Source organism: Mustela lutreola, chromosome 2 (assembly GCF_030435805.1).
Source record: "Mustela lutreola isolate mMusLut2 chromosome 2, mMusLut2.pri, whole genome shotgun sequence".
Classification (NCBI taxonomy): domain Eukaryota; kingdom Metazoa; phylum Chordata; class Mammalia; order Carnivora; family Mustelidae; genus Mustela; species Mustela lutreola.
In genome coordinates this window covers 10,409,814-10,462,650 of record NC_081291.1, presented here as the reverse complement: position 1 = coordinate 10,462,650, position 52,837 = coordinate 10,409,814, and the positions used below count along the sequence as shown (strand labels likewise).

The 52,837-nt window shown below is 39.7% G+C and overlaps 1 protein-coding gene and 1 pseudogene across 1 annotated transcript; both read left to right on the top strand.

Annotated features, from left to right (window-relative positions):
- The first annotated feature begins 21,902 nt into the window (after window positions 1-21,902).
- LOC131823657 (olfactory receptor 7A17-like) lies at window positions 21,903-22,732 on the top strand (annotated as a pseudogene).
- Window positions 22,733-50,614: 27,882 nt separating this feature from the next.
- Window positions 50,615-51,454, top strand: LOC131823102 (olfactory receptor 7C1-like). Its single transcript, XM_059159080.1, has 2 exons — window positions 50,615-50,969; window positions 51,255-51,454. The coding sequence occupies exons 1-2, from the start codon at window positions 50,615-50,617 to the stop codon at window positions 51,452-51,454; spliced, it is 555 nt and encodes a 184-aa protein (XP_059015063.1).
- The last annotated feature ends 1,383 nt before the right edge of the window (window positions 51,455-52,837 follow it).

Here is a 52,837-nt window from a genome sequence, read left to right as displayed (position 1 = left end):
TTTAATTTTTTATTTTTTATAAACATATATTTTTATCCCCAGGGGTACAGGTCTGTGAATCACCAGGTTTACACACTTCACAGCACTCACCAAATCACATACCCTCCCCAATGTCCATAATCCCACCCCCTTCTCCCAAACCCCCTCCCCCCGGCAACCCTCAGTTTGTCCTGCGAGATTAAGAGTCACTTATGGTTTGTCTCCCTCCCAATCCCATCTTGTTTCATTTATTCTTCTTCTACCCACTTAAGCCTCCATGTTGCATCACCACTTCCTCATATCAGGGAGATCATATGATAGTTGTCTTTCTCTGCTTGACTTATTTCGCTAAGCATGATACGCTCTAGTTCCATCCATGTTGTTGCAAATGGCAAGATTTCATTTCTTTTGATGGCTGCATAGTATTCCATTGTGTATATATACCACATCTTCTTGATCCATTCATCTGTTGATGGACATCTAGGTTCTTTCCATAGTTTGGCTATTGTGGACATTGCTGCTATAAACATTCGGGTGCATGTGCCCCTTTGGATCACTACATTTGTATCTTTAGGGTAAATACCCAATAGTGCAATTGCTGGGTCATAGGGCAGTTCTATTTTCAACATTTTGAGGAACCTCCATGCTGTTTTCCAGAGTGGATGCACCAGCTTGCATTCCCACCAACAGTGTAGGAGGGTTCCCCTTTCTCCGCATCCTCGCCAGCATCTGTCATTTCCTGACTTGTTGATTTTAGCCATTCTGACTGGTGTGAGGTGATATCTCATTGTGGTTTTGATTTGTATTTCCCTGATGCCGAGTGATATGGAACACTTTTTCATGTGTCTGTTGGCCATCTGGATGTCTTCTTTGCAGAAATGTCTGTTCATGTCCTCTGCCCATTTCTTGATTGGATTATTTGTTCTTTGGGTGTTGAGTTTGCTAAGTTCTTTATAGATTCTGGACACTAGTCCTTTATCTGATATGTCGTTTGCAAATATCTTCTCCCATTCTGTCAGTTGTCTTTTGATTTTGTTAACTGTTTCCTTTGCTGTGCAAAAGCTTTTGATCTTGATGAAATCCCAGTAGTTCATTTTTTCCCTTGCTTCCCTTGCCTTTTGCGTTGTTCCTAGGAAGATGTTGCTGCGGCAGAGGTCGAAGAGGTTGCTGCCCGTGTTCTCTTCAAGGATTTTGATGGATTCCTTTCGTACATTGAGGTCCTTCATCCATTTTGAGTCTATTTTTGTGTGTGGTGTAAGGAAATGGTCCAATTTCATTTTTCTGCATGTGGCTGTCCAATTTTCCCAGCACCATTTATTGAAGAGGCTGTCTTTTTTCCATTGGACATTCTTTCCTGCTTTGTCGAAGATTAGTTGACCATAGAGTTGAGGGTCTATTTCTGGGCTCTCTATTCTGTTCCTTTGATCTATGTGTCTGTTTTTGTGCCAGTACCATGCTGTCTTGATATAAAATCAATGCACAGAAATCAGTTGCATTTCTCTACACCAACAACAAGACAGAAGAAAGAGATATTAAGGAGTCAATCCCATTTACAATTGCATCCAAAACCATAAGATACCTAGGAATAAACCTAACCAAAGAGACACAGAATCTATACTCAGAAAACTATAAAGTACTCATGAAAGAAATTGAGGAAGACACAAAGAAATGGAAAAATGTTCCATGCTCCTGGATTGGAAGAATAAATATTGTGAAAATGTCTATGCTACCTAAAGCAATCTACACATTTAATGCAATTCCTATCAAAGTACCATCCATCTTTTTCAAAGAAATGGAACAAATAATGCTAAAATTTATATGGAACCAGAAAAGACCTCGAATAGCCAAAGGGATATTGAAAAAGAAAGCCAACGTTGGTGGCATCACAATTCCGGACTTCAAGCTCTATTACTTCTTTTTTCTTATGGTAACCTCATGGTAACCTATTTTCACATGTTCTAAGGATTGGGATATGGACAGTTTGGGAGGGCCATTATTCTCCCTATCATACCATATTTGGAAACAAATACACTATCTGTGTTTGAACACAAATTTTCCCAAATATACATGACTGAAATCTGTTAGTGGAGTTTCTAGGTAAATATGCATTTTCCAAATTGGAAAAAGAAATAGATCCTCAAAATGGTGAATATGTGTTTTCTCACCTTTTTTCTCAAAAAGTACCACTTTTGACCATAACTCATGATTTAGAGTCCTTTATGAAAGTCCGGGGGTTTGACAAAGAAACTCAATCCCAACATGGCACAAAAAATATCCAATATTGAACACGTTGAGGAGACTGAGAGGAACAATTGCACTTTACCCACATACCCTCTAACTCAAGGCAGCACACTCAGTGCCACAGGAGATCTTCTTGGCCAGTGATTTCTCCTATGGATGAATGTGAGTGTGTGAGTGTGTGAGTGAGTTCTTGGCTTTCCCAGCTGTGCAGGATGCTGTCAGTGACACCCACTTCATTCTCAACCCACACAGAAAACTGTCCCAGAGGCAGAGTAATCCTGGATTCACTTCCTGTCCCAAGAGACCTTTTTTGGTGTCATCATGAGCTTAGGAAATGTGGTACTTAGATGGTCATAATAGTCCTCGTGGATAGAGTACCTGCTCTGTTTCACAGAATTTCCTGTGAACTCTAAAATATACTAAGTTCTCAGATGAAATCATTAGATGAAATTTCTCTCTTCTATGGGCAGGAAACAAATACATTACAGGTTCATTTACTGTCATGAGGGAAAAGAGATATCTGTCAACTTTCCTGTCCACCTAAGGTCATACGTGAAGTGGATAGAGGATTCTGGGAGAAGAAGAACACAACTAATTCTGATGCTGGACTGCAGCCTTGAAAACCAAATGTGTCTACACACCAAGATAAGGCACATCAATGATTGGGAGCTAGTTACAAATGCAAACTCTCTGGGCCACCCTAGACATGCCAAATTAGTAGTAGCACTTCCCACACTATGACAATCAAAAATTTCTCCAGACAATTCCAAGTGTCCTCTGGAGGCAAAATCATCCCTGATTGAGAACCCCTGGACTATCTTGTTGCACTCGAATCAAAGTACATTAGTTCATAATTACCCAGTTCATAATTCTGAGTCAGACACTCAACCATTCCAAATCACATTTCTATAGATGTGGAATGAGACTCATCATTTTATGGTCCTCATAGAATGGCTTTTGCACAAAATAAAAGAAATACAATAAGACTCTAAGCTCATCCTTTAGTGCCTTAAGTAGTTTAAGTAGATTTCTTATAATATCAAATATCTTAAAAGTGAAAGACTAAATGCCAACTTTTAACTTGTATTAAACATACAAAGTTCCTAATTGATTTGTAAAAAGAATTATGAATCCAAGGATTTGTTTTACCTGTGGTTTTATAGCAAAGGAACACACTCTTGCTTGTTGAAGAAGGAAGTACAAATTTTTGGAGCTGTAAGGAGTTGTGCTCCCACCACATGTCAATTGTTTGGAGAACCAAAGGATATAGTCAAGGCAGGTTTCTCAGTCCTAGATTTGGGGGGGGGGGGATTTTCACTCAGGTCTGTGGAAAGTTTCAATGTTAGAGTTCTGGAAGCTGGGTAATTTCAGGGAATAGTAATAAACATTGCATGTGCCTGAATGCTACCTGGTCTCTTGGGAACGGAAAATCTACAGGAAAGAATTTCATCTAGGACAGATAAATTGCCATGGGATGATGTACTCAGGGGCTGGAGTAATAATGGGAAATGTGTCTAATGATTAAGGATAGGGGACATTTACAGCAGACATTGGGAACTGTAAATATATCCTCTACTGAAGCCCCTGAGCATGTTAAAACTTGAGCTGGAGGAGACGTAGTTTTTGCTTTTGGACACCTAAGTCTGTCTGTGGGACCCATGCTTTACTACTACCTGCTGTCCTGTCTGGGGACAGAAATTAGGTCTCCACCATGAAACATTAAGGGAGGAGTTTGGACCTCCACATGGAGACTTTCCTCTCAGAGACCCCATCCAGGTAGGTCTCAGAGCTCAGCAGGCATTTCAGGAAAGGTTCAGAGAAAATGGAAGCTGAAAGCTTTTACCAGTGCTTGCCTCAAACCCTATCCAGCCTAGCCCAGATCCAAGAGATCATTGTGTTTGTTGGTGGGTCAACCCATTCACTTATAGTCAAATAATTTAATATGTTAAAGAAATATCTGTTTAATTTAGCACAAAAATGATTTGCTATACACCCTAGATATGGTGCACTCTAATACTTTTTTATCATGCCTATTTATTCTGTTCTATTTTATTCTTACAAACCACAGCCTGGCCCACAAATGGTCCCAAGCTTGGAATATGGAAAATTCCCTTCCAACATCCTCCATTTCTGGACTAATTCCATGCTTCTGTAAACTGGCAACAGAATCTCTCATGGGCACAGATTCTCTCATTCCTTTGCAGAGTATGTATTTATTCTTACTGGTCCTAACCAAATGATGTCTGAGTTATGTATAACATGCACCATGTACTCACATTCTAGCAGGGAAACATACATAGAATTAAATAAAAATTACACACTGATAACTCCTACATCTAACTTATTTTGAAAGAAAGTGTCCTTTTTCTGTGGGAATGTTAAATAAAACAGCAAAACAAAAACAGGTTAATGAGGGAGATGATCCACTGGAGTCTGAAAGAGGCAATGGGATTGTGAAATTAGAAAGGAGGTGAATGATCCCAGATAGATCAGTGGGGGACTCCAAGCAGAGGACTGCAGGTATATTGAGTCTCTAAGCCTGGAGACTGGGGCTTCAGATGAATCTACAACTCATGTTCAATGTTTGTGAAATCGATATGGGTGATACGTAATGAGTGGGAAGATGGTGAGAATTGAAATGCAGCTGATTTCTGTGAATTGATTTTGTATCCTGCCGTGTTGCTGAGTTGCTGTGTGAGTTCTCACAATTTTGGGGTGGAGTCGTTTTGGTTTTCCACATAAAGTATCATGTAATCTTCAAAGAGTGAGAGTTTTAGTTCTTTTTTTAAAATTTTTTATTTATTTTCAGCGTAACAGTATTCATTGTTTTTGCACCACACCCAGTGCTCCATGCAATCCGTGCTCTCTCTATTACCCACCACCTGGTTCCCCCAACCTCCCACCCCCCGCCCCTTCAAAACCCTCAGATTGTTTTTCAGAGTCCATAGTCTCTCATGGTTCACCTTCCTTTCCAATTTACCCCAACTGCCTTCTCCTCTCTAACTCCTCATGTCCTCCATGCTATTTGTTATGCTCCACAAATAAGTGAAACCATATGATAACTGACTCTCTCTGCTTGACTTATTTTACTCAGCATAATCTCTTCCAGTCCCGTCCATGTTGCCACAAAACTTGGCTATTCATCCTTTCTGATGGAGGCATAATACTCCATAGTGTATACAGACCACATCTTCCTTATCCATTCGTCCATTGAAGGGCATCTTGGTTCTTTCCACCGTTTGGCGACCGTGGCCATTGCTGCTATAAACATTGGGGTACAGATGGCCCTTCTTTTCACTACTTCTTTGCCCAATCAGATGCCTTTTATATCTTTGATTGCTGAGGCTCAAACTTCTAGTAATATCTTGAACTTAAGTGTTGAGAATGGGCATCCCTGTCATCTTCCTGACTTTAGGGGAAAACCTCTGTGTTATTGGCCATTGAGAATTATATTCCCTATGAGCTTTTATGATATTGAGGTATGTTACCTCTATCTTAGCTTTGGAGAATTTTAATCAAGAAAGGACGTTCTGTTTTGACAATTTTTTTTTTCTGCATCAGTTGAGGGGATCATATGATTCCTGTCCTTCCTTTACTTTTCTTGCCCTTTCTTTTCTTCTCTTTTCTCTTTTCTCTTTTCTTCTGTTCTGTTCTGTTCTTTATGTAGTATCGCATTAAATAATTTGCAGATGTTGAACCAACCCTTGCAGTCCAGGAATAAATCCCAATTGGTCTTGGTGAATAATCCTTTTAGTGTACTGTTGGACCCTATTGGCTAGAATCTTGGTGAGAGTTTTTGCTTCCATGTTCATCACCATCCCAGCCCACACTCGGGATGGTAGAGGGTCCACATGTTCCAGTCTCCCAGCAGTCTCCCAGTAGTCGCCAGGTCACAGTTTATGACAAACACAGCTGAGAACCCCCTCATGCATTCGCTGACTATAACCAGTTTTCCTGCTCCAATGCTTGGGAAATCTAATGGCTCAGGCACCCCGGCTAATTCCGTGACTCCAGGAATCCTGAGACCATGCTGTCCCACCTAGAATTCTGCCCATTCTACCTGAGCACCTTTCAGACAGGGATGTCTTTCACAGGAGCAGATTTATAAGGATTCTGATCTGGGCCCCTGGGGCTATATCACTTTCTGGAAGCTGGAATAGGAGACCTCTTCCTCCCATCATTTATCTTCTGATATCTCCCCTCAGATTCACTTCTCTGCACCTCCTACCTTTCAAAAAGTGGAGTTCCAGTATTCTTTACTTACATCCCAGGTTGAAGTCATGGATGCTCAGAATGATTTGATAGTCATCTAGGTAAATTCAATGGGCTAGATGAAAAGAGGTCCCCTACTCTTCTGCCATCTTTCCCCCTCATAGCTTGAGCTTTGATTTTCTTTTTTTTTTTTTTAAGATTTTATTTATTTATTTATTTATTTGAGAGGCAGAGATCACAAGTAGACAGAGAGGCAGGCAGAGAGAGAGAAGGTGGAAGCAGGCTCCCTGCCAAGCAGAAAGCCCGATGCAGGGTTTGATCCCAGGACCCTGGGATCATGATCTCAGCCAAAGGCAGAGACTTTAACCCACTGAGCCACTTAGGCACCCCTGATTTTCTTAAAATAATAAATGAATAAATGAAAAGCAGAGTGGTGAAAAGGAGTGGCCTCCAGTTAAAGAGTGAATGAATCACGGGAATAAAAGGCACAGCCTAGGGAATATAGTCAGTGATATCAACATAGTGTTTTGTGGTGACAGATGGAAGCTCCACATGTGGTGAACACAGTGCAATGTTTAAACTTGTTGTAACACTCTGTTGTGCACCCAAAAGTAATATGACATACTGTGTCAACCATACTCAAGTTTTAAAAATTAATTTAAGGAGGAGTCAAGATGGCAGAGAAGTAGCAGGCTGAGACTACTTCAGCTACCAGGAGATCAGCTAGATAGCTTATCTAAAGATTGCAAACACCTGCAAATCCATCGGCAGATCAAAGAGAAGAAGTACAGCAATTCTGGAAACAGAAAAACAACCACTTTCTGAAAGGTAGGACCAGCGGAGAAGTGAATCCAAAGCGACGGGAAGATAGGCCCGGGGGGAGGGGCCGGCTCCCGGCAAGCGGCGGAGCAACGGAGCACAAAATCAGGACTTTTAAAAGTCTGTTCCACTGAGGGACATCGTTCCAGAGGCTAAACTGGGGCGAAGCGTGGCCTCAGGTCCCACAGGGTCACAGAAGAATCGGGGGTGTCTGAGTGTCGCAGAGCTTGCGCATATTGGAACAGGAAAGCCGGCTACAGAGACAGAGCTGACAGTAAGCTCACAGCTCGGTGTTACCTTGAACCGGTTGCAGGCTCGGTGAGCTCGGAGCGCGGCCGGAGGTCAGGCAGACAGGAGTTACTGGGTGCTGTTCTCTGAGGGCGCACTGAGGAGTGGGGCCCTGGGCTCTTGGCTCCTCCGGGCCAGAGACCAGGAGGCCGCCATTTGTATTCCCATCCTCCGGAACTCTATGGAAAGCGCTCAGGGAACAAAAGCTCCTAAAAGCAAACCCCAGTGGATTACTCAGCCCGGCCCCTGGTAAGGGCAGTGCAATTCCGCCTGGGGCAAAGTCACTTGAGAATCACTACACCAGGCCCCTCCCCCAGAGGATCAATAAGAAATCCAGCCGAGACCAAGTTCACCTACCAAGGAGTGTGGTTTCAATACCAAGGAGAGCAGCAGAATTCCAGAGAAGGAGAAAGCAAAGCACAGAACTCATGGCTTTCTCCCTGTGATTTCTTTTTAGTCTTGCAGTTAATTTAATTTTTTTTTCTTTTTCACTTTTTGGTTTTTTTTTTTCTCGCCTTCTGGTAAAAAAAAATTTTTTTTAACTTTTGCCCTTTTTTTTAATGTTTTTTAACTAGTTTATCTAATATATATATATATTTTATTTTTTATATATTTCTTTATTCATTTTCTTTTATTTTAATTCTTTTCTTTTTTTTCTTCTTTTTTTTTTCTTTCTCCCTTTTTGAAGCTCTTTTTATTCCCTTTCTCCCCCCTCACGATTTGGGATCTCTTCTGATTTGGTTAAAGCATATTTTCCTGGAGTTGTTACCACCCTTTTAGTATTTTACTTGCTTCTTCATATACTCTTATCTGGATAAAATGACAAGATGGAAAAATTCACCACAAAAAAAAGAACAAGAAGCAGTACCAAAGGCTAGGGACCTAATCAATACAGACATTGGTAATATGTCAGATCTAGAGTTCAGAATGACAATTCTCAAGGTTCTAGCCAGGCTCGAAAAAGGCATGGAAGATATTAGAGAAACCCTCTCAGGAGATATAAAAGCCCTTTCTGGAGAAATAAAAGAACTAAAATCTAACCAAGTTGAAATAAAAAAAGCTATTAATGAGGTGCAATCAAAAATGGAGGCTCTCACTGCTAGGATAAATGAGGCAGAAGAAAGAATTAGTGATATAGAAGACCAAATGACAGAGAATAAAGAAGCTGAGCAAAATAGGGACAAACAGCTACTGGACCATGAGGGGAGAATTTGAGAGATAAGTGACACCATAAGACGAAACAACATTAGAATAATTGGGATTCCAGAAGAAGAACAAAGAGAGAGGGGAGCAGAGGTATACTGGAGAGAATTATTGGGGAGAATTTCCCCAATATGGCAAAGGGAACGAGCATCAAAATTCAGGAGGTTCAGAGAATGCCCCTCAAAATCAATAAGAATAGGCCCACACTCTGTCACCTAAGAGTAAAATTTACAAGTCTCAGTGACAAAGAGAAAATCCTGAAAGCAGCCAGGGAAAAGAAGTCTGTAACATACAATGGTCAAAATATTAGATTGGCAGCTGACTTATCCACAGAGACCTGGCAGGCCAGAAAGAGCTGGCATGATATTTTCAGAGCACTAAACGAGAAAAACATGCAGCCAAGAATACTATATCCAGCTAGGCTATCATTGAAAATAGAAGGAGAGATTAAAAGCTTCCAGGACAAACAAAAACTGAAAGAATTTGCAAACACCAAACCAGCTCTACAGGAAATATTGAAAGGGGTCCTCTAAGCAAAGAGAGAGCCTACAAGTGGTATATCAGAAAGGAAAGAGACCATATACAGTAACAGTCACCTTACCGGCAATACAATGGCACTAAATTCATATCTCTCAATAGTTACCCTGAATCTTAATGGGCTAAATGCCCCAATCAAAAGACACGGGGTATCAGAATGGATCCCATCAAAAAAAGAGAATTACAGACCAATATCCTTGATGAACACAGATGCGAAAATACTCAACAAAATACTAGCCAATAGGATTCAACAGTACATTAAAAGGATTATTCACCACGACCAAGTGGGATTTATTCCAGGGCTGCAAGGTTGGTTCAACATCCGCAAATCAGTCAATGTGATACAACACATCAATAAAAGAAAGAACAAGAACCATATGATACTCTCAATAGATGCTGAAAAAGCATTTGTCAAAGTACAGCATCCCTTCCTGACCAAAACTCTTCAAAGTGTATGGATAGAGGGCACATACCTCAATATCATCAAAGCCATCTATGAAAAACCCACTGCAAATATCATTCTCAATGGAGAAAAACTGAAAGCTTTTCCACTAAGGTCAGGAACACGGCAGGGATGTCCATTATCACCACTGCTATCAACATAGTAATAGAAGTCCTAGCCTCAGCAATCAGACAACAAAAGGAAATTAAAGGCATCCAAATCGGCAAAGAAGAAGTCAAAGTATCACTCTTCGCAGATGATATGATACTATATGTGGAAAACCCAAAAGACTCCACTCCAAAACTGCTAGAACTTGTACAGGAATTCAGTAAAGTGTCAGGATATAAAATCAATGCACAGAAATCAGTTGCATTTCTCTTCACCAACAACAGGACAGACGGAAGAGAAATTAAGGAGTCAATCCCATTTACAATTGCATCCAAAACCATAAGATACCTAGGAATAAACCTAGCCAAAGAGGCAAAGAATCTATACTCAGAAAACTATAAAGTACTCATGAAAGAAATTGAGGAAGACACAAAGAAATGGAAAAATGTTCCATGCTCCTGGATTGGAAGAATAAATATTGTCAAAATGTCTATGCTACCTAAAGGAATCTACACATTTAATGCAATTCCTATCAAAGTACCATCCATATTTTTCAAAGAAATGGAACAAATAATTCTAAAATTTATATGGAACCATAAAAGACCTCGAATAGCTAAAGGAATATTGAAAAAGAAAGCCAAACTTGGTGGCATCACAGTTCTGGACTTCAAGCTCTATTACAAAGTTTTCATCTTTGAGATGAAGATAATAGAGATAAAGAGAGCATGGTACTGGCACAAAAACAGACACATAGATCAATGGAACAGAATAGAGAGCCCAGAAATAGACCCTCAACTCTATGGTCAACTAATCTTCGACAAAGCAGGAAAGAATGTCCAATGGAAAAAAGACAGCCTCTTCAATAAATGGTGCTGGGAAAATTGGACAGCCACATGCAGAAAAATGAAATTGGACCACTTCCTTACACCACACACAAAAATAGACTCAAAATGGATGAAGGACCTCAATGTGCGAAAGGAATCCATCAAAATCCTTGAGGAGAACACAGGCAGCAACCTCTTCGACCTCTGCCACAGCAACATCTTCCTAAGAACAACGCAAAAGGCAAGGGAAGCAAGGGAAAAAATGAACTACTGGGATTTCATCAAGATCAAAAGCTTTTGCACAGCAAAGGAAACAGTTAACAAAATCAAAAGACAACTGACAGAATGGGAGAAGATATTTGCAAACGACATATCAGATAAAGGACTAGTGTCCAGAATCTATAAAGAACTTAGCAAACTCAACACCCAAAGAACAAATAATCCAATAATCCAATCAAGTAATGGGCAATAGACATGAACAGACACTTCTGCAAAGAAGACATCCAGATGGCCAACAGATACATGAAAAAGTGCTCTATATCGCTCGGCATCAGGGAAATACAAATCAAAACCACAATGAGATATCACCTCACACCAGTCAGAATGGTTAAAATTAACAAGTCAGGAAATGACAGATGCTGGTGAGGATGTGGAGAAAGGGGAACCCTCCTACACTGTTGCTGGGAATGCAAGCTGGTGCAACCTCTCTGGAAAACAACATGGAGAGGTTCCTCAAAATGTTGAAAATAGAACTACCCTATGACCCAGCAATTGCACTACTGGGTATTTACCCTAAAGATACAAACGTAGTGATCTGAAGGGGCACGAGCACCAGAATGTTTATAGCAGCAATGTCTACAATAGCCAAACTATAGAAAGAACCTAGATGTCCATCAACAGATAAAGAAGAGGTGGTATATATACACAATGGACTACTATGCAGCCATCAAAATAAATGAAATCTTGCCATTTGTGATGACGTGGATGGAACTAGAGGGTATCATGCTTAGCAAAATAAGTCAAGCAGAGAAAGACAACTAGCATATGATCTCCCTAATATGAGGAAGTGGAGATGCAACATGGGGGTAACGGGGTAGGAGAAGAAAAAATGAAACAAGATGGGATTGGGAGGGAGACAAATCATAAGTGACTCTCAATCTCACAAAACAAACTGAGTGTTGCTGGGGGAGGGGGTTGGGAGAAGGGGGGGTGGGGTTATGGACATTGGGGAGGGTATGTGCTATGGTGAGTGCTGTGAAGTGTGTAAACCTGGTGATTCACAGACCTGTGCCCCTGGGGAAAAAATATATTATATGTTTATTAAAAATTTAAAAATTTAAAATAAAAAAAAAGATCAAAAGCTTCTGCACATCAAAGGAAACAGTCAACAAAACAAAGAGGCAACCCATGGAATGAGAGAAGATATTCCCAAATGACACTGCAGACAAAGGGTTTATATCCAAGATCTACAAAGAACTCCTCAAACTCAAGACTCAAAAAACAGATAATCACATCAAACAATGGGCCGAACACATGAACAGACACTTCTCTAAAAAAAGTTATTTTAAACCAATTAAAATTAAAATACCTAAGATGAGGAATGATCTAAGGATGCAAACCAAAACTATAGGAAGAATACATGGGAATAAATATTTAAACATGAAAATGTGCTAATCTTTTTAAGGATTAAATGAAGTGAAATTATAATATTAAGGAAACCTTAATAAATCTCATTGTGGGGGGTGGGAGGTTGGGGTACCATGTGGTGGATATTATAGAGGGCACAGATTTCATGGAGCACTGGGTATTTAAAAAAAATCTCATTGTGAGGTTGGATTTACTTCTAAGGCTGCAGCCCCAAGAGAGAGAACATTTCTCTACATATAATTTGGCTGGAGGCAACATAAGGTGATCCCTAGGAGACCATCTGAATCAGGCAGCCCTCCACAGACCATAGAAGGGGTCAGAATTTTCAGCACACCTGTGACCTTGAGTGAGTCAGCCAGATACCATAAACTTTGTCTCCTCTTCTGTAATAAAATGGGAATGACTACTTCAAAAACTAATGATCTGCTATATGTTGGCTACTTGAACATATTAAAAAAAGGAAAAAACGGGGAATGATACTAATCATGTAAGTGTGATTTGAAAACTTACATGAGATAATAGGTATAAACACTTAAACAGTGCTCTGGAGTGCTATCGTTATTGTTTGTTATTGATATCCATATCAATAACCAAATTTCTTGGGCCCCCTGGGTGGCTCAGTTAGTTAACCTGCTGACACTTGATCTCAACTCAGGTCTTGATCTCAGAGTCCTGAATTCAAATGCTGCCTTCAGTTTCATGCTGTGCATGGAGCTTGCTAAAACAATTATCTCTTATGGTGGGTTTTTTGTCTGGTTTGGGGATCACAGTAATGCTGCCCTCATAGAATGAGTTTGGAAGTTTTCCATCCATTTCTATTTATTGAAACAGCCTCAGAAGAATAGATGCTCTTTAAATGTTTGGTAGAATTCCACCGGAGACCCTTCTGGCCCTAAAATCTTGTTTGTTGAGAGATTTTTTATTACTGCTTCAATTTCTTTCCTGGTCATGGGTCTGTTCAGGTTTTCTATTTCTTCCTGTTTCAGTTTTGGTAGTTACTGTTTCCAGGAATGCATCCAATTTTCCAGATTGCCTAATTTGTTGGCAAATAATTCCTCATAATATTCTCTTATGATTGTTTGTATTTCTTTGATATTGGTTGTGAACTCTCCAATCTCATTCATGATTTTATTTTTTTAATCATTTCGTTTAAATTCAATTAGTTAACATATAGTGTACAATTAGTTTCAGAGGTAGAGGTCAGTGATTCATCTGTTGCATATAAGACCCAGTGCTTATTACATCATGTATCCTCCTTAAAGCCCATCAATTACCCCATTCTCCCACCCATATCCCCCCAGCAACACTTTTTGTTTCCTGTAGGTTAAAGTTTCTTATGGGTTGTCTCCCTCTCTGATTTCTTCTTATTTTATTTTTCCCAACCCGCCCTTATAATTCTCAGTTTTGTTTCTTAAATTCCACATAGGAGTAAAGCCATATGATAATTGTCTTTCTCTGATTGACTTTTTTTTTTAGTGATGGGTATTTTTTTTCTCACCATAGCACATAGCCTCCCAGTGTCCATCACCCAGCCACTCCATCACTCCCACACCTCTCCCCTACAGCAACCCTCAGTTTGTTTCCTGAGATTAAGAGTTTCTTATAGTTTGTCTCCCTCTCTGCTTTCATCTTGTTTCATTTTCCTTCCCTTCCCCTATGATCTTCTGTATTATTTCTCAAATTCCTCATATCACTAAGAGCATAAGATAATTGTCTTTCTCTGATTCATTTATTTTGCTTAGCATAATACCCTCCAGTTCCAACTATCAATGTAAATGGTAAGATGTAATCCCTTTTGATGGCTGTATATATATACAATCTCACATCTTCTTTATCCACTCATCTTTCGATGGACATCTGTGATCTTTCCATAGATTCAGTATTGTGGATAATGTTGCTGCAAACATTGGGGTGCAGGTGTCCTTTCAGATCACACTTATATCATTTGGGTAAATACTTAGTAGTGCAATTGCTGGGTCATAGGGTACCTCTATATTTAACTTCTTGAGAAACCTCCAAACTGTCTCCAGAGTTGCTGTACCAGATTACATTCCTACCAACGGTGTAAGAGGATTCCCCTGTCATCATGCACTAAAATAAAGTTCTCAGACACCAATCTGAGTGGCTGTGCAGGGCTGCCTCTGCAAGGGAGAGCACAAGCAGCTGATTCCTGCACAGAGCTTTTATTTTGTTTTTTATCCAAAAAGCAAGGAGAGATACTTCAAAGCATAGGAAAGAAGTACAAATGGATAGCAAATATCTTGAACCCATAAAGCAGGCCAGGACTCTCTCCAATGTGTAGGCACCCAGGGAGTCAATCATGGGATAAGGGAGGAGCAGGATATTTGGGCTAGCAATTGCCAAATGCAGGAAGGGAGTACTGAGGATTACAATTCTTCATAGCTCTTAATCTATGCCTGGGCTCTGGGATCCTGCTCCTGCCAGGCCATTGCATTCAATAGCCCAAAAATAGGAATACTGCTGACATTTCAGCTGCTTCCACAATCACCCCATAGGGCTTACAATATATTTTCTAAGAATAATTCCACATTCCCCTTTCTCCTCATCCTCACTGACATTTATTGTTTCCTGACCTGTTAATTTTAGCCATTCTGACTGGTGTGAGGTAGTATCTCATTGTGGTTTTGATTTGTATTTCCCCAATGCCAAGTGATGTTGAACACTTTTTTCATGTGTCTGTTGGCCCTTTGTATGCATTCATAATTTACTTGTTTGGGTGCTTTCTTTTTTTCCTTTTGATCAATCTGGCTAGGGTTTTATTGATCTTATTAATTCTTTCAAAGAACCAATTCCTAGTTTCATCAATCTGTTCTAATATTTCTTTGATTTATGTATCACTGATTTCAGCTCTAATCCTTCATATTTTTCTTCTGCTGCTGAATATAGGTTTTATTTGTTGTGTTTTTTCCCACCTCTTTCAGGTGTAATGTTACGTCTTGTATTTCAGACTTTTCTTGTTTCTTTTTTTTTTTTTTTTTTTTTTTTTTTTTTTTTTAAGATTTTATTTTTATTTATTTATTTGTCAGAGAGAGAGTTAGAGCGAGCGCGAGCACAAGCAGACAGAGTGGCAGGCAGAGTCAGAGGGAGAAGCAGGCTCCCTGCAGAGCAAGGAGCCCGATGTGGGACTCGATCCCAGGACGCTGGGATCATGACCTGAGCCGAAGACAGCTGCTTAACCAACTGAGCCACCCAGGCGTCCCAGACTTTTCTTGTTTCTTGAGAAAAGCCTATATTGCAATATATTTCTCTCTTAGGACTGCCTTTGCTGAAATCAAAATATTCAATGTGGAGGCGCATGATGTGTGTGTGTGTGTGTGTGTGTGTGTGTGTGTTTATACATGTTTCTTTCAAATTAACACTGGCACTCATATACACACACACAGATTCATTATTAGGGTATCTTTCTTTTTTTAATTTATTTTTTATTTATTTTCAGCATAACAGTATTCATTATTTTTGCACCCCACCCAGTGCTCCATGCAATCCGTGCCCTCTATAATACCCACCAGCTGGTACCCCGACCTCCCACCCCCTGCCCCTTCAAAACCCTCCGATTGTATCACAAGCAACCTTGAGAGAAACTAAGATAGGATAAGAATAAAAATAATGAAATTTTGGATTAATGTGAAAGTAAAACTATGTAAAAATTTGGACACAAAGATTTGACATAGAACAAGTGGCCCTAATGATTCAATTTTTCTATCTTAGTTCCTGTAAGGGAGTATGATTCATGGCATGGAAGTTTTTTTTTCTGTACCAGCTATTGGGGTTGAACAGCTCCAAAGTGACTTCAGATTTCTTCTTCTACTTAAACTGGGATCTCAATACCAAATATCCTTATCCAAGATAATACAAATTAATAAAAGCCAAGGCAGAATTCATTACCCTTGAACAAAGTATTATTGGATAAATGTCTGGATTAGATTTTTATTGTGGTTCTAACAAATTACCATGGTGCTGCCTTAAAAAAAAATCAATTTATTTTCTCATAGTTCTGGAAGTCACAAGTCTGAAATGGGTCTCCCTGGGCTAAAATCACTGTCTGCAGAAGAGTGTTCAGTCTGGAGGTCTGGGGGTGAATATGTTTTCTTGCCTATTCCAGCTGTAGAGCCACCTGTACTCCCTGGTTCATGTGTCTTCCCTTTATCTTCAAATCCAGCAACATAGCACCTCAAAATCTTTCTCTAGTCCTAAGGCTTCTGCCTCCCACTTCCACATTTGTATTGCCCTTGTAATCTATTGAGTCCACCTGGGTAATCAGAATAACTTTATCTTAGTGTCAGCTAACTATTAATGTTAATACCATTTGCAACTTTAATTCTCCCTTGCCATGACACAAGACATATCCACAGAATTTGTAGATTAAGATGTGGAAATATTTGGGGGACATTATTCTGCCTACTGAAAGTCTTTTTTAGAGGTATATTTGCTGTCCACTTAGGAATCTTCATTTTGAAGAATCAAACACAGAATTTATTTCAGACTCCAGGGTGAATACTTAGACTTTTCATTCAAAACCACAAATGAAAAGGAACACATGGATTATTTATTAACATCACCCCAAAGCTGTAACTGGTAAAGTAAACCCTCAACTAAAACAATTAAATATCATCTCAAGGTTAAAGGGATGTGCAAGAAGTTTAGATCTCCAGAAGGCAGGCAAGTTTGTGAGAAAGAGGACTACAAAACTGAATTCACCTGACTTCTAATCTGGTCTCCTTGGAACAGAGTCTCAGCAGGGAATGTTTCCTTTCTGTCCACATCAGTGGCCCACTGAGAATGAAGTGTTCTGTGGTGGGAGTAACAATGGAAACAGTGCCTAATGATCAGACACAGGGAGCTGTAAATATCTCCTCTGCTGTAGAACTTAAGCAAGAGAATCCTTGGAGTCACCAGGACATGATTGTTGCTTTTGGGTTCCTAAGTCTGGCTGGGGGACCCATGCTTCACTGCTTCCTGTTATCCCTTCTGGAAAAAGAACTTTGATCTCCATCATCAGCCATCCAGGGATAAGTTGGGGCCTTCACATAGAGACTTTCATCTTATAGACAACATCCAGTTGAGTCTGAGAGCTCAGCAGGTATTTCAGGAAAAGGTTGGAGAGAAAGGAGTCGAATAAGTTTTGCCTGAGGTTACCTAGGACTCATTTATAATTATTTATGTAATGTGTTGAAAAGAGAAGTGTCCATTGGACTCAGCAATACATACATTGTTGACAATATGTGGTTGGAATGGAAGACCAGCTGGATGAGACAGAGAAAGGGAATAGAGGACCTAAAGTTGTTCCAATGAAATTAGAATATATCCAAGGAGTTTGCAGGTAAGGGGAGCAGGAAAACAGAGTATTAGGATTGGAGATGTGAGCTGTGAACTTTTTACCATGTGGTGGTTTTGAGCATGTTCTTTATTTATAGAAATCCCCAGACACATGCAGGCAGCTATTTCCTTGCAACAGCAGTCCTAGATTTACATCCATTTCTCAGCATCTCTCTCAAGGTGAGTATTCACATAAAAATTGTATTTAATAATAATAAATGTATTTAATATACAAAAAGGGGTATGCTAACTTGCTTCACTTTGCAATACTTCATTACCAAGAGTTGTTGAAACTTTGGTGACATTTGTGAGGTGGAAGAAAAAAATTCAGCCAAATCTCTTTACTGGTGTGATAATCACTCATTTATTTTCAGGAAAGAACTATATGGTAATCTCTTTACATATACTGACTAATGATGTCTGTCACCCTAGGAGGATGGATACTGCTATCCCACGTATTTGAGTAAGAACATTCAATATGGAATGTATTGGTTGTCTCTCCCAAGTTCAAAGAGCTTATATGTGGTAGATCTGACATTCAAAACCTGGCTTTCTGGTTCCAAAAGCTTCACATTTAAAAACATTTGAAATAGTCTTTTATTATTTCATCTTTAAAAATCCTCTTTACTGTCCTACATTGTGTATATTCTGTTCTAAATTGCAGGTTTATTCCCTTTGCACATTTTTCTAGAGTAAAATATTTTGACATCATAAAAATACAACTCTTTTCTTGTTTGGATGCATTTTTTTTTCCTCCGTTGTTAATTATTCAGGGCATCAGGGGATGTGACCCAGGGCTGGAATGCTGCCAGAACCAGGGAAGATTTCTGCTCATCCCAGTCTCTCAGGGACTCCCTAAACTTATTAGATTTTTTTCCCCTTTCCTCTCTGTATTTCTGGAATTGCTTTTTTATGTTCTGTAAGTACAGGACACAAGATTATTGTATTATACTGGAGCTCATGTTTCCATGTCCTTGGGAGGCTTATTAACTAGAATTTATGTACTATTTACACATTCTTCAGGGTAACAGTAATCTGATGTTGACAGCTTGCCTGGTACCATTTCTTTCAACATTATTGTGCCCAGGGTGAGAAAAGCATGATAGTAACACAGAGCCAGGAGGTCAGAATACACTTTGTGCATCTATGTGTGAGTCGTGTGTGTGTGTGTGCATGTGTGTGTGTGTGTTGTGGGGCTTAAACAATCATCAGAGAAATGATACTGAGTTTGTATACTGCAGTATGTGACCCTTAAATGCCATAATGTTAACCAACAGATGGAATTAAGGAAGGGATCTATCTCCATTCCCAGAACTCCTTGAAACACAATTAATAAAATGCAAAGAACATCGTGTGTAGGAAGTAGTCCCTCTGTCAGGAAAGCCATCTCCTTCCTCAACATTCTCTGCCACCACCTGTCATCACTCTCCCTCTTGCTCATTCTCTCACACATTGGCTTCATTTTGATATTTGCATATGTGAAGTAAGTGCCTTCAACAGGGTCTTTGCTCTATTTTCTCTGCTGACACACATCTTTCCTAGATATCCTCCTGCCTCATGCTTTGTCTTTCTGGAAACCTCTGTTAAAATGCCACCTTCTTTGTAGATCTTCCTGAACTCCTATTAAAACTTAGCACTCTTCCCATCGACTCCTTTTTATACTGAATATTTTTTCCTTCATAGCACGATCTGTCACCATCTGACATGGTATATGATTTTATTTTTTTTCTCTCTATCTTCTTTCTTCATCATTGGATTCTATAGACATTTCTTTGTTCTCCATGTTTTTATTTATATTCCAGTTAGTAAGTATACAATGCAATATTAGTATCAGATGTAGAACTGTGCTCATAACCACAGGTGGCCTTCATTACCATCAACTATTTCACCCACCCCCAAAACCCACATCTCTCAATAACCCTCAGTTTGTTCTCTATAGTTAAGGGTCTTTTCCTGATTTCCCTCTCTTTTTTCCCCTATGTTCATTTTCTTTGTTTCATGTACTTTGTTTCTTTGTTTCTTAAATTCCACACATAAGTGAAATCATATAGTACTTGTCTTTCTCTGACTGAGTTATTTCACTTACGATAATAGTATATGGACCACATCTTCCTTATCCATTCATCCACTGAAGGGCATCTTGGCTCTTTCCACAGTTTGGCGACCGTGGCCATTGCTGCTATAAACATTGGGGTACAGATGGCCCTTCTTTTCACGACATCTGTATCATTGGGGTAAATACCCAGGAGTGTAATTGCAGGGTCATAGGGAAGTTCTATTTTTAATTTCTTGAGGAATCTCCACACTGTTCTCCAAAGTGGCTGCACCAACTTGCATTCCCACCAACAGTGGAAGAGGGTTCCCCTTTCTCCACATCCTCTCCAACACATGCTGTTTCCTGTTTTGATAATTTTGGCCATTCTAACTGGTGTCAGGTGATATCTCAATGTGGTTTTAATTTGAATCTCCCTGATGGCTAGTGATCATCAGCATTTTTTTATGTGTCCGATAGCCATTTGTATGTCTTCACTGGAGAAGTGTCTGTTCATATCTTCTGCCCATTTTTTGATATGATTGTCTGTTTTGTGTGTGTTGAGTTTCAGGAGTTCATTATAGATCCTGGATATCAATCTTTTGTCTGTACTGTCATTTGCAAATATCTTCTCCCATTCCGTGGGTTGCCTCTTTAGGAAATGTACTCTTAATCAGAGAGACACACACCTTGTTACCAGAGGAAAGATGGTGGAGGATGGAGGAAAATAGGTGATGGGAATTGAGGAGGGCACTTGTACTGAGCACCAGGTGTTATATGGATGTATTGAATCACTTTATGATGAAACTGAACCTAATAATAAATTTTCTATTAACTAACTGGAATTAAATAAAAACCTAAAAATGACAGACACTTCTCCAATGAAGACATACAAATGGCTATCAGACACATGAAAAAATGTTCATCATCACTAGCCCTCAGGGAGATTCAAATTAAAACCACATTGAGATATCACCTTATACCAGTTAGAATGGCCAAAACTAGCAAGACAGGAAACAACATGTGTTGGAGGGGATGTGGAGAATGGGGAACCCTCTTTCACTGTTGGTGGGAATGCAAGTTCTCCAAGTTCCTCTTTGGAGAACAGTGTGGAGATTCCTCAAGAAATTTAAAATAGAAATTCCCTATGACCCTGCCATTGCACTACTCGGTATTTACCCCAAAGATACAGATGTTGTGAAAAGAAGGGCCATCTGTACCCCAATGTTTATAGCAGCAATGGCCACAGTCGCCAAATTGTGGAAAGAACAAGATGCTCTTCAACGGACAAATGAATAAGGAAGATGTGGTCCATATACACTATGGAGTATTATGCCTCCCTCAGAAAGGATGAATACCCAACTTTTGTAGCAACATGGACAGGACTGGAAGAGATTATGGTGAGTGAAATAAGTCAAGCAGAGAGTGTCAATTATCATATAGTTTCACTTATTTGTGGAGCATAACAAATAGCATGGAGGACAAGGGGAGTTAGAGAGGAGAAGGGAGTTGGGGGAAATTGGAAGGGGAGGTGAACCGTGATAGACTATGGACTCTGAAAAACAATCTGAGGAGTTTGAAGGGGCAGGGGATGGGAGGTTGGGGTACCAGGCGGTGGGTATTATAGAGGGCACGGATTGTATGGAACACTGGGTGTGGTGCAAAAATAATGAATACTGTTATGCTGAAAATAAATTAATTAATTAAAAAAAAACTAAAAATGGATAAAGAAGATATGGTCATGTATACAATGGAGTATTATGCCTCCTTCAGAAGATGCATACCCAATTTTTGTATCAACATGGACAGGACTGAAAGAGATTATACTGAGTGAAATAAGCCAAGCAGAGAGAGTCAATTATCATATGGTTTCGCTTACTTGTGGATCATAAAGAATAACATGGAGGGCATTAGGTGAAGGAGAGAGGGAGTTGGGGGAAATTGGAGGAGGAGATGAAGCATGAGAGACTGTGGACTCTGAGAAACAAACTGAGGCTTTTGGGGGGAGGGGGATGGGGTGTTGGGAGATCTTGGTGGTGGTTATTAAGGAAAATGTATTGCATGTAGCTCTAGATATGGTGCATAAGCAATGAATCTTGAAACACTGAAAAAATTAAATAAATTTTTTTAAAAACCTAAAATTGAAAAAAATGCAATAAATAAATAAATGAAGTCCATTTGTTGAAAATTATCATGTTCTTTTTCTTTCTTTCCTGGTAGTCAACTACACCACATGGAATCAGGAAATGATACATGGATTTCAGAATTTATTCTTCTGGGCTTATCAGAGGAACCAGAAGTGCAGCTGCTCATATTTGGGCTTTTCCTCTCCATGTACATGATCACTGTGTTTGGAAACCTGCTCATCATCCTGGTTGTCCATTCTGACTCCCACCTCCACACGCCCATGTACTTCTTCTTGGCCAACCTGTCCTTTGTGGACATCTGTTTCACCTCCACCACCATTCCCAAGATGTTGTGGAACATCCATACTCAGAGCAAACTCATATCCTATGAAGGCTGCTTCAGCCAGATATTTTTTTTTCATTGTGTTTGGATGCCTGGACAATTTACTCCTGATGGTGATGGCCTATGACCGGTTTGTGGCCATCTGTCATGCCCTACACTATACAGTCATCATGAACCCCCAGCTTTGTAGACTGCTGGTTCTGGTGTCCTGGGTCATCAGTGTTCTGAATTCCTCATTACAGAGCTCAATGCTGTTTCAGCTGTCCTTCTGTACAGAGGTGGAAATACCCCACTTTTTCTGTGAACTCAATAAGATGATCCAACTTGCCTGTTCTGACACCTTTCTTAATAACATGGTGATGTATTTTGTAATTGTGCTGCTGGCGGGTGTTCCCCTGACTGGGATCCTTTACTCTTACTCTAAGATTATTTCCTTCATATGTAGAATATCATCAGATCATGGCAAATATAAAGCATTTTCCACCTGTGCATCTCACCTCTCAGTTGTCTCCTTATTTTATTGTACAAGCCTAGGAGTGTATCTTAGCTCTGCTGCTACCCAGAACTCCCATAAAAGTGCGTTGGCTTCAGTGATGTACACAGTGGTCACACCCATGCTGAACCCCTTTATCTACAGTCTGAGGAACAGAGACATAAAGAGGGCTCTAAAAAGAATCACTGGGGTTCCAGTAACATAAGAACCAATGGTCCTATGACTGAAGAAGCACCCACAATTTCAGGGCTGACAGTCTCAGAGCTGGAACTGCTATTCATTGGCCAGCCTGGGGAAATAGAACCTGCTCCTTCTATTTATTTTCTGGAAATTCCATTTGTTTGAATTCAACTTCTCTACACATTTAAGTAACTAACTTTATTAAACTTCTACTCTGTCTTATATACACAATTTCCTCTTTGTCCCTTTTTATATATTCCTAACGCTTTCCCCAATCTTGGAAAACAAATGCCTGGAGATTTCTGTATCTAACATGGGGAAGATTGGATTTCTTAAAAATACTTTCATTCCAAGTGACTTATATCATGACAAATAAATTTTCCCTAGATTTCCCAAAGAACAACCATGAGTTGTATACTTCATATGAAAGAAGCGACATTTGGTCACTAAGCCCTTCACATGACTTTATTGTAGATGAAAATACAAAAGCCGAGGAAGACAAGATGGCGGGAAGTAGGAGGAGGCGCCTTTTCAACCTGTACCCTAAAGTGAGCTGATTACCTACCAAAGAACTCCAATCACCCATGAAATCAGTCTGAGATCAGAATTACACATGTCTGGATCTCTACAGGGGCAGAAGACACCAGTGGGCAGGTAAAGCGGAGTGGGAACAGCAGACTGATATCAGAAGATAAACAAAAGGGGGAGGGAGCCACCAGAGGCAACCAGTTGGAAAGTAATACCCCTAATACGAGCAAGAGTGCCCTGCATCTGGGGACCAGCATTAACTTGGGGACTGGTTGAAAGCACTCAAAAAGAGCAAAGGATCATGGGGGGGTGGGAAATTGTAGGAATCAGGGCGTCTAGAGACAGGGGCTTAAGTCCCCAGTCCCAGGACAGCCTCCCCTGGCGCTGAGCCAGAGAGAGTGCATTGGAGAAACAAGGTCTTGGTCCCTAAGCCGCCAGCGTGCCCGAGAATGCGTGGGTTCTGGCTCCTGTGAGGGGATGGGAGCCACGCCAGACAGCAGAACGCAAAAGCCCTGCTACAAAGCCTGAGATATGCGAGCGCATCCCTCGTACTCCCCTAAGAGAGTTACAAAGGCCCAGCTGGCGCTCTTTGACGCGCACCATTGTTTCAGAGCCTAAGACTTGCACCCCAAACTTTCCCCTGAAAGAGGTGCGCAAAGGCCCAGCCTGGTGCTTTTGGACCTGTGCCCCGTTCTCAAAGTCTGAAATGAGTGCACAACCCACAGCCTCCCCTGAAAGAGGTGTGCATGAGCCTGGCACTTTTAGACCCAGAAAAACCAGGCACTCCCAGCCCCAGCCAGCGGGAAAATCTCAGTGTGCGAGATCGCTGCTTGGAACCTCTTTGGTGGTCTGGAGCTCCCAGACTGCCACCGCTGCTGTGGTTTTGGGTACAAGTAAAAGATCCTGCATCCCCAGGGACCACAACTCTGAACCTGCTCTACCAGCAGCCAAGGGGGAACTCATCTGGGCTCCGCAGCCAGACTGAGGCTTCTCTCTGAGAGGGAGGTCAGGGTACAGTCTGTTTTCCTCTAAAACTACAAAAACCATCAAAAGCGGTCAAGGTGAGAGAAAAACAAGTGAACAAACATAAAAACCTCCAGAGAACAAAAGCCTGAAAAAAAAAATCCAGTTTCCTCAGAGCCCACCTCCTTGAGGAGGGCGGGAGGACTTAACTCAGGGAACATCATTGACTGAAAACCCACGTGGCAGGCCCCTCCCCCAGAAAACAAACCAAGAAAGAAAGGGGAAAAAAAAGACTGCAAGAGAACAACCACCGCTACTTCATAGGGCAACTTTTATTTTCAACTCGTTCCCACTATTCTGGTTCATTTTTTTTAAATATAAATAATTTTTTAACCTATTTACCATCACAATGAGCTGTCCAGTACATCAAATTCCATAATAACCTTCTATGCAGCCATCAAAAGAAATGCAATCTTGCCATTTGCGACAACATGGATGGAACTAGAGCGTATCATGCTTAGCGAAATAAGTCAAGCAGAGAAAGACAACTATCATATGATCTCCCTGATATGAGAAAGTGGTGATGCAACATGGGGGCTTAAGTGGGTAGGAGAAGAATAAATGAAACAAGATGGGATTGGGAGGGAGACAAACCATAAGTGACTCTTAATCTCACAAAACAACTGAGGGTTGCTGGGGGGAGGGGGTTTGGGAGAAGGGGGTGGTATTATGGACATTGGGGAGGGTATGTGCTTTGGTGAGTGCTGTGAAGTGTGTAAACCTGGTGATTCACAGACCTGTACCCCTGAGGATAAAAATATATGTTTATAAAAAATAAAAAATAAAAAAAATAAAATAGAAGCAACCAAAAAAAAAAAAATTCCATAATAAACTTCTAACTGAATTTTGATACATACACCTGTGTTTTTCTTTTACATTTATATTTTTTGAATTTTTTTTAATTTTAGTTTAGTTTAGAAAATACAAAAGCCCAGTTTTCACCTACAGTCTGCGAATCTTTTTACATTTTTACATTAACTTCACTCCTTTTCTTCATTATGTGGACTCTAAACTATTCTGTTTACATCTTGGGCTACTGACAGGGTGTCTCAGGCTAGGAAAACCCTGGTGCTCCGCTGCACCTGCTTGTGGACACTCCCACAGATGCTCCCATGGCCAACCTCTCTGCTGTGGCTGCACTGGTCATGGGTTTTTTGTTTTTTTTTTTTTTTTTTAATTTTTTATTTTTTATAAACATATATTTTTATCCCCAGGGGTACAGGTCTGTCCATCAACACAATGGTCATGGGTTTTTATTGAGATTTTAAGACACACCTCAGCAACACCCATCAGAGAACTCTAATAAAACTGTAAGTAAGGATGAATACCCAACTTTTGTATGAACATGGATGGGACTGAAGGAGATTATGCTGAGTGCAATAAATCAAGCAGAGAAAGTAAACCATAAGAATAACATGGAGGATGTTAGGAGAAGGAAAGGAAAAGTGAATAGGAGTAAATCGGAGGGGGAGATGAAGCATAAGAGACTGTGGAGTCTGAGAAACAAACTAAGGGTTTTGGGAGGAGAGTGGGGGATGGGAGAGTCTGGAGGTGGGTATTAAGGAGGGCACACATTGGGGCGCCTGGGTGGCTCAGTGGGTTAAGCTTCTGCCTTCGGCTCAGGTCATGATCTCGGGGTCCTGGGATCGAGCCCCACATCTGGCTCTCTGCTCAGCAGTGAGCCTGCTTCCCCCTCTCTCTGCCTGCTTCTCTGCGTACTTGTGATATCTCTCTATCTCTCTCTCTCTGTCAAATAAATAAATAAAATCTTAAAAAAAAAAAAAAAAGGAGGGCACACATTGCATGGAGCACTGGGTGTGATGCATAAATGATGAATCTTGGAACACTGGGGGGAAAAAAGAACTAAGGAACCAAAACCAGGTGTATTACTCACAGGTCCTGAAGGGCACAGGGATTGCTCAAAATCCTTTCTGAGAGATTTCAGAGGAGGGGAGATGCATTGAGAGGAATGGAGAAAGTGAGCTCCCCTGAGGATCTGCCTTTATTAGAGTCCATGTTCAGAATGTTTAGGGGATTGTTGAGTTCAGGATTTACCAGAGAACTTAAATGAGTAGAAATTGGGTGCTGAAGAGGATAGCAGGGTCATTCATGTGGCAGTATGGAAGTTACCAGGACTTACTGAAGAGGTATTTCATGGCTGGGGAAGCCTGAGTACTTATCTGGCAATTGTGTCCCACCAAACAATGTATTTATTCACCATGGTTGTCTTTGAAATGGATGCTTCAGAAATCAAAAGCTTAATGTCAGACATTTACTCAATAAACATGATACTGTGTTTCCTGCCTGGTCTCCCGCTTTTGCTCTGTGAGTCAGCTCAAGTCCACAAAGCCTACCATAGCCCCTAGCAAGCACTGATTACCAAACATCTCTCTCCCAGTGGAGTCTACATGGTAGAACAAATTTGAATAAACAGATCAACCTGCTATGTTCTTATGTCAGAATGACCATAAATATGACAAAGCAAAATTTCAAAACACAAAGAAAACAATTTTATTATTGCATAAAATATTTCTTTTACTTTTCCCCTATATTTTTTTTGTCTCTGGACTTCTTTTTTTATATATATATTTTTTAATTTCTTTTCAGTGTAACAGTATTCATTGTTTTTCCACCACACCATGCAATAGTTGCCCTCCTTAGTACCCAACACCTGGCCCCCCCAACCTCCCAACCCCCACCTTTCAAACCCTCAGGTTGTTTTCCAGAGTCCATAGTCTCTCATGGTTCACCTACCCCCTTCTAATTTCCCTCAGCTCCTTCCTCCTCTCCATCTCCCCTTGTCCTCCATGTTATCTCTCATGCTCCACAAGTAAGTGAAACCATATGATAATTAACTCTCTCTGCTTGACTTATTTCACTCAACATAATCTCTTCCAGTCCCGTTCATGTTGCTACAAAAGTTGGGTATTCATACTTTCTTTTTTTTAATTTTTAATTTTTTATATTTTATAAACATATATTTTTATCACCAGGGGTACAGGTCTGTGAATCGCCAGGTTTACACACTTCACAGCACTCACCAAAGCACATACCCTCTCCAATGTCCATAACCCCACCCCCCTTCTTCCAACCCCCCCTTCCCCCAGCAACCCTCAGTTTGTTTTGTGAGATTAAGAGTCACTTATGGTTTGTCTCCCTCCCAATCCCATCTTGTTTCATTGATTATTCTTCTACCCACTTAAGCCCCCATGTTGCATCACCACTTCCTCATATCAGGGAGATCATATGATAGTTGTCTTTCTCTGCTTGACTTATTTCGCTAAGCATGATACGCTCTAGTTCCATCCATGTTGTCGCAAATGGCAAGATTTCATTTCTCTTGATGGCTGCATAGTACTCCATTGTGTGTATATACCAAATCTTCTTGATCCATTCATCTGTTGATGGACATCTAGGTTCTTTCCATAGTTAGGCAATTGTGGACATTGCTGCTATAAACATTCGGATGCATGTGCCCCTTTGGATCACTACGTTAGTATCTCTAGGGTAAATACCCAGTAGGGCAATTGCTGGGTCATAGGGAAGCTCTATTTTCAACATTTTGAGGAACCTCCATGCTGTTTTCCAGAGTAGTTGCACCAGCTTGCATTCCCACCAACAGTGTAAGAGGGTTCCCCTTTCTCCACATCCTCGCCAGCATCTGTCATTTCCTGACTTGTTAATTTTAACCATTCTGACTGGTGTGAGGTGATATTTCATTGTGGTTTTGATTTGTATTTCCCTGATGCCTAGTGATATGGAGCACTTTTTCATGTGTCTGTTGGCCATCTGGATGTCTTCTTTGCAGAAATGTCTGTTCATGTCTTCTGCCCATTTATGATTGGATTATTTGTTCTTTGGGTGTTGAGTTTGATAAGTTCTTTATAGATTTTGGACACTAGTCCTTTATCTGATATGTCGTTTGCAAATATCTTCTCCCATTCTGTCAGTTGTCTTTTGATTTTGTTAACTGTTTCCTTTGCTGTGCAAAAGCTTTTGATCTTGATGAAATCCCAGTAGTTCATTTTTTCCCTTGCTTCCCTTGCCTTTTGCGTTGTTCCTAGGAAGATGTTGCTGCGGCTGAAGTTGAAGAGATGGCTGACAGTATTCTCCTCAAGGATTTTGATGGATTCCTTTCACACATTGAGGTCCTTCATCCATTTTGAGTCTATTTTCGTGTGTGGTGTAAGGAAATGGTCCAATTTCATTTTTCTGCATGTGGCTGTCCAATTTTCTCAACACCATTTATTGAAGAGGCTGTCTTTTTTCCATTGGACATTCTTTCCTGCTATGTCGAAGATTAGTTGACCATAGCGTTGAAAGTCTATTTCTGGGCTCTCTATTCTCTTCCATTAATCTATGTGTCTGTTTTTGTGCCAGTACCATGCTGTCTTGATGATGACAGCTTTGTAATAGAGCTTGAAGTGCGGAATTGTGATGCCACCAACTTCGGCTTTCTTTTTCAATATCCCTTTGGCTATTCGAGGCCTTTTCTGGATCCATATAAATTTTAGAATTATTTGTGCCATTTCTTTGAAAAAGATGGGTGGTACTTTGATAGGAATTGCATTAAATGTGTAGATTGCTTTAGGTAGCATAGACATTTTCACAATATTTATTCTTCCAATCCAGGAGCATGGAACATTTTTCCATTTCTTTGTGTCTTCCTCAATTTCTTTCATGAGTACTTTATAGTTTTCTGAGTATAGATTCTTTGCCTCTTTGGCTAGGTTTATTCCTAGGTATCTTATGGTTTGGGGTGCAATTGTAAATGGGATTGACTCCTTAATTTCTCTTTCTTCTGTCCTGTTGTTGGTGTAGAGAAACGCAACTGATTTCTGTGCATTGATTTTATATCCTGACACTTTACTGAATTCCTGTACAAGTTCTAGCAGTTTTGGAGTGGAGTCTTTTGGGTTTTCCACATATAGTATCATATCATCTGCGAAGAGTGATAATTTGACTTCTTCTTTGCCGATTTGGATGCCTTTAATTTCCTTTTGTTGTCTGATTGCTGAGGCTAGGACTTCTAGTACTATGTTGAGTAGCAGTGGTGATAATGGACATCCCTGACGTGTTCCCGACCTTAGCGGAAAAGCTTTCAGTTTTTTCCATTGAGAATGATATTTGCAGTGGGTTTTTCATAGATGGCTTTGATGATATTGAGGTATGTGCCCTCTATCCATACACTTTGAAGAGTTTTGGTCAGGAAGGGATGCTGTACTTTGTCAAATGCTTTTTCAGTATCTATTGAGAGTATCATATGGTTCTTGTTCTTTCTTTTATAGATGTGTTGTATCACATTGACTGATTTGCGGATGTTGAACCAACCTTGCAGCCCTGGAATACATCCCACCTGGGCGTGGTGAATAATCCTTTTAATGTACTGTTGAAACCTATTGGCTAGTATTTTGGTGAGAATTTTCGCATCTGTGTTCATCAAGGGTATTGGACTATAGCTCTCTTTTTGGATGGGATCCTTGTCTGGTTTGGGGATCAAGGTGATGCTGGCCTCATAAAATGAATTTGGAAGTTTTCCTTCCATTTCTATTTTTTGGAACAGTTTCAGGACAATAGGAATTAGTTCTTCTTTAAATGTTTGGTAGAATTCCCCCGGGAAGCCATCTGGCCCTGGGCTTTTGTTTGTTTGGAGATTTTTAATGACTATTTCAATCTCCTTACTGGTTATGGGTCTGTTCAGGCTTTCTATTTCTCCCTGGTTCAGTTGTGGTAGTTTATATGTTTCTAGGAATGCATCCATTTCTTCCAGATTGTCAAATTTGTTGGTGTAGAGTTGCTCATAGTATGTTCTTATAATAATGTGTATTTCTTTGGTGTTAGTTGTGATCTCTCCTCTTTCATTCATGATTTTATTTATTTGGGTCCTTTCTCTTTTCTTTTTGATAAGTCTGACCAGAGGGTTATCAATTTTATTAATTCTTTCAAAGAACCAGCGCCTAGTTTCGTTGATTTGCTCTATTGTTTTTTTTGGTTTCTATTTCATTGATTTCTGCTTTGATCTTTACGATTTCTCTTCTCCTGCTGGGCTTAGGGTTTCCTTCTTGTTGTTTCTCCAGCTCCTTTAGGTGTAGGGTTAGGTTGTGTAACTGAGACCATTCTGGTTTCTTGAGAAAGGCTTGTACCACTATATATTTTCCTCTCAGGACTGCCTTTGTTGTGTCCCACAGATTTTGAACCGTTGTATTTTCATTATCATTTGTTTCCATGATTTTTTTCAATTCTTCTTTAATTTCCCAGTTGACCCATTCATTCTTTAGAAGGATGCTGTTTAGTCTCCATGTATTTGGGTTCTTTCCAAACTTCCTCTTGTGGTTGAGTTCTAGCTTTAGAGCACTGTGGTCTGAAAATATGCAGGGAATGATCCCAATCTTTTGATACCGGTTGAGTCCTGATTTAGGACCGAGGATGTGATCTATTCTGGAGAATGTTCCATGTGCACTAGAGAAGAATGTGTATTCTGTTGCTATGGGATGAAATATTCTGAATATATCTGTGATGTCCATCTGGTCCAGTGTGTCATTTAAGGCCTTTATTTCCTTGTTGATCTTTTGCTTGGATGATCTGTCCATTTCAGTGAGGGGAGTGTTAAAGTCCCCCACTATTATTGTATTATTGTTGATGTGTTTCTTTGATTTTGTTATTAATTGGTTTATATAGTTGGCTGCTTTCACGTTGCGGGCATAGATATTTAAAATTGTTAGATCTTCTTGTTGGACAGACCCTTTGAGTATGATATAGTGTCCTTCCTCATCTCTTATTATAGTCTTTGGCTTAAAATCTAATTCATCTGATATAAGGATTGCTACTCCTGTTTCTTCTGATGTCCATTATCATGGTAAATTCTTTTCCACCCCCTCACTTTAAATCTGGAGGTGTCTTCGGGCTTAAAATGAGTTTCTTGGAGGCAACATATAGATGGGTTTTGTTTTTTTATCCATTCTGATACCCTGTGTCTTTTGATTGGGGCATTTAGCCCATTAACATTCAGGGTAACTATTGAGAGATATGAATTTAGTGCCATTGTATTGCCGGTAAGGTGACTGTTACTGTATATGGTCTCTGTTCCTTTCTGATCTACCACTTGTAGGCTCTCTCTTTGCTTAGAGGACCCCTTTCAATATTTCCTGTAGATCTAGTTTGGTGTTTGCAAATTCTTTCAGTTTTTGTTTGTCCTGGAAGCTTTTAATCTCTCCTTCTATTTTCAATGATAGCCTAGCTGGATATAGTATTCTTGGCTGCATGTTTTTCTCATTTAGTGCTCTGAAAATATTATGCCAGCTCTTTATGGCCTGCCAGGTCTCTGTGGATAAGTCAGCTGCCAATCTGATATTTTGACCATTGTATGTTACAGACTTCATTTCCCGGGCTGCTTTCAGAATTTTCTCTTTGTCACTAAGACTTGTAAATTTTACTATTAGGTGACAGGGTGTGGGCCTATTCTTATTGATTTTGAGGGGCATTCTCTGAACCTCCTCAATTTTGATGTTCGTTCCCTTTGCCATATTGGGGAAATTATCCCCAATAATTCTCTCCAGTATACCTTCTGCTCCCCTCTCTCTTTCTTCTTCTTCTGGAATCCCAATTATTCTAATGTTGTTCCGTCTTATGGTGTCACTTATCTCTCGAATTCTCCCCTCGTGGTCCAGTAGCTGTTTGTCCCTCTTTTGCTCAGCTTCTTTATTCTCTGTCATTTGGTCTTCTATATCACTAATTCTTTCTTCTGCCTCATTTAACCTAGCAATGAGAGCCTCCATTTTTTATTGCACCTCATTAATAGCTTTTTTTATTTCAACTTGGTTAGATTTTAGTTCTTTTGTTTCTCCAGAAAGGGCTTTTATATCTCCAGAGAGGGTTTCTCTAATATCTTCCATGCCTTTTTCGAGCCTGGCTAGAACCTTGAGAATTGTCATTCTGAACTCTAGATCTGACATATTACCAATGTCTGTATTGATTAGGTCCCTAGCCTTCGGTCTGCCTCTTGTTCTTTTTGTCATTTTGTCCAGATAATAGTATATGAAGGAGCAAGTAAAATACTAAAAGGGTGGCAACAACCCCAGGAAAATATGCTTTAACCAAATCAGAAGAGATCCCAAATCGTGAGGGGGAAAGAGGGGATAAAAAGAGGTTCAACCAAGATGTCCTTCAACGGATGAATGGATAAGGAAGATGTGGTCCATATACATTATGGAGTATTATGCCTCCATCAGAAAAAATGAATACCCAACTTTTGTAGCAACATGGACTGGACTGGAAGAGATTATGTGAGTGAAATAAGTCAAGCAGAGAGTCAATTATCATATGGTTTCACTTATTTGTGGAGCATAACAAATATCATGGAGGACAAGGGGTGTTAGAGAGGAGAAGGGAGTTGGGGTAAATTGGAAGGGGAGGTGAATCATGAGACACTATGTACTCTGAAAAACAATCTGAGGGGTTTGAAGTAGCGGGGGGAGGTGGGAGGTTGGGGTACCAGGTGGTGGGTAGTATAGAAGACACGGATTGCATGGAGCACTGGGTGTGGTGGAAAAATAATGAATACTGTTATGCTGAAAATAAATAAATTAATAAAAAAAAGAAAAAAAAACAGAAGTTAACACACAATAAAAACAATACAATAGAACTCAAAAAAAAAAGAGGTTCAAAAAGAAAGACAGAAAAAAAAAGAAAGGAAAAGAATTTTTTAAAAAAGAAAACTAATAAAGAAAAATATAAAAAAGAAAAAAAATATATATAAGATAAACTAGTTAAAAAACTAATTAAAAAAGCAAACTAAAAAACTAGTTAAAAAAGAAAAGGGTAAACGTTAAAAAAAAATTTAGCAGCAGAAGAGAAAAAAAATGAAAAAGAAAAAAATTAAATTAACTCCAAGACTAAAATAATCACAGAAAGCCATGAGTTCCGATCTTTGCTTTCTCCTCCTATGGAATTCTGCTGCTCTCCTTGGTATTGAAACCGCACTCCTTGGTAGGTGAACTTGGTCTTGGCTGGATTTCTTGTTGATCTTCTGGAGGAGTGGCCTGGTGTAGTGATTATCAAGCTGTCTTTGCCCCAGGCGGAATTGCACTGCCCTTACCAGGGGCCGGGCTAAGTAATCCGCTCAGGTTTGCTTTCAGAAGCTTTTGTTCCCTGAGCTTTTTCCATAGAGTTCCAGAGAACGGGAATACAAATGGCAGCTTCCTGGTCTCCTGCCCGAAGGAGCTGAGAGCCCGGGGTCCCACTCCTCAGTGAGCCCTCAGAGAACAGCGCCCAGTAACTCCCGTCTGCCTGACCTCCAGCCACGCTCCGAGCTCACCGAGCCTGTGGCCGGTTCAGGGTAACCCCGAGCTGTGAGCTTACTGTCAGCTCTGTCTCTGTAGCTGAATTTCCTGATCCAATACCCGCAAGCTCTGAGACACTCAGACACCCCCGATCCTTCTGTGACCCTGCAGGACCTGAGGCCACGCTGACCCCGCATAGGCTTCGCCCTGGTTTAGCCTCTGGAGTGATGTCCCTCAGTGGAACAGACTTTTAAAAGTCCTGATTTTGTGCTCCATTGCTCCGCCGCTTGCCGAGAGCCGGCCCCTCCCCCCAGGGTCTATCTTCCCGTCGCTTTGGATTCACTTCTCCACCAGTCCTACCTTTCAGAAAGTCGTTGTTTTTCTGTTTCCTGAATTGCTGTTCTTCTTCTCTTCGATCTGCCGATGGATTTGCAGGTGTTTGCAATCTTTAGATAAGCTATCTAGCTGATCTCCTGGTAGTTGAAGTAGTCTCAGCCTGCTACTTCTCCGCCATCTTGACTCCTCCTCTGGTATTCATACTTTCTGATGGAGGCATAATACTCCATAGAATTATGGAGATGGACCACATCTTCCTTATCCATTCATCCGTTGAAGGGCATCTTGGTTCTTTGCAGTTTGGCGACCGTGGACATTGTTACTATAAACATTGGGGTACGGATGGCCCTTCTTTTCACTACATCTCTATCGTTAAGGTAATACCCAGTAGTGAAATTGCAGGGTCATAGGAAAGCTCTATTTCTAATTTCTTGATGAATCTCCACACTGTTCTCCAAAGTGGCTGGACCAACTTCCATTCCCATAAGAGAGTTCCCCTTTCTCCACATCCTCTCCAACACACGTTGTTTCCTGTCTTGGTAACTTTGGCCATTCTAACTGGTGTAAAGAGGTATCTCAATGTGGGTTTTTTTTTTTTTTTAATTTTTTATTTTTTATAAACATATATTTTTTATATACATATATTTTTATCCCCAGGTCTGTGAATCACCAGGTTTACACACTTCACAGCAACATGGAGGCTTAAGTGGGTAGAAGAATAAATGAAACAAGATGGGATTGGGAGGGAGACAAACCATAAGTGACTCTTAATCTCTCAATGTGGTTTTGATTTGAATCTCCCTGATGGCTAGTGATGATGAACATTTTTTTCTTTTTTTTTTTTAATTTTCAGCATAACAGTATTCATTATTTTTACTCCACACCCAGTGCTCCATGCAATCTGTGCCCTCTATAATACCCACCACCTGATACCCCGACCTCCCACACCCCACCCCTTCAAAACCCTCAGATTGTTTTTCAGAGTCCATAGTCTCTCACGGTTCACCTCCCCTTCCAATTTCCCCCAATTCACTTCTCCTATCTCCCCATGTTCTCCATGCTATTTGTTATACTTCACAAATAAGTGAAACCATATGATACTTGACTCTCTCTGCTTGACTTATTTCACTCAGCATAATCTCTTCCAGTCCTGTCCATGTTGCTACAAAAGTTGGGTATTCATCCTTTCTGATGGAGGCATAATACTCCACAGTATATATGGACCACATCTTCCTTATCCATTCATCCGTTGAAGGGTATCTTGGTTCTTTTCACAGTTCGGCGACCGTGGCCACTGCTGCTATAAACATTGGGGTACAGATGGCCCTTCTTTTCACTACATCTGTATCTTTGGGGTAAATACCCAGGAGTGCAATTGCAGGGTCATAGGGAAGTTGTATCTTTAATTTCGTGAGGATCTCCACACTGTTTTCCAAAGCGGCTGCACCAACTTGCATTCCCATCAACAGTGAAAGAGGGTTCCCCTTTCTCCACATCTCCTCCAACACATGTTGTTTCCTGTCTTGTTCATTTTGGCCATTCTAACTGGTGTAAAGTGATATTTCAAATGTGGTTTTAATTTGAATCTCCCTGATGGCTAGTGATGATGAACATTTTTTCATGTGTCTGATAGCCATTTGTACATCTTCATTGTAGAAGTGTCTGTTCATATCTTCTGCCCATTTTTTGATATGATTGTCTGTTTGGTGTGTGTTGAGTTTTGGGAGTTCTTTATAGATCCTGCATATCAGCCTTTTGTCTGTACTGTCACTTGCAAATATCTTCTCCCATTGCCTGGGTTGCCTCTTTGTTTTCTTGACTGTTTCCTTTGCTGTGCAGAAGCTTTTGATCTTGATGAAGTCCCAAAAGTTCATTTTCACTTTTGTTTCCTTTGCCTTGGAGACATATCTTGAAAGAAGTTGCTGTGGCTGATAATCGAAGAGGTTACTGCCTATGTTCTCCTCTAGGGTCCTGTCTCACGTTGAGGTATTTTATCCATTTTGAGTTTATCACTGTGTATGGTGTAAGAGAATGGTAGAGTTTCATTCTTCTACATATATCTAGCTGTCCAGTTTTCCCAGCATCATTTATTGAAAAGACTGTCTTTTTTCCCCTGTATTTTTTTCCTAGCAATAGCAATCAGACAACAAAAAGAAATAAAAGGTATCCAAATTGGTAATGAAGAAGTCAAACTCTCTCTCCTTGCAGATGACATGATTCTTTATATGGAAAACCCAAAAGACTCCACCCCCAAACTACTAGAACTCACAACAATTCAGCAACGTGGCAGGATACAAAGTCAATGTATAAAAATCAGTGGCTTTCTTATACATTAATAATGAAAATACAGAAAGGGAAATTAGAGAATCGATTCCATTTACTATAGCACCAAGGACCATAAGATACCTGGGAATAAACCTAACCAAAGAGGTAAAGGATCTGTACTTGTGGAACTACAGAACACTCATGAAAGAAATTGAAGAAGACACAAAAAGATGGAAGACCATTCCATGCTCTTGGATTGGAAGAATAAACTTTGTTAAAATGTCTATACTGCCTAGAGCAATCTATACTTTTAATGCCATTCCAATCAAAATTCCACCAGTGTTTTTCAAAGAGCTGGAGCAGAGTAGAGAGCCTATATATGGACCCTCAACTCTATGGTCAAATAATCTTCAACAAAACGGGAAAAATATACAATGGTTCCATATTTTAGGATTTTTGTTCAAGCATTTTGAAAAATGCCGGTGAAATTTTGATTGGGATAGATCTGAAAATATAGATTGCTTTAGGCAGTGTACACATTTTAACAATGTTTATTCTTCTGATCTGTGAGCATGGAATGGTCTCCCATGTTTTTGTGTCTTCTTCAAGTTCTTTCATTAGTGTTCTGTAGTTCCTCTTGTACAGATCCTTTACTTCTTTGGTTAGGTTTATTCCCAGGTATCTTGTGGTTCTTGGTGCTATAGTAAATGGAATAAATTCTCTAATTTCCCTTTCTGTGTTTTCATTGTTAGTGTGTAAGAAAGCAACTGCTGTCTGTACATTGATTTTGTATCCTGCCACATTACTGAATTTCTGTGTGCTTTAGTAGTTTGGGTGTGGTACCTTTTGGCTTAAACAAAAGTGAAAATGAACTTTTGGGACTTCATCAAGATCAAAAACTTCTGCACAGCAAATAAACAGTCAACAAAACAAAGAGGCCACCCATGGAATGGGAGAAGATATTTGCAAATAACACTACAGACAAAGGGCTGATAACCAATATCTATAAAGAACTCCTCAAACTCAACATCCCCAAAACAGATACTCACATCAAAAAATGGACAGAATACATGAACAGACACTTCTCCAATGAAGAGATACAAATGGTTAACAGATACATGAAAAAATGTTCATCATCAGTAGCCATCAGGGAGATTAAAATAAAAACCACATTAAGATACCACCTTACACCAGTTAGAATGGCCAAAATTAACAAGACACTAAACAGCAAGTGTTGGAGAGGATGTGGGAAAGGAGAACTCTCTTAAACTGTTGGTGGGAATGCAAGTTGGATGGGAGAAGTGAGTTGGGGCAAATTGGAGGGGTAGTAAACCATGAAAGACTGGAATCTGGGAAACAGCCTGAGGGTTTTGCAGGGGAGGGGGATGGGGGTTGGGGAGAATGTGATCGTAGGTATTAAGGAGGGTATTTACTGCATGGAGACCTGGATGTGGTGCATAAATAATGAATCTTGGAACACTGAAAAAATAAATTTAAAAAAATTATGCAAATGTTGAACCACTCTGTTGTACACCTGAAACTTATATTGTCTGTATGTGAACTAACTGGAATGTAAATAAAAGTATTGTGTTTTAAAAATTGAATCTTGGAACAATGAAGAAGTAAAATAAAGTTTAAATTAAAAAGTGGTCATATACTCTTGTAAACTTTGCGGGTCTTGGAATCTCTTTCTCTCTCCATCCATTTTGAATGTCAGTCTAGCTGGATAAAATATTCTTGGCTGCATGTTCTTTTCATTTAGTGCCCTGAATACATCTTTCCAGCACTTTCTGGCTTTCCAGGTTTCTGCAGACAGATCTATGTTATTCTGATGGGACTTCCTCTATAAGTAAGGAATTTATTCCCCCAGCTGCTTTAAGAGCTCCTGTCTAAAATTATGATTTGTCAGTCTCACAATCAGGTGTCTGGAGGTCTTTCTAGATTCCATGACCTTGGTGGGAGACCTTTTTGTCTCTAGGACATTAAAGCTGGTTCCATTCCCCAGACTAGGAAAATTTTCATGGAGTATTTTTTCAACTATATCCTTTAGTCTTTTTCTTTCTCCTCCCCCTCAGGGATTCCAATTATTCTGATGTTTGAATGTTTCACGTTGTCATTTATTTCCCCAATTCTGTTTTCATGGCTTCTGAGCTGTTTGTTCTAGGCCTCCTCCTGATCCTTTTTCTCTATCAGTTTGTCCTCCCGATCACTAATTCTATCTTCTGCCTCAGTTACCTTAGCTGTTAGAGAATTTAGATTAGATTGGAACTAATTGATAGCATTGTTAACATCATCCCTGGTGGCATTGATGTCTGCCTTAATCAATTCCATGTTGTCATTAATAGTTTTCTCCAACCTAGCCATTGTCTAGATAATTGTTAGCCTGAATTCCTCTTCTGACACACTGTTTATGTCCATATCCAGTAGCTCTGGTAGAGAAGGCACAGTCTCTGAATTTTTCTTCTCTTGGACATTCTTCCTCCTAGTCACTTTGGTGAGAGATGGCTGAAGGGATGTGTAGCTGAATGTATCAACCATGATCCAGGCAAGGTGCACCCTGGGACGCCTCTGAGCAATTGGGAGTCTCCACCAAAAAGAAAGTAAAAAGAGAGAGAAAGAGAGAGATAGGGAAAAAAAAGAGAAAACCCTAAAGGTATGATTTATAAAGTATACAAAGAAAAACAGACAAACCAAATGACCGACAAAAGTACAGGACCAAAAAAAAAAAAAAAAAAAAGAACACAGCCAAAATGAACCCCAAGTATAAGATTTATATACTACCAGATTGCAGGGAGCACTGGGTGTGGTGAAAAAATAATGAATACTGTTATGCTGAAAATAAATAAATTAATTTAAAAAAAGATTTATATACTACCAGAACAAAAACAAATACACAGAAATACTGACAGAAGAAAAATATGGGAGGGTGGCTATAAATACTCCGTGTGGGTGAGGAAGTTTGTTTTAATTATTCTGCTGTATCTTGCTATCTTTGTTAAAGGTCTCAAGTTTCCCAAGATAAAGGGGGGATTAAAACTGGTTTATATATAGGGATAGTATTGACTGGGGCAAGGGAATTACCTTGAAGCTTATCTCTATTTGAATATTTAAAAAAATAGAAAAGCAAAAAAGAACCACAGGTATATTTATCAAAGAAGTTCAAGTTAAAAGATTATTATGGAATTTGTTGTACTGACCTATCACTGTGATGATAAATAGGTTAAAAAACTATAAAATATTAAATAGAATGAGAATAGTGGGAACGAATTAAAAATTAAAATTATCTCTATGAAATATACAGGTTTTAGGGCATTATCGAAACCTTAATACCTCCTTTCCCCTGATATTTGGGTTTTCCAAGACAGCATGGTACTGGCACAAAAAAAGACACATAGACCAGAGGAACAGAGTAGAGAGCCCAGTAGAACGCAGTGGACCCTCAACTTTATGGTCAACTGATCTTTGACAAAGCAGGAAAAAGTGGAAAAAAAGACAGTTTCTTCAAAATGGTGCTGGGAAAATTGACGGCTATATGTAGAATAATGAAACTCGACCATTCTCTTACACCATACACAAAGATAAACTCGCTATGGATGAACAACCTCAACATGAGGCAGGAATCCATTAGAACCCTAGAGGAGAACAAAGGCAGTAACCTCTTTGACATTGGCCACAGCAACTTCTTTTAAGACATGTCTCCAAAGGCGAAGGAAACAAAAGCAAAAACGAACTTTCAGGACTTCACCAAGATCAAAAGCTTCTGCACAGCAAAGGAAACAGTCAACAAAACAAAGAGGCAACCCACAGAATGGGTGAAGATATTCACACATGATACTACAGACAAAGGGCTGATATCCAAGATCTATAAAGGACTCTTCAAACTCAACACACACAAAACAGATAATCATATCAAAAAATGGGCAGAAGACATAAACAGACACTTCTACAAAGAAGACATACAAATGGCTATCAGACACATGAGAAAATGTTCATCATCACTAGCCCTCATGGAGATTAAAACTAAAACCACATTGAGATACCACCTTACACCAGTTAGAATGGCCAAAATTAACAAGATAGTAAACAGCATGTGTTGGAGAGGATGTGGAGAAAGGGGAACCCTCTTACACTGTCAGTGGAATTGCACGTTGGTGCAGCCACTTCGGCAAACAGTGTGGAGATTCCTTAAGAAATTAAAAATAGAGCTTCCCTATGACTCTGCAATTGCACTAGTGGGTATTTACCCCAAAGATACAGATGCAGTGAAAAGAAGGGCCATCTGTACGCCAATGTTCATAGCAGCAATGGCCACAGTCGCCAAACTGTCAAAAGAACAAAGATGCCCTTCAGCAAACAAATGCATAAAGAAGACGTGGTCCATATACACTATGGAGTATTATGCCTCCATCAGAAAGGATGAATACCAAACTTTTGTGTCAACATGGATGGAACGGGAAGAGATTATGCTGAGTGAAATATGTCAAGCAGAGAGAGTCAATTATCATATGGCTTCGCTTATTTGTGCAGCATAAGGAATAACACGGAGGACATGGGGAGATGGAGAGGAGAAGAGATTGGGGGGATATTGGAAGGGGAGATGAACCATGAGTGGCTATGGACTCTGAAAAACAATCTGAGGGTTTTGACAGGGTGGAGGTTGTGAGGTTGGGTAAGCCTGATTGTGGGTATTATGGAGGGCAGGTATTACTTGGAACCCAGGGTGTGGTACATAAACAATGAATTCTGGTACACTGAAAAGAAATAAAAAATGTAAGAAAAGCAGACAAGACACATAATTACATGATTTCATGTATATGAAGTCTCTAAAGTCACAACTTTTAGAAAAAGAAACTAGATCAGTGGTTACCTGAAACCAAGGGAAGGCAAAATGGGAATTGTTCAATGTGTACAGAATTTCAGCTCTGGAAGATGGAAAAAGTTCTAGATCTCTGTTGTTAATACTACCTGGCTGTACACTTAAAGATGGTTAAGAGGTAAGTTTTATTATATCTGTTCTACCACAATAAAAAAAGAATTAAAAAAAAGTTAAAAAATGAATTGTTTGAGTCTTTTGCTATTGAATTTGGTACATATTTTGGATATTAATTTGTCATCAAGTATGTAGTTTGCCAATTTTTTCTTTGTGGATTGCCTTTTCACTTGGGAAATAGTGCCTTTCAATGCACAAATAGTTTGAACTTACGGAAGTAATTTTTTCTCTGGTTGCCCATGTCCTTGGTATTATATACTGGAAATCTTGATCAAATCCATTATCATAAAGATGTACCTTTGTGTTTCCTTCTATGTACTTACAGTGTTATTTCTTGTGGTTAGATCTGTGATCCATCTGGAGTCATGTTTGTAGATCATGGGCAGAAAGGTCACCTTCAACTTTTTGCAGATGGAAATATTGGTTTCCCATCACTATTTCTTGGAATCGCTGTCCAGTTACCATTGAAATGTCCTGGCAAGATAAAACATCATTCAATCATATACATGAGATTTTATATGCATGGGCTTTCTCCTAGTCCAGTGATTTCTGTTTCTGTTTGAAAACAGACTGATTGAAAAGTATAATGTGGAACTCTGAAAATCATGATTTCCCCTCTCCCTAGGATTTTTTTTAGTGAAAGTAATAACACACATTGTTATTTTAGCTTCAGGTGTAGAACATAATGATCCAACAATAGTACATATTGTTCAGTGTTCATGGAGATAAGTGTAGTCTTAATCCCCTTTATTTATCTTACCCATCTCTTCACCCACCTCCCCTTTGGCAAACACCAATTTTTTTCTGTATTTAAGAGTCTGTATTTTTTTGTCTCTTTTTTCCTGGTTTGTTCATATGCTTTGTTTCTTCGATTCCATATATGATTGACATCAAATGGTATTGGTCTTTTTCAGATTGACTTATTTCACTCAGCATTATGCCTTTAGCTCAATCTATGTGGAAAACTTGAATAATATTTTATGTGGTTTTTTTTTTTACCTTGTAAAAGGGTCCATTCATTCTCTATTTTTCAATCTATACCTTTTCAGTTTTCTTTGACTGTTATAGTAGCAAGGGTGTACGCATAACATTGTCACGGGATGACTTTTACACAGGGTGAGCTTGATCCTGGATATGCCACCATGAAATATGCACTGACACTCAACTCTTTTCATAAAAAAACATATCAGCCTGTAGCCAAAATATAAGCATCTGTGCTATCTGAATGCTGTCTCACTACCCAGGGCCATGTTTCAATTATCACCCTTAGCCCCTTATTACTGGTCAGCAAGTATGAAGTACAGGAAATATGTTGACTGTACCTTAACAGTCTAACTGCCGCATTGACTGTCCTGATACCCCTTCTTGGAGTGCTCCTACCCCTTTCCCTGACATCAAGACTCAGGACAATTATAAGCTTGTTTGGGAAGCCTTCATTCATCGCCCCTGGAAGAGTCGATCATGTTGGTGTTCTCTTCATCAGGTGTCAGGGCCACTTCGGGTTAGTGAACTCATTTGTTGTTCAGTCTCTTGCCCTGTTTTAACTGTGAGCCATGTCTTACACTTTTCTTTATCCACAGGATGTAGCTTAGTACCTACTGTGTCCACCCCACCCCTGCTGTCCAAGTGTTTGCAAGATGCCCAAAGAGGCTAATGGTCGAGCCATGTTAAACAGACACCATGTACAATGAAGGAGAAAGAGGTGCAGAACAGGAAAAGCATTGTGGGGGCTGGGGGATCCATGATCATGAGCCAACAGAAGAGGGTCCAGATGGGAGAAAGAAGAGATTTAGGGAACATGGAATCTCTCTTCCAAATAAAGAATTGCATATTCATTATGGGGCACTCTGGTTCAGTGAGACCCTCTACAGGGAGAGGACCTCCTTGTGGGATCAAAGAGTTTAATGGGATAAGAGATGATCATGGAATGCCCAGGCGGTGTCCTAATACCAACACTGAGACTAGTTTGCATTCTGTGTTTCTGACCAAGTCTTTCAAAGGGAAGTGAGACAAAAGACTATTTCATTAATGAGACTCCTGGGAATTCAGCCTCTATAGCCACAGAAACTGAAAATGTCTCTGCTGCACCCACTGACTTCATCTTTTCTAATCTCAGGTGATACAAACACATAACTGTGCCTTCCAAACATATAACTGTGCCTTCCAAAGCCTTTATGAATAGGACTTCCAACCTCATCAATCATCCATGGGAGAAAATGGGTCAGGGATCTCATACTGTTCTGTGATAATATCTAAGTGAGTCACAAGTGCTGGGGACATGTGGTATGGTGGGATGGACCCTTTTTGTTGGTGATTATTGTTGGGGGATTGACAGGGACAATAAGTTAAGGAGAGTTTAATAAAGCTAAGGCCTGCCTGTTCAGGCTTTGATTCTGGAGAGAAACTCTGGTTACACTAAACCACTTCTACCTGATCTGTCTTCTCTGGAGTAATGCTTAATCATAGAGACTCCATTCCTTAACAGTCTTTCCTCTGTTTCATTCCTTGTTCTTTCATTTTTGAGAGTGACTGTTTATCATTATTCAGCCGTTTATTATTCTAGTCTTTTAACAAACATTTTTTCAGTATTTAACATATGGTAAACACTAACATTTATTGTGGGAATAAATAAGACATTGTTTCTTCTCTCAAGGTACTCACTATGTAAACGAAGTGAGAGATGTAAAAATAAGTAAATGTGGTATCGTGAGGTTGCATTGAAATCTGTGGAAGTATCCAAAAAAGTTGACACTTTATCTTAGGACATTTTTTTTTTCAAAAATTAACTCTTTCATGGGACTTAGTGAAGGCTTCACAGACAAGATTATAGTGGAACTGACCATTGAAGGAGGTGTTAGAGTCCTTCCTGGATACACTGGGTGTGATCAGTCCAGGAAGAAACAGCAGAGGAGGAAATTTAAAGATTAATTAAACTAGAAGCTGTGCTGCTATGATTAGAAACACTTCTTACTGATCGGACCAACAATCAGTAGCAGGATATGCAAAATGGGTGAATAGGCAACTGGCCTGGTAGGAAATCGTATGTTAAGAAAAAATCAAGTGTTTTGGCTACAGGGTTGAAATTTAATTCTGTAATTACTGAAGCATAAGTGCAGGTTTTAAAGGTCAGGGGATATCTATGCATAGGTCTTCTCTGTGGAAAATTGACATATGTTAATGTAAGGATCAAAGTGTTACTGTGTTCAGAGCGTGAGAGGGACATAGAGGGATAGAAATAGCACCATGAACATGAGATGGGAGACAAGTGATGGATCTCTGAGGGGGTGGACATCATGGATACAAAAATTCAGATGATTTTTTTATTCATTATTGTTTTTTTCCAGAAAGTGTACCAGACATCTTCTCTTTATCATTTGTATGCATTAGTTAATACTGCAAACAGTGCCAGACATATCATAGTCATCATTTTATTGAAACCTTTCAAAAAGTATGAATTTGTTATCGGTCTTTTATTTTATGGATGGAAGTGTCCCTGAAAACAGTGATACTGCTTACAGAAAACATGTAATGGAGCCTAAGATGTTGTCAGAGTTCAGTGTTTCCAAAGATTTTGCATTTCATTAATAATTTTTTTCTTCATTAATAATTTTAAGTTTTATTCAACTTTAGTTTTTGAATAGTTGTACATGTACACACACAACAAATTGCTATGATAGTTCGGAGAGTTCTCACAAGCTCCCTTCCCAGTTTCTGGTCCTATCATTACATTGTATCTGTTATACATGCTATGTGTAATCCTCTTATCTGCTGAGCTTCCACACACGTGAATTTTCTCAGGCCTCCTTTGTTCTTGAAGTAATTGATAGTTTTGAGAAGTACTAGGTGGGTGTTCTATAAAATTATCTTCTTTTGGACTTGTCTCATTGTTCTTTTCCTCCTGAGTAGGCTAGGACTATGGGCGTGGGATAGGAAGACCAGAGAGGTAAACTGCCATATTCATCTCATGATATCACTATCAACATGACTGACCCTCATTGGTGTTGCTGCTGATGTGCTGGCTGCATGGTGTTTTCCAGATTTCTCTACTGTGGTTACTTTCCCCCCTTTGTTTCCATACTGTACTCTTGTAGGAACTTTTCTAACTGTAGCCTCATTCCTAAGTAGTGGGAATTATCCTCCACCTCTTTGAAAATGGAGTATCTATCTACATCATTGGTATTCTTCTGCCCTCTAGTGGGCATCTTTTCCATTTTTTCCACTTATTTACATTGATATTGATAATATAGTCTGTGTTTTAACCCAGTACTATTTCATTTTGTTGCTCCATTTGTTCCAGCTTTGGCAATAGAGAACTCCTTCAGTCAGCTAATATGTCTCTTCAGCATGTCTCTATTCTTGGCTTTTTAGGGTAGCATTTCATTACTGTCTCACAGTAAAAGAAACTTCAGCTTCAGCTTCCTGTATTTTCCCTCCCGAACCCTAGAATCAGTGATTCCTGCAAGGAGTCCTGTTTCTTTTTTTTCTTCTTTTTTTTTTTTATTTATTTTCAGCGTAACAGTATTCATTGTTTTTGCACAACACCCAGTGCTCCATGCAATCCGTGCCCTCTCTAATACCCACCACCTGGTAGTCCTGTTTCTTTTTATTGGATCATGGGATTAGCACCAAGATCTGGGTGCCAGGTGTGCTTGCTGCTGCCAGGGTCTCTATACACCCTCACCTGATGTGAGGAAACATATGGGTGTATACTCTGTGTATATGCATGCACACACATACACATACACATATAGATATAGATATAGATAGATATAGATAGATATAGATATAGAGATAGATGATATAGGTTAGAGATAGATATAGATATAGATATAGATAGATGATATCAATATATACCACTCTCTGTAAGAGAATTTAAACTAAAGCAAGTTCATACTGATGACTCCAGCTCCCATTTATTGCCACATGGATCATCCTAGCCTCTCCACTTGGCTCACATGTAAACTCCCACACCAAGTGGCTCACAATTTACTCTCCATTTCTTTATATGTTCAATTTCAGTTCACATGTGTAGAGTATCAGCATCGTTAACAGTTCTATCTGGGATACACCTGTATTAACTATAGTGGAATCTTTCTGTACACTTTCATCTCCATTTTCACTGACTCCACTCAGTCTCCAGATGACATATTTCTACATTTTTTCCCACATACTTCAGTGAGATTTTTTTATGCAATTGTAATATAGTTAGATTGTTTTTTATTTTTTTCACATGGAGCATTCCATTCTGGGATTCCCTCACTCCTCTGTGTTTTGTGTGTTTTTATTTGTATTCGTTATTTTCTTAAATTATTTTTTACTTTCCATAACTCATGTACTTTTTCTTATTATTTCTTTTCAGCGAAACAGAATTCATTGTTTCTGCACCACACCCAGTGCTCCATGCAATATGTGCACTCCTTAGTACCCACCACCTGGCTCCCCCAACCTCCCACCCACCACCCCTTCAAAACCCTCAGATTGTTTTTCAGAGACCATAGTTTCTCATAGTTCATCTCCCCTCCCAATTTCCCTCAACTCCCTTCTCTCCTCCATCTCCCTATGTCCTCCATGCTATTTGTTATGCTCCACAAATAAGTGAAACCATATGATAATTGACTCTCTCTGCTTGACTTATTTCACTCAGCATAATCTCTTCCAGTCCCGTCCATGTTGCTACAAAAGTTGGGTATTCATCCTTTCTGATGGAGGCATAATACGCCATAGTGTATATGGACCACATCTTCCTTATCCATTCGTCCACTGAAGGGCATCTTGGTTCTTTCCACAGTTTGGCGACCGTGGCCATTGCTGCTATGAACATTGGGGTACAGATGGCCCTTCTTTTCACTACATCTGTATCTTTGGGGTAAATACCCAGTAGTGCAATGGCAGGGACATAGGGAAGCTCTATTTTTAATTTCTTGAGGAATCTCCACACTGTTTTCCAACGTGACTGCACCAACTTGCATTCCCACCAACAGTGTAAGAGGGTTCCCCTTCCTCCACATTCTCTGCAACACTTGTTGTTTCCTGTCTTGTTCATTTTGGCCATTCTAACTGGTGTAAGGTGATATCTCAATGTGGTTTTGATTTGAATCTCCCTGATAGCTTGTGATGATGAACATTTTTCATGTGCCTGATATTGGGGAAGTGTCTGTTCATGTCTTCTGCCCATTTTTTTTAAAGATTTTATTTATTTATTTGACAGACAGAGATCACAAGTAGGCAGAGAGGCAGGCAGAGAGAGAGAGAGAGATAGGGAAGCAGGCTTCCTGCGGAGCAGGGAGCCCAATGCGGGGCTCGATCCCAGGACCCTGAGATCATGACCCCAGCCGAAGGCTGCAGCCCAAACCACTGAGCCACCCAGGCGCCCCATCTTCTGCCCATCTTTTGACATGATTATCTGTTTTGTGTGTGTTGAGTTTGATTTGTATTTGTAACATTGTTGAACCATATATTAGTCTAATGGTTTTTCTTGTTTTTAATTGTGTTTTTAATACAATCACCTTCTTTATGAACAGAAATCATATTACTTCTTCCTTTCTAATTTTCATGCCTTCCCTTCCCTTCAATTCCCTTCCCCTTTCCTTTCCCTTTCTCCTTTCCTTTCCTTTCCTTTTCCTTCCCTTCCCTTCCCTTCCTTTCCTTTCTCTTTTTTCTCCTCCTTCCTTCATTCCTTCCTTCCTCCCTCCCTCCCTCCCTCCTTTTCTCCTTCTCCTTCTCCATCATCTTTTCTTTCTTTCTTTCTTTCTTTCTTTCTTTCTTTCTTTCTTTCTTCTTCCCTGGTTCATTGCTTTGTCTGGAAATTGGAATGCTATGTGTAAAGAAGTTATCAAAGCAGACACTCTTGCCTTGTTCTTATCGTACGGTTGCTTTCAGGCTTTCACTATTAAGAATAATATCACTTATTTGTGGAGCATAACAAATAGCATGGAGGACAAGGGGAGTTAGAGAGGAGAAAGGAGTTGGGGGAAATTGGAAGAGGAGGTGAACCATGAGAGCTATGGACTCTGAGGGGTTTGAAGCGGCGGGGTGTGGGAGGTTGGGGGAACCAGGTGGTGGGTATTAGAGAGGGCATGGATTGCATGGAGCACTGGGTGTGGTGCAAAAATAATGAATAAAATAATGAATAGTGTTATGCTGAAAATAAATTAAAAAATAAGAAAAAAAGTTAAAAGAAAAAAATAATGAATACTGTTATGCTAAAAATAAATTTGAAAAAAAGAATAATATTGAACACTGGGTGTGGTGCATAAACAATGAATTCTGTTACACTGAAAAGAATTTTTTAAAAAAAGAATAACACTGAAGGTGGGTTTTCACATATGACCTATATCACATTGAGGAAGTTTCCTTCTGTTCTTAATTTTTCCAATGTTGTTATTATGGAAGAATGAAAATTTTGTCAAATTTTTTCTACAGCAGTTGAGATAATCCTGCCTTTTATCCTTCATTGTGTTACTGTGATGTATTACAGGGAGGGGTTTTCATAAGTTATACCATCCTTGCCTTCCAAGAATGCATCCCACTTGGTCATGATGCATAATCCTTTTATACAGCATGAACAAAAGGCTGCTATATTCAGTTGTAATATTTAGTCAAAGATTCCCATGGAATGTTGATCTGTTACTTCTCTTTTCTTGCAATGTCTTTGGCTTCAGTTTAAGTGCAATACTGTCCTTTTGGAATAAAGTAGGAAGTGTTTGCCCTTTGAAATTTTTTGGAAAAGTTTGAGAAGGATTGGTGTTTATCCTTCTAATTCTGCGTGGATCTTGTGATCTTTAATCATGACTACTCCGTTGGAATGTTGACATTATAAAATGCAATCCTCCTAGGAGAAAGAAGCTCTGTGACTCATGGTATAGCCTTTCCTCTGCTTTCTAATACAATTGTGCTTCAGCTACAAGGGGTACACAGTACTACAATACTAGAAAACACTGTATTTCTCCTTCTCTGCACTCTGTGCTTGTGTGCATGCATGCGTGTGTGTCTGTGTGTGTGTCTGTGTGTAGGGAGTGGAGAAGCTATTATTATAGTGCACACTGGTTAAACATTTAAAGCAAGCCAAAGTTGTCTTAGGCAATAAAAAATGTAGAGTGTAGACCAACTATAGACTAAGGATAGAGAGAGAAAGAGAGAATTATAGAGGAATGAACTTTGTTCCATTTGTATATATGACAGAAAATTTTTCCTGTTGTAGACATCATATATATATATATATACACACTTATATTTATATATATGTACATATACACACACACATATAGGTACATATATATGTGCACATACACACACACGTATAGAATGAGTGTCCATTGCCTTAGAATGTTTCCAAAGAAGTAGGAGACTTTGACATCCTCTCTCACTTGTCCTACATCCAGCACCTGTTCTTGTTGTGTTACCTACTCTGCTCACAGCTTTCTCTTTGATGTTGCCCTGTGGTTTCAGTGAGCTCTTGCCTAAGGCTGTTCGCACAGGCTCTTTCTCTGCCTTATGTGTTTTTCTCGAAATTATGTGCATGACTCACGAATCCACTATCCTCAGCTTTCCTGCTCAAAATCCCCTTATCAGAGAAGAGAAAATGGAAAGTTTTCTCTTCAGTGTGGCACTACCTTGTCTTGTTTTATTTTACTTATTAATAAAAACCAACACTTGAAATGTCATTTGCTCACTCATTAATATTTTATTGCTCCCTCTGACACACACATATCAGACTCAATCTTGTTAAGGTCAAACACACATCACTAGTTTATTATGCTTTTGACAATGCTTGCCACAAGATAATTGGTTAAAATATTTGTTAAGTGAACAAAAAACATCTCAGGAAATTTATAGAGGACAGCACTGCTTTGGGTAAATGTTTCAATTTGGGACTTTTTTCAGTATGATGGAAAACATGGAGCTTTTGAGGTCCTTGAAATTTTTAGCTAATTATTCTAGATGGATAGGTAATGTATGAGAATTAATGAGTGAAGCAATTTGAAAAAAAAATTTCACCAGACAAATCTCAGCATTTCTCCCTCTTTCCCTCATCTATCTATAGTGAGGGCAGAGGAGGAGACAGGGAGGAAGAGCATCTGAAATAGCCTCTGCTCCCAGCAGAGTCCAGTGTGGGGCTTGAACTCATCACCAGGAGAATACCACCTGAGCTAAAATCAAGAGTTGGTTGCTGAACCGACTGAGCCCCCCCGGAACCCCAGCCACAGCATTTCTTTTAATTCTGTGCTCACTGCTTGTGACTTTATTGTGCTCTTGTCTCTGTTCCAGCTGTTTTCAGCAGTTACATGGAACAAAGGAATCAAACTCCTGTTTCAGAATTTATCCTCCTGGGACTTTCAGAGGAGGGAGATCTGCAGCCACTGCTCCTGTGGCAGTTCCTGTCCATGTACCTGCTCACCTTCAGTGGGAACCTGCTCATCATCCTGGCCATTGTCACAGACTCCCGCCTCCACACACCCATGTACTTCTTCCTCTCCAACCTGTCCTTTGTAGACATCTTTTTCACCTCCACCACCATCCCCAAGGTGCTGCTGAACCTCCAGACACAGAGCAAAGTGATCACCTATGCAGGCTGCCTCAGCCAGATATATTTTTTCATGCTTTTTGCGGGATTAGACAACTTTCTCTTGACAGTGATGGCCTATGACCGGTTTGCAGCCATCTGTCACCCACTGCACTACATGGTTATCATGAACCCCAAGTTCTGTGGCAGCCTGCTTCTGGTGTGCTGGGTGTTGAGTGTTCTGGACTCTCTATTACATGACTTACTGGTTTTGCAATTATCCTTTTGTATGCAGTTAGAAATCCCTCACTTTTTTTGTGAACTTAATCAGGTGATCTACCTTGCTTGTTCTGATACCTTCTTCAATAACCTGGCAATTTATCTTACAAATATACCTCTGGCTTTTGTTTCACTCATTGGTATCCTTTTCTCTTACTCTAAAATTGTAACCTCTATTTTGAAAATTCCGTCTTCTGGGGGCAAGTATAAGGCATTTTCCACATGTGGGTCTCACCTCTTGGTTGTCTCTTTATTCTATGGTACAGGCTTAGGGGTGTATCTTAGTTCTGCAGCTTCTCAAAACTCGAGGACAACGGCCATAGCTTCAGTGATGTACACAGTGGTCACACCCATGCTGAACCCCTTCATCTATGGTCTGAGGAACAGAGACATAAAACTGGCACTAAGAAAGCTCTTGAGCAGGAAGACAGTCTCTGCATAGAAGGATCTTTGTTTCAAGATAAAGATGTGAGTAACAGGGCTCAAGACCCTAAAATGATTTTTTTATCAGTTCATGGAAAGATGATCTACAGTTTATCTTTCTACACTATTCAGTCTTTAATCTTTTCATACATAACAAGCAACTATCTGTTTTTTTCAGATCGAAGTTTAAAAAAAAAAATTTCCAGTTAGTTAACAGATTGTGTAATATTAGGTTAAGGAATAGAATTCAGTAATTTATCCCTTACTGGGGCACCTGGGTGGCTCAGTGGGTTAAGCCACTGCCTTCAGCTCAGGTCATGATCTCAGGGTCCTGGGATCGAGTCCTGCATCGGGCTCTCTGCTCAGCAGGGGGCCTGCTTCCCTCTCTCTCTCTCTCTCTCTCTCTCTCTCTCTCTGCCTGCCTCTCTGTCTACTTGTGATCTCTGTCTGTCAAATAAACAAATAAAATCTTTTTAAAAAAATTTATCCAGGTGGTGGCTATTATAGAGGGCATGGATTGCATGGAGCACTGGGTGTGGTGAAAAAATAATGAATACTGTTTTTCTGAAAATAAATAAATTGAAAAAATTTAAAAAAATTAAAGAGTCTCTTTCATGGAAAAAAAATTTATCCCTTACTTACAACATCCAGTGCTCATCACAACAAATGTCCTCCTCAATCCCAATCACCCATATCCTCTCCAGCAACCCTTAGCTTGTTCTACGTTTTTAAGAGTCTGATTGTGATCTGTTTTTTTTTTAAAGGTTTTCTTAAAAGATTTACTTATTTATTTATTTATTTATTTATTTATTTCAGAGAGAGATAGATATAGCATGAGTTGGGGGGAGGGCAGAGGAAGAGGGAGAGAATCTCAACCAGACTCTATGTTGAATGTGGAGCCATTTGTGGTGCTTGATCTCACCACCCGCAGATGATGACCTAGGCCAAAATCAAGAGTCAGTTGCCTAACAGACTGTGCCATCCAGGTGCCCTGTATCTTGCCCAATTTTAAGCTACCAATTTTAGTTCCAATCACAGTCCTAATGGACCATAGTAACTTGGCCAGCAACATCACCTTAGAGTCTTTGGGTTCAGTTTGGAGGAAAAGGTATTGCATTTATTGCTATTTTACAGTCTTCACTCAGGGGAAACTGGTTCCATCAATTGAAGATCTGGGTCAGTGATTGATCTCAGGTCTGAGAGTGAAATAGAGATTATGACCTATCAGTGCAGTGACACGGTCACTCTTTTCTTCATGATTTTTAGAGGGATTTTGATTTGTTTTGTTTTCCTTAGTTATACAAATTGGATAAGCTTTTAGTAAGCTGCCCATCACTTTTGTTTTATGGAGACACCATGAATAATTTGCCAATTTGAGAAATCCCTGTATCTCTCACAATTT

What these genes read in the sequence shown, in the direction of transcription:
- LOC131823102 (XM_059159080.1), top strand. Translation starts at nt 50,615, where the DNA reads ATGTACCTGCTCACCTTCAGTGGGAACCTGCTCATCATCCTGGCCATT. An exon ending in TCTGGTGTGCTGGGTGTTGA is followed by an intron (nt 50,970 to 51,254) that starts GTGTTCTGGACT and finishes CTCACCTCTTGG; the next exon opens with TTGTCTCTTTATTCTATGGT.